Below are 72,089 nucleotides of genomic sequence, written 5' to 3' on the forward strand. Positions count from 1 at the left end.
TAGTACTCTCGTCAATTATTTAATATGTATCATCTTGAGTATATTAATATATAGTACTCTAATTAGTTGATAAAAAGATTAATTATATGATACTTTTTAATATACTCATGATAAAAAATTACATATTTAATGGGTAATACATTATATAACTTAAAAATAATAACTAAAATAAGTAAAAAAGGAAAATAACATAAATTAAACAACAAAATAATAAATTGCTATCAATAATGTTGAGACCTTTGTTTCAAAATCTAATATATTCGATTACAAAAATCAAAAGCATGAAAAATCACTCATAAATTTCAATTGGACATTTGATCTCCTTTTTTTCTCACATACTTTATAGACTTCTTATTTTTTATTTTTTATTTATTTTTTTTATGATATGAAGTTCTTGAATTTGTAGAAGCCAAAGAAGTTATCTGATGAGCGGATAATTTATACGCTTTTTGGCATTATTTTTAGGTAGTTTTTAGTAAGTTTAAGCTACTTTTAGGGATGTTTTCACTAGTTTTTATGTTAAATTCACATTTCTGGACTTTACTATGAGTTTGTGTGTTTTTCTGTGATTTCAGGTAAATTCTGGCTGAAATTGAGGGACTTGAGCAAAACTCTGAAAAAAGGCTGACAAAAGGACTGCTGATGCTGTTGGAATCTGACCTCCCTGCACTCGAAATGGATTTTCTAGAGCTACAGAACTCCAATTGGCGCGCTCTCAACGGCGTTGGAAAGTAGACATCCAGAGCTTTCCAGCAATATATAATAGTCCATGCTTTATTCGAATAATGACGACGTAACTTGGCGTTGAACGCCAAGTACAAGCTGCTGTCTGGAGTTAAACGCCAGAAAAACGTCATGATCCGGAGTTGAACGCCCAAAACACGTCATAACTCGGAGTTCAACTCCAAGAGAAGCCTCAGCTCGTGGATAGATCAAGCTCAGCCCAAGCACACACCAAGTGGGCCCCGGAAGTGGATTTATGCATCATTTACTTACTCATGTAAACCCTAGTAGCTAGTCTAGTATATATAGGACATTTATCTATTGTATTAGACATCTTTTGACAGTTTAATCTTTTTGATCATTCGGTCACTTGATCATGGAGAGGGCTGCCCATTCGGCCATGCCTGAACCTCTTTTACTTATGTATTTTCAACGGTGGAGTTTCTGCACACCATAGATTAAGGGTGTGGAGCTCTGCTGTACCTCAAGTATTAATGCAATTCCATTGTCTTTTATTCAATTCTCTTTTATTCTTATTCCAAGATATTCATTCGTACCCAAGAACATGATGAATGAGATGATAAGTAACCCTCATTATCATTCTCACTTATGAACGCACGTGATTGACAACCACTTCCGTTCTACATGCAACCGAGCTTGAATGTGTATCTCTTAGATTCCCCAACAGAATCTTCGTGGTATAAGTTAGATAGATGGCAGCATTCATGAGGATCCGGAAAGTCTAAACCTTGTCTGTGGTATTCCGAGTAGGACTCTATGATTGAATGACTGTGACGAGCTTCAAACTCCTGAAGGCTGGGCGTGATGACAAGCACAAAAGAATCAAGGGATTCTATTCCAACCTGATTGAGAACCGACAGATGATTAGCCGTGCTATGACAGAGCATAGGAACGTTTTCACTGAGAGGATGGGATGTAGCCATTGACAACGGTGATGCCCTACATACAGCTTGCCATGGAAAGGAGTAAGAAGGATTGAGTTGAAGCAGTGGGAGAGCAGGCGTCCTTGAGCCATACAGTATCTCCATATGCTTATCTGAAATTCCCACCAATGAATCTGTATAAGTATTCTATCCCTTTTATTATTTCTTCTTTTTATTAATTTTTGAAACCATAAACAATTTTAATCTGTCTAACTGAGATTTACAAGGTAACCATAGCTTGCTTCATACCAACAATCTCTGTGGGATCGACCCTTACTCACGTAAGGTTTATTACTTGGACGACCCAGTACACTTGCTGGTTAGTTGAACGGAGTTGTGATAACAACTGGTGCCACAATAATGATTTCATACAACTTAAAGAATAGTGATCACAATTTCGTCCACCATTATCTCGAATGGCACCATACAATCCATCTTCTTATAAAGGATCACAATGTTGTATTATTTTGAATTTAACCTGCACAAGAAATGATCTTCCGATTAAAAAATATCTCCATGGAACAATGTTTATGCCACTATTTGATGTTGCTTCAAAAAAATTCTATAAAGTTTCTTTCTTTAAATTCAAAAAGAAGTAGAAACTTGCAGAGGTTATGCCGCTGGAATGCCTTATCTGACTTGCGAGTCGGATTGCGTCAGGTGTGGGTCAAAACCGACAAATGAGCTCATTACCTGCGCTAGGGATAGACATGCATCATATTGTTTGCACATTTATTTTGGTTGTGTTTGCTTGTTGTATTTCTCTGTGATTGTGTATGTGTTGTGTTTGTTTCTCTTTATGTGCTTTAGTTAGTATGTCTATTGTGGATTTTGGTGGCTACTGCTGATTGGGATTTTCATAAATGATTTAACTTCCTAAGAACTAATCAAAGTCTATAAAGTGAGTTTTAAAGAGTTCTAAAGGTATTTTTTTAAAGTTGAAAAGCGATTATTTGCAACTTAGTTCTTTACTCTCACAGTATTCTCTGTCCCTACTGAGAACCTGCGAGGACGAAGTTCTCACCCCCTACAAATTTCTTTTATTCAGTGACAGGTTCAGGAATCCTCGGCGCGAGGCCGCGACCGAACTACGAAGCTTAACATATACATGTATTCCAACTTTTTGTATTTGGTTTAGTCATAAATTTTATTTTTCCCTCGCCGTTATTTGTTTTGATTTTTAGAGGGGCAGGACTTGTATTTGACAATCTTTGAATATGTCTTTATATAAAAAGTTATGTGAATATTTATACTTCTGTGTTAAGTGATTTAAAATAAAGTTTCATTTCGATTTCTTGTTTAAAATTTTGATTCGTACTCGCGAAGACTCAATATTAAATAAAGATAATATAAAATATAAAGGTTTAGAGGTAAGTGATGCCTGAGCTTTTAGTACGATCATGAAGTGCTAAAAGTTAGGGTGTTACATTATGGTATCAGAGCAGTTCGTTCCTGTTAGAGCCTTGGGAATGGACTGATTATGCTTCACTGCATACTCTGAGTGTCTGTCATGCGATAGGACTTGTCCTAATGACAAGAGTGAGTTTTAGATGCATGAATGTTGGTGCGGTATTTTATAACCCACACTTACTAACTGGCAAGTGCACCGGATCGTACCAAGTAATACCTTACGTGAGTAAGGGTCGATCCCACGAGGATTGATGGATCAAGCAACAATGATTGATTGATTGGATTAGTTAGGCAAGCAAAAATTGATTTTGAGATGTTCAAAAGGTTTAAGTTCGAACTTAGAATATGAAATGGATAGACAAATAAATGAGTTGGGAATAAAATGTTGAGAAAGCAGTTAAGGTTTCATTGTTATCTATTTTCCAGATTTATTTTTATCACTAACTAATTTAATCATGCAAGATATAATTTCATGGCAAACTATATGTGACTAGGCCCTAATTCCTTAGACCTTCCTAGTCTCCTCTAAAATTCATTAATTGCCAATTCCTTGGTCAATTAATTCCAATTAGAGGGTGATGATCAATTTCTAGTTTATATGCCAAAAGAATCCTAATTATGCACAAATAAAGGGATTATATGTCACGTATCCCATTAAATATAAACAATTAAAAATTCAGTATAATATTTTTTCAATTTGTTGTTCAAGTAAAGAGCTTTTTCAAGTTTTACAAGAACTCAATTAGAACATGGGTCATACTTCCGTTCCACCCAGTATTCATAAAATTAAGAGCGAAAACAATTATTGAAATATAAATCAAAACATGAATAAATTAGAAAGATCAAACGAATTAATCCATTACAAATAGACAGAGCTCCTAACCTTAACAATGAAGGATTAGTTGCTCATGGTTCAGAGAAGAAAAATAAGGCTTTTCGTAACAATCTGGTATCCGTCTAAATGTACCGAGTTTCTATTTATAACTAATCCTAATTAATTTAAAATCTAATTATCTAAAAATAATTTAAATTCGAATTAATTAACCGATATTCAGTTGATGAGTGGGGACCACTTGATTTATCCATTCTGCAGCTTCTAATCTGTGTTTTCTGGGCTGGAAACTGGGTCAAAAACAGCCCAGAAATCATAACTAGCGTTTTCTGAATTATTGCAGATCGTGCATGTGACGCGTCCGTGTAGTCCACGCGTTCGCGTCATTTGTGCATATTCCAGTCCCTGTGTTCGTGTCAGGCACGCGATCGCGTCATTGCGATTTCTCCATTCCGTGTGGTCGCGTGAGCCATGCGTCCGCGTCGGTATTCGCTGGTCATCTCTTTGGTTTCTTCTTTTTCTTTGCAGAAACTTCATCAAATCCCTCCGAATGCTACCTAAAATAAATAAAATTGCACAAAACTCAAAATAGCATCCATAGTGGCTAAAATATAATTAATTCTAAATTAAACTCAACAATTTAGATGCAAATTCACTAGGAAAGGATAGACAAGATGCTCACGCATCACAACACCAAACTTAAACTGTTGCTTGTCCTCAAGCAACCAAAACTAATATAAGCTTATGATGTGAATTTGCATGAGAATGAGAGTTCGATTAAGCTCATGTCTCTTCTCATAGTGGGGTTTACAACTGCAATCCTGAATATTTTTGGCATCTCACTCTCCTTTGAATCAGAAGAATGTTAATGTCATTCGGATTTAGAATCTGGATGATATTATGAATTCTCTAATCTTTACATTTCAGTTTAATCCTTGAACACAACAACATTTACTTTAAGTTATTTTTCTTTGGTGCTTTGCACCTTGAGCCTAGCCATGACTTTAAATGTTTTGTCTCAAGAGTTACTTGACACAGAAACACCACAAGCACTTAACTGGGGAACTCTCTTTGAGTTCTGATTTTTCTTTTAATTACTCCTAGATAGTGGTGCTCAAAGCCTTTGGCATACTCTGTTAAATGTAATTGATCTTGACTCTAAGTGTTCTGTCTCAAGGATTATTTGACACAATCACACCACAAGCATATGACTAGGGAAACAACTCTTTGAGCTTTTAATCATGTCTGACCTCCCTAGTCATTGATTCTTAGAGCCTTGGACCTTGTTTTTATTTTATTTTATTTTATTTTTGCTGTTTCTTTTGCTTCAAGGATTAAATTTTTATTTATTTCAGAGAAGGCATAATAATTCTCTAAATTCTTGTTCTTTATACATCAACATCCCTTGATTCAAATTCAAATATACACTGTTCATATCATGCATTCAAAAATCACAGAAAATACCACCACATTTAAGTAAATAAGACTATTCTTAAAATTAAACTCAATTTCTCATGCAATACATCACTTCTTTTTTTTTCTTTTTAGATTCAAGTTCAGTGAGTGGTACATGAAACATCTTTTCAGCATTAAAGAAATTAAAAAAAAAAACTAGTCCTAGAATTCTAACTAATAAAAGACCATGCAACAAACAAAGTAAAATAGCAAAAAACTGGAACATAACATAGAAAAAGAAAGGAGGAATAAAAATGAAAGGAGCTCAACCACCTTAGTTATCCTAGCGGTCGCTTTATTTTTTAGGTTGTGCTCCTCCATGAAGATGATTCGCCTCCCTTTTGGTGCCAGAAAACCAATACGCGCAGCGTCAACACCAAACTTAAAGGTTTGCTTGTCCTCAAGCAAAGAAGTACTGAAAATAGAAGAAACAATTATTAAGAGGAGAGAAAAATAAGAGGAGAAAAGAATAAGAGAGAATTAGGATTGGGAGAGAGAGAAAGAAATCTGGGCGGCGCAAGTGATGCGGCCGCGTGGGGCACGCATTCGCGTGATTGCATTTTTGTTAGTTAACGCGGTCGCGTCGATCATGCGGTCGCGTGACCCATGTTATGCTTTGGGCGCGAGTGTAGCCTCGCACCTGCACAACTCTCTGTTCGAATTTAAATATTTGCTAAATCTGGGGTGACGCGATCGCGTGGGGCATGCGATCGCGTGAGTGGCTTCAGAAGGGAATGACGCGGACGTGTCGGCGACGCGTTTGCGTGATAGGGATTATGCGTCTAGCACCAAGCCATCACCACTCCAGCACAATATTTGGTTGTGCACCATTTTTACGTCGAAAATCAGGGCACGCGACCACGTGGGTCATGCGGTTGCGTGGGAGGCTAATATTTCCACATGACACGGACGCGTCGGCGATGCGGTCGCGTGGGGCGATTTGTGCCACTGGCATGCCTCCAGCCACGCTCCAGCGTGACTCTCTGTTCGTTTTTATTTTCTCCCCTCTCCTTGTGACGTGGACGCGTCGCTGATGCGGTCGCGTCGCATGGCATTTTATTTTATTATATATATATATATATATATATATATATATATATATATATATATATATATATATATATATATATATATATATATAGCTTGAGGTGTTCGGTTTCTGGGAGAACATAGCTGCATGATCAGAAAATTAGTAAGAACTCAATAAAAACTACTACGAAAAATAGTGAAGGATACGAAATTATCGAGTTGCCTCCCGACAAGCACTTTTTTATCGTCACTAGCTTGACGGTCAGCTCCTCTAAGGAGGAGGATCATAGGGGCTCAGCTCTTCACCCCTTACTTTGAACTTTTTTCCTGTATCTCCATAACATAGCTCAATATGCTCCAAAGAGAGGATTCTGATTACTATATAAACCCATGCTGGATTGCTGGTCAATACTACCTTCATTCCTGGGGAGAAACCTTCAGTGGGGATCTTTTTGTTTCTCCATCCTCTGGGTACTTTCTTCTTTTTGGGAACCTCTTCCTTGGTAGACGATGCATTTCCAACACCAAACTTATGTTTGATGTCAGGAGGAATTTTATTGATTGTTACCAAGGGAGGTTTGAGTTGCAGATTCTGCTGTGTATCATCAGGCGGTTTTTGAAGGTTTGGATCAATAAGCTCAGCCTGCATGCCCCTCTCTTCTTCACCTGTTGGATGTATATCTTTGAAGACATGAAAGACCAGTTGCTCATTATGCACTCTAAGCACTAATTCACCCACTTCTACATCAATCAGAGCTCTTCCAGTGGCTAGGAATGGTCTTCCTAGAATTATAGAGGCATTCTCAGCTTCTCCTGTGTCTAGAATCACAAAGTCTACTGGGAGGAAGAACTTACCCACTTTGACCAAGATATTCTCCACTAATCCGTATGCAGGCTTCATAGATTTATCTGCCATCTGCAATGCTATCTTTGTGGGTTGTGCCTCTTGGATTTGCAGGTTCTTCATCACAGATAAGGGCATTAGATTTATGCTTGCCCCCAGATCACATAGGGCTTTCTCAAAGGTTATGCTCCCAATGGTGCATGGAATTTGAAAGCTCCTTGGATCTGGCATCTTCTTTGGCAAGTTATTCTGAATTACAGCACTACATTCCTTAGTCAGGACTACTGTCTCATCTCCCTTTAGACGCTTTTTCTTTGACAACAGCTCCTTCATGAATTTGGCATAGATAGGCATTTGCTCCAAAACCTCAGCAAAAGGAATATTGATTTGTAACTTTCTGAAGATTTCCAGGAACTTTGAGAACTGCTTGTCCTTGGTCTCCTTTTGAAGTCTCTGAGGATATGGCATCTTAGGCTTGTACTCAGGAGCCTTTGGCAGTGTAGGATAAGTGTCAAGAGAGTCTGGGAATGGGTTGTCTGCACGCTTTGGAGGGGCGTGCTCTACTTCTTCCTTCTTCTCCTCTGGAGCATCCTTTTCAACTAGCTCTTCATTGACCTTGATCTCAGAACCAGCTACTTTACCACTTCTTAATTGAATAGCCTTGCAATCTTCTCTTGGGTTCACCACTGTGTCACCTTGAAATGCACTTGCAGACCTCTCAAGTATTTGCTTGCTCAGTTAGTCTACTAACACCTCTAAATTTCTAATGGAGGCTCTGGTTTCCTACATAACTTGTGCTTTTGCACTTGCCACTTGTCCACTTATCACAGTGATAGCCTTGCATTCCTCTCTTGGATTTGGAATTGTGTTATTAGGAAGGCTATTAGTGGTCCTCTGATCAATTTCATTAACTCTGGTGGCTATTTGACCCATTTGAATCTCCAGGTTCTTGATGGATGCTCTGATTTCCTGTCTAAAACCTGTCAATATTGCTTCCAAATCATTGTTCTATTGGAAACCGCCCTGAGAATTATTGTTGAAGTTCTGAGGTCTCTGAGGTTGATCCCTCCATCCAAAATTTGGGTGATTCCTCCATCCCGGGTTGTATGTCTTAGAATATGGGTCATTGTTGGGATTCCTAGGACCACTCCCTATGTAATTCACCTGTTCAAAAGAAGGTTGAGCATAATCATAATTATCATTTTTCACAAAATTACCTTCCATGTCATAGGAGACTTTTTGTGGTGGATTTTGGGTGTTGATAGCTGAGACTTGCATGCCACCCATCTGTTGAGTAAGTAGATTTATTTGCTGAGACATCAGCTTGTTCTGAGCAAGAAGAGCATTAATAGCATCTACTTCCAACACGCCTCTCTTCTGAAGGGTTTCATAATTCACAGGATTCCTGTTAGAGGAGTATAAATATTGGTTGCTAGCAACCAATTCAATAAGCTCAATAGTCTCCTCCGGTGTCTTCTTCTTGTGCAATGAACCTCCTGCAGAATTATCTAAGCACATTTTGGACATTTCACCCAAGCCTTCATAAAATATGTCTATTTGTATTTATTTGGAGAACATGTCTGGAGGACATTACCTAGTCAGTAGCTTGTATCTCTCCTAAGCTTCATACAGAGTCTCACCATCCTTCTGTCTGAAGGTTTGAACCTTCATCCTAAGCTTAGTCAGCTTCTTTGGTGGGAAAAATTTTGTGAGAAACTCAGTAACCACTTTGTTCTAAGTATCCAAACTGTCCTTGGGTTGAGAATCTAGCCATAGTTTTGCGCCATCCCTCAGAGCAAACGGGAAGAGCATTAGTTTGTACACATCTGGGTTCACTCCATTTGTCTTCACAGTATCACAAATCTACAGAAAACTAGAAATAAACTGATTTGGATCTTCGTGGGGGAGACCGTGATACTGGCAGTTTTGTTGCACCAGAGTGACCAGTTGAGACTTCAACTCAAAGTTGTTTGTAGTAATAGGAGGCACCACGATGCTTTTTCCATAAAGATCTGCGGTAGGAGAAGAGTAGGAGCCAAGCACTCTTCTTTGTTGCTCATTCCCATTCGGGTTTGCCGTATTGGGATTATCATTATTATTCGGATCCATAGTGGATTTTGCAGCCTTCTAAAGTCTTGCTTGTTGTAAACACTTCCTAAAAGTCCTTTCAGGTTCAGGATCAAAGTCTAAGAGATGTTCTTTGTCTCTGCTCCTGTGCATAAACAAACAGAAAACAAGAAAAGATGGGAATCTCTATATCAGAGTGTAGAGAATTACCTGTGAGGTAACCTGTGTAAAGAAATAAATAAAAAATACTAAATAAATAAATAAATAATAATAAATAGGTAACACCAAACTTAATTTCAGAAATTAAGAAAAATATTGGTGCTATTTATTTATTTAAATTTTTTTTGAAATTTTATTTTATTTTATTTTTTTGAAAAAATAATAAAATAATATTTAAATAAAAATTAAAACTAAAACGCCTAATCTAAGCAATCAAACAACTAATAGTTGTTAATCACTATCAATCCCCGGCAACGACGCCAAAAACTTGGTGCGGTATTTTATAACCCACACTTACTACTGGCAAGTGCACCGGGTCGTACCAAGTAATACCTTACGTGAGTAAGGGTCGATCCCATGGGGATTGATGGATCAAGCAACAATGATTGATTGATTGGATTAGTTAGGCAAGCAAAAATTGGTTTTGAGATGTTCAAAAGGTTTAAGTTTGAACTTAGAATATAAAAAGGATAGACAAATAAATGAGTTGGGAATAAAATGTTGAGAAAGCAGTTAAGGTTTTAGAGTTATCTATTTTCCATATTTATTTTTATCACTAACTAATTTAATCATGTAAGATATAATTTCATGGCAAACTATATGTGACTAGGCCCTAATTCCTTAGACCTTCCTAGTCTCCTCTAAAATTCATTAATTGTCAATTCCTTGGTCAATTAATTCTAATTAGAGGGTGATGATCAATTTCTAGTTTATATGCCAAAAGAATCCTAATTATCCACAAATAAAGGGATTATATGTCACGTATCCCATTAAATATAAACAATTAAAAATTCAGTATAATATGTTTTCAAGATGTTGTTCAAGTAAAGAGCTTTTCCAAGTTTTACAAGAACTCAATTAGAACATGGGTCATACTTCCGTTCCACCCAGTATTCATAAAATTAAGAGCAAAAACAATTATTGAAATATAAATCAAAACATGAATAAATTAGAAAGATCAAACGAATTAATCCATTACAAATAGACAGAGCTCCTAACCTTAACAATGAAGGATTAGTTGCTCATGGTTCAGAGAAGAAAAATAAGGGTTCTCGTAACAATCTGGTATCCGTCTAAATGTACCGAGTTTCTATTTATAACTAATCCTAATTAATTTAAAATATAATTATCTAAAACTAAAAATAATATCTTTTTCTAAAAGATAAGATTTGAATTTAAATTCGAATTAATTAACCGATCTTCAGTTGATGAGTGGGGACCACTTGATTTATCCATTTTGTAGCTTCTAATATGTGTTTTCTGGGTTGAAAACTGGGTCAAAAACAGCCCAGAAATCGTAACCAGCATTTTCTGAATTTTTGCAGATCGCGCATGTGACGCCAACTCGTGGATCCAGTCCACGCGTTCATGTCAGGCATGCGATCGCGTCATTGCGATTTCTCCATTCCGCGCGGTCGTGTGAGCCATGCATCCGCGTCGGTCTTCGCTGGTCATCTCTTTGATTTCTTCTTTTTCTCTGCAGAAACTTCATCAAATCCCTCCGAATGCTACCTAAAACAAATAAAATTGCACAAAACTCAAAATAGCATCTATAGTGGCTAAAATATAATTAATTCTAAATTAAACTCAACAATTTAGATGCAAATTCACTAGGAAAAGTAGACAAGATGCTCACGCATCAACTGTCTATTGACAAATGCTGTTAGTCAACCGTTGCATCTCTCATGGTATTAGGTCTAGCCAACTTAATATTGATGATTTGTGTATACGGGAACACTAATGGATTATCATAGACGATATAGAAATAATAGGTTATGCAAATCATGGGATTTGGTAATGTTAGAAGTTACGTTTTAAGGATTCGTTTCAAAGTATACCCTTTATTTGTGCTACACAAACTTGTGTCATCTCTCCTTTCATTATCATCATTGGAATTCTCTTCCTTGAATTTTCTTAAAATGTGACATGATTATTTCCTGGCCATACTTTATCGTCCTTATGTACCTCTGTTTGTCTGTATTTCCTTTAATGGACTCTACTTTTCTTTGATTTGAGTTTGAACCTATTTTAATGTAACTATTTTCGAGTACAAAAATTTTTATAAGTGAGGTAGGATGTAATATCCTAAAATTTTAAAAATTAAATAATTAGTTATTTATGAGTTATTGTATTTGTTGAGTTTTGTTTTTAAAAAAATTATTTTTAATAAAGATAATTTAATAGAATTTTATGATTATTAAAATTTAATTTAATTATGACTTATTTTATTAGTTTGAATTATTTATTAAAAATTATTTTGATAGATAAAATTAAATTTATTATTATTATTATTATTATTATTATTATTATTATTATTATTATTATTATTATTATTATTATATGAGCCCATTATGTACATATATAGAATGGAACTATTGTCAACAAGGCTATTAAGGGAAAAGGAAAAAAAAAATGAAAACTTAGCTTTTATATATATAAATAAATAACCGTGGATCACATAAATCATAGTAGTTCATAGTTACATATATAAGTTATTAGGAAAGGAAAAGAAAGAGGTAAGAAACGTGGCTTGAAGGTATATGTACATACGTGTATATATATAAAAACCATGACACCTAATCTTTATTTAATACATTAATCATCATCATATAGCTTCTTTTAGTTTCATTTTCTTGCATGGTGACGAGATAGTGACCGAGAGTGAGAGAGAAAATCGTGTAACTCATAATTTTGACTTCAATTTCTTTAAATTCGTAACTCTAATAAAAAATTTAATCCGGTAAAAGTATTTGTATTTTCTTCTACTACACATTAGCATTATTTTTGTCTGATAGAAATTGACAGTAACGTAGCTCCTCTTTCTTTTGAGTTCGGTCAATTGTAGTTTTTGAAGCACAGACAATTTTTAATATTTTTTTCTTCAGCAGCTCAGTCAGAAAATTTCTTTGGAGCTTCCATTGTTTTGGTTCCGTACGAAGGTAGAGAATTTTATTTTAAAATTAATCGTTTTCAATTTAAGAATGCCTAAAAATATAATAAATAATTGCAAATATGTTAGTAATTATAATGTTATTGAGTCTGAATGTTTTTACTATGGATGATTGGCTGTGATTGTGATTGAATTTTTTGTTGAGAAAGTGAATGGTAATTGATTTTGGTGTTACTATATAATTGATTTGACTAGTATTGAAATCATATGTCAATTATTGAGAACTTTGTATTTAAAACGTGCTAATGGAAAGTTGGTAAACTGTCGAGAAATAAAAGTGAGGAAGCCCATAAGGGTAGTAAAGTCGAGTTTTTAGGAGGGGTTCACCCGTATTCTTGTAAAAACATACAAAAAAGTGATTTTGTTTTGAAAACTTAATTTTTATATATACTTATACTAAGAAATGATCTTTTATTGGAAATACGATTCATAAACCTATTTTAAGAAAATGATCCTATGTTGAAAAAGATCTGGTTACATATTTACTTATATTGAGAAAAAGAATTTGTATTCAAAGTCTGAGTTATAAAATTATATTAAGGAGTGACTTGGGTCTGAAACCATTGGAAAGAGTTTAGAAAAATATTGGTTTGATTCATTAGTAATTATTGGTTTGATTCAAGAGCAAAGGATTTGAAAGGAAGCTGAATTTTATTGAAATAGAACGTGGCTTAATTTCAAAGGAAACGATTTGATTATTAAGAATTATTTAATATTTGAAAATGGTTTGATTATTGAAAAGGATTTGATATTCGAAATGGTTGAGAGAATTATTTAGCAAGGACCCTGGAAGGGTGGCATAGTTTGAATTTTAGAGGAAATGCTGTCAAAATTTTTTATAAAACTCCAAAACTTTGTTTAAGGCATTATTTAAAAAGCCAATTTGATTTATGAATATTGTTTGATTTTGAATTATTATGGAAAGGGTCTTATTTTCAATCTGATTTATTAAGAAAAGTATAATCTTTTAAATTCAATCTTTTGAGAAGATATTTTGTTTTTAAGTTATGATATGAATTTAGTTTGTTAAGAAAAAGAGAGAAAGGGAATAGAGAACATGGCACATGTGATTATGAAATGAATTAAAAGGTCACGAGAGGGTGATGGAAAATAAATGGTTATGGTGCTGATGCGAAAATATTAAGCCTTGGGCTTTATATGTGAATGATTGTTCAGGGACGCCCGTGTGTGTGGAATGGCTTTCAGAAAAAAGGGACACATGCTTCAGTTGGAGAATCAGCATCTGCAAGTACTTGCAGAGGTCATGTTTGGCATATTTCAGCTGGAGAATCAGCGCCAGCAAGAAGTAAAAACTTGCAAAGGTTATGCCGCTGAAATTTCTTATCTGACTTGCGAGTCGGATTGCGTCGTGTGCGGATCGAAACCGACAAACGAGAACATTATCTGCGCTAGGGATAGACATGCATCATATTGTTTGCGCATTTATTTTGGTTGTGTTTGCTTGTTGTATTTCTCTGTGATTGTATATGTGTTGTGTTTGTTTCTCTTTATGTGCTTTAGTTAGTATGTCTATTGTGGATTTCGGTGGTTACTGCTGACTGGGATTTTCTTAAATGATTTAACATACTGAGAACAAATCAAAGTCTTTAAAGTGAGTTTTAAAGAGTTCTAAAGGTACTTTTTTTTTAAGTTGAAAAGCGATTATTTGCAACTTAATTCTTTACTCTCACAGCATTCTCTGTCCCTACTGAAAACCTGCAACGATGAAGTTCTCACCCCCTACAGATTTCTTTTGTTCAGTGACAGGTTCAAGAATCCTTGGCGCGAGGCCGCGACCGTACTACGAAGCTTAACATATACATGTATTCCTACTTTTTGTATTTGGTTTAGTCATAGATTTTATTTTTCCCTCGCTGTTAGTTGTTTTGATTTTTAGAGGGGCAGGACTTGTATTTGACAATCTTTGAATATGTCTATATATATAAAGTTATGTAAATATTTATACTTCTGTGGTTAATTGATTTAAAATAAAGTTTCATTTCGATTTCTTGTTTAAAATTTCGGTTCGTACTCTCGAAGGCTCAATATTAAATAAAGATAATATAAAAATATAAAGGTTTAGAGATAAGAGACGCCTGAGCTTTTAGTACGATCATAAGGTGCTAAAAATTAGGGTGTTACGCATTCCTTCCTTTAGGTTTGGATACAAAATTTCTTTAACCTCATGTCAGAACATCACGTCACGTTATTGAAACATCAATGCTGAGGGAAGAGGAGAGAAGAAAAGAACAAATAATTAGATATTTTGAGAGCAGGATTAGAGTATAAAAAAATTCAATTATATTAAATATATATAAAAATCAAAAATCCATATAAAATGTACATTAGAATACAGAAATATAGATTAAAAATAATTTTAATGTACTCAAATATATAAGTGCTTATTCAATAGCTGATTTTTGGTGTGCACACAGTATTTTTGAAAATAAATAAATCTATCGTATATAAATATCACAATTACAATTACCTTTGTTATTTCTTAGAAATCAAGATGGTGGATATAATTTCTCAATCAATCAAAATGGATGTTTGATGTATAATGAAAGTATTTTTGGAGCAGTTTTACGGTTTTAAGTTTTTTTAAAAAGGCTCATATTTTAGTATTAAATAGTATAAGTGTCGTCGTAATGACCGAGCTATCAGAGTCACGCAGCTGGAAACGTGAGCTTTGGTAGTTAGGGTGTTACATATATCTTATATAAATATTCACAATTACAATTACCTTTGTTATTTCTTAGAAATCAAAGTGGTCGATATAATTTCTCTATCAATCAAAATGCAAAGTTATAAAACTGTTAAAAAATACAACTTTTTTTTATTAAATTGTTGAGTTTTTTTTTATTTTTTTGGGGTTAAATTACCATATCCTCTTTAATGTAATTATAAAATACTACTCTCATCAATTATTTAATATTTATCATCATGAGTGTAACACCCTAACTTTTAGTACCTCATAATCGTACTAAAAGTCCGAGCGCTACTAACCTTTATTCCTTTAATTATATACTATGTTTATTTAGTATTGAGCCTTCCTGAATATGAACCGAAACTTTTAGTTAAGAAAATGAACACTCTTTACTTTTAATCACTTAATCACATATATATATATATATATATATATATATATATATATATATTCACATAGCATTATCTATATTTTATTTCAAGATTTTCAAAATACAAGTCCTATCCCCTCTAAAAACCTAAAGAATAAACGACGAGGAAAAAATAAAATCTAACAACTCAACTTGTAATATAATCTTCTATACTCCTGTAGCTCCGTACTAAACCTTCGTACCTGTAGCTGAAAGGGGGTGGAAATAGGGGGTAAGAACTGGGGAGTTCTTAGTAGGGTCGGGGTGTATTGTTATACTCATTTTATTACCATAGAAAACATTAATGGACAATAGAATACATTTAGACCTAACAAAAAAAGGACACAGAAATCAGGCAATCATATAGCACACCCACAATCACAAAAAACGCATTCACAAACAAATATGAGCACACAAGTATGAAGCATGTCTATCCCTAATGTAGGTAATGAGTTCATCTATCGGTTTCGACCCGCTCTCGACGTAACTCAGCAACCTTTGTCTGAGTTTGGTTTCTAGTGTCATAACCTCTGTAAGCAACCTCTGTCTTACAGCTGTGACTCTCTTGAGTCGATGTATGTAAACATAACCTCTATAGGCATCCTCTGTCTTACAAGTGAGGCTCTCTTTGGCTAATGTATGTATTGATAACGTCTGTAAGCAATCTCTGTCTCACAGGTGCTACCACCCCCTAGATTGGCCAATGTATCTCTGGAAAGTAAATCTCGGTGGACTCACCACCATATCTCTGCTCATTTTCAGCAGGTAGACAATTATCTCAGCTCGTTCTTTCTTTCTTTTCTTTTCTGTTCTTTTTCTTTTTAAAACCAAAACCACCTCTTTATGACATTCTTCAAAACATTTAAAACAATTCCACCCAATTCTTCTTTCAAAAGACAAAGAAAAATCATTTACTAGTTAAACCCCTCAGCAAAGGCTCTAGACTTTAGGGGAGCGACAACCAATCTCATTTTCTTAGGTTCATTGGAAATCCTTAACAATCATTGTTTTCTTAAATTGAGTTAATCAAATAAAGTTTTTAAATCAAATCAAAACCAAACCATACAAATCAAAGGTTCCAAACCAATGTCAAAGCCAACACCAATCCCAATTCCATCCTTAAAATTAATTCTTTAAATTTTTCCAAGACGTCGCAAAACGAAATTATTCAATCAAAATTCAATTACCTTTAAAGTTCACTAAACTCCTCTGAATGAAATTTTTAAGTCAAATTCAAAACATAAGCCCTTTTTATATTTAAATCAACCTTGAAACATAATACTTCTCTTAAATAATTTAAAATCGTGAAATAATTATTTTCTAAATAAATCGAACTCAAAATATATAATCTTCTAAAATGAATTCAACTCGAAACATAACTATTTTCTTAATAAATCAAAAATCAAATAATAGAACATCTCAATTCCAATCTTTTTTAAATTAATATTTCAAACAAAGTCTTAAGTTTTATACCAAAATGTTTTGGCAGCACCTTCCCTAAAACTCGAACTTTGCCACCCTTCTCGGATTCCATTAAAACCATTTCTAATATAAAAGAAATTAAAAAATTAAACCAATTAAAATCCAACCGCTTCCAAAATCAAACCATTTCCATATCTCAAAGCATGTCATCAATTTATTTCTCATTAAATCTCAATGTCATCATCAAATCTCACCAATTCCACTTGATTACCAACAATATTCCAACCTCAAATTCATCAAAATAATTTGGTTCTTGGCTGCACTTAAATTGACCAAACCCCAAACTAATCAGAAATATCAATATATCATAAAAATTCAACATAACTTCAGTCAAATTCAATCAATAATTAATGAAACAAACATTCACTTATCAAATTCATATTTAATTATTATCAAGTCACCAAAACCTACCTTCGTACGAAATCAAAATACTCGAGGCTACGGAGAAGATTTCTAAATGAGCTTCCGAAGAAGAAAATGTTAGAAATCGTCTGTGCCTCCTAGAACTCCAGTTGGCCGAACTCAAGGGGTAGGGGAGCTACGTCACCGTCAACTTCCGCCGATCAAAAATGGTGCCAATGTGTAGAGGAGAAGGGTATGAACACTTTTAACGATTAGATTTTTTATTGGAGTTACGGATCTTATGAAATCAAACGACAAAGGTCGGAAGTTCCATGGTTTCTCATTCTCTCTCTCTCACGGCCATTCTTTCTTTTCTTTCCCAATGAATACGCTGAAGAAGATGATTATTAATGAGAATTAGCATTAATGAGCGAATAATTTATACGCTTTTTGGCATTGTTTTTACATAGTTTTTAGTATGTTTTAGTTACTTTTTAGTATATTCTTATTAGTTTTTATGAAAAAATCACATTTCTAAAATTTACTATGAGTTTGTGTGTTTTTCTATAATTTCAGGTATTTTCTAGCTGAAATTGAGGGACCTGAGCAAAAGTCTGATTCAGAGGCTGAGAAAGGACTGCAGATGTTGTTGGATTCTGACCCTTCTACACTCAAAGTGGGTTTTCTGGAGCTACAGAAGCCCAATTGGCGCGCTCTTAAATGCGTTGAAAATTAGACATCTTGGGCTTTCCAGCAATATATAATAGTTCATACTTTGCCCAAGATTTGACCGTCCAAACTAGCGTCCAAATGCCCACCAGAGACCCTTTTCTAGCGTAAAACGCCAGAACTGGTACCAGAACTGGAGTTAAATGCCCAAAGTGGTATCCAAGCTTGTGTTTAACTCCGAGAATGGCCTATGCACGTGAAAGTTTCAAAGCTCAGCCCAAACACTGATGACATATCATTATGTCATGTTTTTCTATGCTTTTTCATACAAGAAATTGATGATTAGTGCTTAAATATTACATTCTTTTGTGCTCAGATGGTATATTTTCTTGATCTTTTGATTTTATAAATTTTGTAGGAAATAAGAAGAAAAAGAAGCAAAAGAGCACAAAATAAGCTAAAAAAGAGAAAAAAAAATTTGGGGCACACTTTGAAGTTGGAGCACACTTGGGAGCCTCAGTCCACGCTTTTAAAAGTGTGGCCCATGACCAAATCAAAGAAACAAGGGAATGCTGTGGTCTTTGAGTTAACCGAGCACTATAAGAGTTCAAATTCAGCTTGGAAGCAAAAATTTTCGCTAAGTTAAACTTGGGCATTCACAGCATGACCACGCCTCCTTCAAAGGGCTATAACTTGAGCTACAAACGTCCAATTGATGTGCTTCTAGTTGCGTTGGAAAGCTAACATTCAGAGCTTTTCAACCATATCATATTTGGCATGAAATTGAGGCACGAGTGAAAGGCATCTTTAAGGACCAGAAACAAGCAAAAAAAGACCAAAGTGGCTTCACCAGGATTCGAAATGGGGGCCTTCTGCTAGCAAGGAAGGAGCGCTACTCTTCACAAAGGAAATTGGCTGAAATGCTCCCTCTAAGGTTCAAACAAGGGAGCTCACACTCAAGGAAAGACTCTACCTCTCTCTGCTTCACAAAGAAAATGCTTCCATAATGGCTCACCCACGATTCGAACTTGGAGTTTCTCTCCAAAACAAAGGGGCGCTTCTAATAGCGCTCACTTAGAGAGCGCTATGCTCTTGGAGAGAGCATTCTTGTTATGCACCAAAAGGGAAGGCACACAAGGCAATGCTGCGCTCTTTGTGACAACCGAGCGCTACTCTGATGCTTGGACCTTGTCACGCACCAAATTGGAGGGCCAAGGCAGCACCAATGCTGCGCTCTTGTGGACAACCGAGCATTGCCCTGGGAGCAACACCCATGGGCCAAAATTCAACTAAGATTCCATTTAAATTCAATTCTTCACCAATTGAACTAAGGCCATCCGGATCCATTCTTCCTCAAATCCAAAGCAAGCTAAGCCCATTATCATCACTCACAAAGGCACAAGAGATAGTTAAAATAGGAATTTTATTTAATTGTAATTTATTTTTAATTTCACTTTGTAAAGCCTATATAAAGGCATCAATTCCATTTCATTAGGAGGCTGGCTCCACTAGGGAGCAAGTAGGAGTAGGAAGCTCTCTTTAATACACTTTTATTTTTCTACACTCCACATTTTTGAGAATTCAATTTAGGTTTATGAAATTTCAAGTTCTCTACTACAATTTCTGCAATCTTCTACTTCAATTTCCTTTTCTGCAATTTCTACATTTTTGTTCTCATTGAGCTTGATTTTGATCTTTTGTTCTCATTGCTTCCTGCTCTCATTACTCCCAATTTACTTCCAGGCAATTTAATTCTTCTGCAATTGTTCTGCATTTTACAATTCATGTTGTGATATGAATTTTATACTTCCTGCAAGTTAAATTTTCAATTGCTTGTTCTTAAATTCCTTTCAGTTGCTTGATTTACTGCTTTCTTAAATTTATAGCATCCACTCCCCTTTACAATTGATGCAATTTACATTTCTTGTCATTTAAGATTCTGTCAATTTACTTTTCTTGCTCTTTAAGTTTTCTCCCCATTTACATTCTGCAGCTTTAAATTCACTGCAATTTCCTTTTTGTTGGCTACATTTAATTCAATTCACCAATGTTAGCTTGACTAAACTAATCACCCACTAAAGTTGCTTGATCCATCAATCCCTGTGAGATCGACCTCACTCTAAGTGAGTTATTACTACTTGATGTAACCCGGTACACTTGCCGGTGAGTTATGTGTATTGGAATTCATTTTCCAAAAATACACCGTCAAACACACACCAGTGGGCCCCAGAAGTGGATTTCTGCACTATCTGCACTTAGTTACTTATTTTCTATAATCCCTAGTAACTAGTTTAGTATAAATAGCACTTTTGACAGTTGTATTTCATCTTTGGATCATCTTTTGATCTTTTGATCACTTTAAGGGAGGCTGGCCATTCGGCCATGCCTAGACCTTTCTCTCTTATGTATTTTCCAACGGTGGAGTTTTTACACCTTATAGATTAAGGTGCGGAGCTCTGCTGTGTTTCATGAATTAATGCAAGTGCTATTATTTTTCTTTCAATTTACGCCTACTTCTTCTCCAAGATATACTCTCGTACTTATTTCAGTTAAGTCAGAATGAAGGGGTGACCTGTGACAATCACCCACTATCTTCGTTACTCGCTTATCCAAGATCCGCATTCCTGACAACCACAAACGGTCTACATGATGTTCAACGTAGACATTGGACGACAGCCAGAGTATAATCTCTTGGGTCTCTGATCCACGGATTTGACTTGCCTCACCTAACAATAGAGCATTCAAGTCCGTGAGGTTACAACCTTCGTGTTATAGGCTAGAACCAATTGGCAGCATTCTTGAGATCTGGAAAGTCTAAACCTTGTCTGTGGTATTCCGAGTAGGATCAGAGAAGGGATGACTATGACAAGCTTCAAACTCGCGAATGTTGGGCGCAGTGACAGTTTGCAAAAGTATAGAGAGATCCTATTCTGACACAAGTATGATTAGCCATGCAGAAATGTACCTGGACCATTTTCACTAAGAGGACGGATGGTAGCCATTGACAACGGTGATCCACCAACATACAGCTTGCCATGGAAGGGAGCACGCATGATTGGACGAAGACAATAGGTAAGCAGAGGTTCAAAATCAACAAAGTATCTCCAAATGCTTATTTGAAATTCCCACCAATGTATTACTGATGAGCGGATAATTTATACACTTTTTGCATTATTTCTAGGTACTTTTTAGTATGATTTAGTTAGTTTTAAGTATATAATTATTTGTTTTTATGGAAAATCACATTTCTGGACTTTACTATGAGTTTGTGTGTTTTTCTGTGATTTCAGGTATTTTCTGGCTGAAATTGAGAGACCTGAGCAAAAATCTGATTTAGAGGCTGAAAAAGGACTGCATATGCTGTTGGATTCTGACCTCCCTGCACTTGAAATAGATTTTATGGAGCTAAAAAAGCCCAATTGGCGCGATTTTAATTGCATTGGAAAGTAGACATCTTGGGCTTTCTAGCAATATATAATAGTTCATACTTTGACAGAGTTTTGATAATGCAAACTGGTATTTTAACGCCCGTTTTCTACTTTTTTCTGGCGTTAAACGCCAGAACTGGCATAAAAGCTGGAGTTAAACGCCCAAACTGGCACCAGAGCTGGTGTTTAATTCCAAGAAAAGCCTATGCAAATGAAAGTTTCAATGCTCAGCTCAAGCACACACCAAGTGGGCCCCATAAGTGGATTTCTGCATAATTTATTTCTGTAAACCCTAGGTTACTAGTTCATTATAAATAAGACCTTTTACTATTGTATTTTGACATCGTGAGATCTTTAGATGATTTTTGAGACTATCTTTGTATCACTGTTGATCTCTTGATCACGTTTAGGGGGCTGGCCATTTGGCCAGGCTTGGACCTTCATCACTTATGTATTTTCAACGGTGGAGTTTTTATACCTTATAGATTAAGGTGTGGAGCTCTGCTGGTCCTCATGAATTAATGCAATTACTTCTGTTTTCTATTCAATTCAAGCTTATTCTTGTTCTAAGATATTCATTCGTACTTCAACATGATGAATGTGATGATCAAGTGACACTCATCACCATTCTCACTTATGAATGCGTGCCTGACAACCACTTCCGTTCTACCTGAAAACAAGCTTGAATGTATATCTCTTGGACTCCTGGTCCACGACACATGGTTGCCTCTCCTGACAATAGAGCCTTCCATGCCGTGAGATTAGAGTATTCGTGGTATAAGCTAGAATCAATTGGCAGCATTCTTGAGATCCAAAAAGTCTAAACCTTATTTGTGGTATTTCGAGTAGGATCTGGGATGGGATGACTGTGATGAGCTTCAAACTTGCGAGTGCTGGGCGCAGTGACAGTGGGCAAAAGGATCATTGGATCTTATTCAAACACAAGTGAGAACCAACAGATGATTAGCCCTACGTAACCCGTAGTAGGACCATTTTCACTGAGAGGACAGACGGTAGCCATTGACAACGGTGATCCCCCAACATACAGCTTGCCATGGAAAGGAGTACGCATGACTGGATCAAAGCAGTAGGAAAGTAGGGATTCAAAAGGAACAAAGCATCTCCATACGCTTATCTAAAATTCCTACCAATGAATTACATAAGTATCTCTATCCTAGTTTATGTTTTATCTGTCTTTTAATTATCAACGCCTCATAACCATTTGAATCCGCCTGACTGAGATTTACAAGATGACCATAGCTTGCTTCAAGCTGACAATCTCCGTGGGATCGACCCTTACTCGCATAAGGTATTACTTGGACGACCCAGTGCACTTGCTGGTCAGCTACGCGGAGTTGTGAAGAAAGTGTGTGAGATCACGATTTTGCATACCAAGTTTTTGGCGCCGTTGCCGGGGATCGTTCGAGTTTGGACAACTGACGGTTCATCTTATCACTTAGATTAGGTATTTTTCTTTTTATTTTATTCTTCAAAATTTTTAAGAACAAATTCTAGAGTTTTAGACGATGCCTTTATCATCACAGGAGCTAGTTGATTCCCATCAATTTGGCTGTTGTTTGTAATGTCTTACTGAAGCTTGGCTAGCTATGTCTAATCTTTTTAGACTGAAGCTTTCGACTAACATTGCATGATTCCTGGAATTCTTATTAAAAATTTTGAGTTTCTTATTTCCTTTTTCAAAATAATTTTCAAAAAAAAAATACAAATTTTTTTATAAAATCATAAAATCAAAAATATTTTTTGTGTTTCCTGTTTGAGTCTAGTGTCAATGTTTAAGTTTGGTGTCAATTGCATGTCTTTATTCTTCTTGTATTTTTCGAAAATATGTTCTTGTATTATTCATTAATCTTCAAGTTGTTCTTGATGATTTTCTTTGTCTGATCTTTAAATTCTCTTGTTTTGTGTCTTTTGTTGTTTCTCATGTGCATTCTCAAATTGTTAGTGTCTCAAGTATGAAAATTTCTAAGTATGGTGTCTTGCATGCCTTTCTTTTCTTAAAAATTTTCAAAAATATGTTCTTGATGTTCATCATGATCTTCAAAGTGTTCTTGGTGTTCATCTTGATATTCAAAGTGTTCTTGCATGCATTCCTCGTTTTAATCTTAGTTTTTCATGTTTAATTTTATTCTGTTGTTTTTCTCTCTCATCATAAAAAATTCAAAATCATGTCTTTTCAAGTCAATAATACAGAGAATTAAAGATTCAAAACATACAGCAGAGGAATCATGAAGAAAAAGCTGGGCGTTCAAAACGCCCAGTAAGGAAGGATTTCTGGCGTTTAAATGATAGCCAGGGTACCTGGTTGGGCGTTTAACACCCAAGGAGGTAGCCAAGTGGGCGTTAAATGCCAGAATGGATACCATTCTAGGCGTTTAACGCCAGGATAACACCAGGGAGGTAATTTTGTTTTCAATTCAAATCTTTTTCAATTTTTCAAGTTTTAAAATTAATTTTTCAAAATCTTATCTTTTTCATATCCTCTCTTATCAATCGTATCTTTTTCAAAATCAAATCTTTTTCATTTTTATTTTAATATTTTTGAAAATCCTTGCTAACAATTAATGTTGTGATTCAAAAATTTCAAGTTTGTTACTTTCTTGTTAAGAAAGGTTCAATATTTGAATTTTAGAATCATATCTTTTAATTTCTTGTTAGTCAAGTCATCAATTTTAAAAATAAAATCTTTCTTAAATTGTTTTTCAATTATATCTTTTCAATCATATCTTTTTAAATCATATCTTTTTCTAATCACATCTTTTTAAATTCTAATTTCAAAATCTTTTTCTAACTTATCTTTTTCAAAACCTCCTAACTACTTTTTCACTTCTCATTTTCGAAAATCACCTTCTTCCTTTTTTTTCAAAAATTTTTTTAATTAACTAATTATTTTAAACTCTAATTTTATTCCTTTCTTAATTTTTGAATACTAACTAATTTTTAAAATAAAAACAAAAATAGTTTTCCTTTTTCTTTTATTCATTATTCGAATTTCTTCTCTTTCCCATCTCTTTCTATTTAATCACTAACACTTACCCTCCTTTAATAATTCGGACCCCCTCCCTCTCTATAAGTTCGAATCCTTCTCTCTATCTCATCCTTCTACTCCTCTTTTCCTCTGACACATCAAGGAATCTCTATACTGTGACATAGAGGATTCCACACTTTCTTTGTTTTTTTCTCTTTCATATGAGTAGGAATAAAGATAAAGGTATTCTTGTTGAAGCTGATCCTGAACCTGAAAGGACTTTAAAGAGGAAGCTAAGAGAAGTTAAATCACAAATTTCTGGAGAGGACCTGATAGAAATTTTTGAAAAAGAAGAAGACATGGCAACCAAAAATAATAACAACAATGCCAACAATGCAAGAAAGGTGCTTGGTGACTTTACTGCACCAACTCCTGACTTCTATGGGAGAAGCATCTCTATTCCTGCCATTGGAGCAAACAACTTTGAGCTTAAGCCTCAATTAGTTTCGATGCAACAGAATTGCAAGTTCCATGGACTTCCATTGGAAGATCCTCATCAGTTCTTGGTTGAATTTTTTCAAATTTGTGACACTGTTAAGACCAATGGAGATGATCCCGAGGTCTACAGACTTATGCTTTTCCTTTTTGCTGTAAGAGACAGAGCTAGTACATGGTTGAATTCACAACCTAGAGACAGTCTGAACTCTTGGGAAAAGCTGGTCAATGCCTTCTTAGCTAAATTCTTTCCACCTCAAAAGATGAGTAAGCTTAGAGTGGAAGTTCAAACCTTACAACAGAAGGAAGGTGAATCCCTCTATGAAGCTTGGGAAAGATACAAGCAATTGATCGGAAGGTGTCCTTCTAACATGCTTTCAGAATGGAGCATCATAGGTATCTTCTATGATGGTCTGTTTGAGTTATCCAAGATGTCATTGGACCATTCTATAGGCGGATCCATTCATCTGAAGAAAACGCCTGCAGAAGCCCAGGAACTCATTGAAATGGTTGTAAATAACCAGTTCATGTACACTTCTGAAAGAAATCCTGTGAATAATGGGACAACTCAGAAGAAAGGAGTTCTTGAGATTAATACTCTGAATGCCATATTGGTTCAGAACAAATTATTGACTCAGCAAGTCAATATGATTTCTTAAAATCTGACTGGATTGCAAGCTGCATCCAGCAGTAATAAAGAAGCATCTTCTGAAGAAGAAGCTTATGATCCTGAGAACCCTACAATGGAAGATGTGAATTACATGGGAGAACCCTATGAAAACAACTATAATCCTTCATGGAGAAATCATCCAAATCTCTCATGGAAGGACCAACAGAAGCCTCAACAAGGCTTCAACAACAATAATGGTAGAAGAAATAGGTTTAGGAATAGCAAGCCTTTTCCATCATATTCTCAGCAACAGACAGAGAACTCTGAGCATAGTCATTCTGGCTTAGCAACCATAGTCTCTGATCTATCTAAGAACACACTAAGTTTCATGAATGAAACAAGATCCTCCATTAGAAATTTGGAGGCACAAGTGGGTCAGCTGAGTAAAAAGGTTACTGAAACTCCTCCTAGCACTCTCCCAAGTAATACAGAAGAAAATCCCAAGAGAGAGTGCAAGGCCAAAACCATGACCAACATGACCGAACCTAGAAAGAGTGAGGAGGACGTGATTCTTAGTGAGAAAAACCTCATGGGATGTCCTCTAAACGAAAAGAAGTTCCCCTTTGAGGAACCAAGGGAATCTGAGGCTCATACAGAGACCATAGAGATTCCATTGAACCTACTTATGCCATTCATGAGCTCTGATTGGTATTCTTCCTCTGAAGAGGATGAAGATATTACTAAAGAGTAAGTTGCTAAGTACCTTAGAGCAATCATGAAGCTGAATGCCAAGTTATTTGGTAATGAGACTTGGGAGGATGAACCCCCTTGCTCACCAATGAACTGAATGACTTATTAGGTAGCCATTACCTCAGAAGAAACCGGATCCCGGAAAATTCTTAATACCTTGTACCATAGGCACCATGACCTTTGAGAAGGCTCTGTATGACTTGGGGTTAGGCATAAACCTCATACCACTCTCTGTAATGGAGAACTGGGAATTTTTGAGGTCCCAGCTACAAGAATCTCACTAGAGATGGCAGACAAATCCATGAAATAGGCTTATGGATTTGTAGAGGATGTCTTAGTGAAGGTTGAAGGCCTTTACATCCCTGTTGACTTCATAATCCTAGATACTGGGAAGGAGGAGGATGAATCCATCATCCTTGGAAGACCCTTCCTAGCCACAACAAGAGCTGTGATTGATGTGGACAGACGAGAGTTGGTCCTTCAATTGAATGAAGACTACCTGTGTGTTTAAGGCTCAAGGATCTCCCTCTGCAACCATAGATAGGAAGCATGAAAAGCTTCTCTCAATACAGAGTCAACCAAAGCCCCCACATTCAAACTCTAAGTTTGGTGTTGGGAGGCCCCAACCATGCTCTGAATATCAGTGAAGCTCCATGAGAGCTCACTGTCAAGCTATTGACATTAAAGAAGCGCTTATTGGGAGGCAACCCAATTTTTATTTATCTATGCTAAATTTCCATTTTCCATAGTTATTTTATGTTTTCTTTAGGTTGATGATTATTTGGAGTCACAAAAACAACTGAAAAAAACAAAGCAAATTCAAAAATAGCATTAAAAATAGCACACCCTAAAGGAGGAGCTTACTGGCATTTAAACACCAGTAAAGGTAGCAGAATGGGCGTTAAACACCCAGTCTGGCACCATTCTGGGCATTTAACGCCAGAAATGGGCACCTGATTGGCGTTTAAATGCCAGAAAGGGAAGAAAAACTGGCGTTTAACGCCAGAAATGGGCAGCAACCTAGCGTTTAACGCCAGGAATGGGCAGCAACCTGGTGTTTAACGCCAGGAATGGGCAGCAACCTGGCGTTTAACGTCAGGATTAGCACTCAGAGGGCGTTTACACACTAGAATGGTGCAGGGATGAGAAATTCTTGACACCTCAGGATCTGTGGACCCTATGATGTGTGGAAAACGATCCAACACAAAACTCACCGGCAAGTGTACCGGGTCACATCAAGTAATAAAACTCACGGGAGTGAGGTCGATCCCACAGGGATTGAAGGATTGAGCAATTTTAGTTTAGTGGTTGATTTAGTCAAGCGAATCAAGTATTGGTTGAGTGATTTTGTATCCAACAGTAAGTAAATAGCAGGAAATGTAAAGGGAGAGGGATGAATTGCAGAAATTAAAGAGAACTGAAAGTAAAGGTGCTGAATCTTAAAGAACAAGAAATTAAATGACTGAAACTTAAAGTGCAAGAAATGTAAATTGCAGTAACTTAAAGTGCAAGAAATATAAATTGCTTGAATGGAAAAAGGGAGTTGATGACTGGGATTCAGAATTTAAGCAAGGAAAATTAAATTGCAGCAATTATCAAAGCAAGAGATGATTTGAATTCGGTTAGATCTCAAACAGAAAGGGAATTTAAATTGCAGCAGGGGTTCACAGAAGAACCAAAAGGGGAAATGGGATCTCAGGACTCTAGAGACTAGATAGCAAAGTCTAGATCTCAATTGCCTTCCCAGATCCAAGTTCACAAAGCAATTAACAAGAAATTAAAGAAGAAGCAGTAAAGGAAATGTAATTGAACTCAATTATGCAGAAGAGAAATTAAAGAGATCTTGAATGGAGATTAAGACAGAAATTCCTCAATTCTTCACACCCAAGACTCAAACAAGAAAAGTAAAAAGTGCTCAAGCAAGAACGAGGAAGGAGAGAGATCAATTCTCCTCCCTAATTCTCTAAAATCTCAGTTCCTAGCTCTCAATGAAGTCTCAAAATGTAAAAGTTCAAAAATCAAAAGAAGGTTCCTAATTACATCAAACTATCTCCTATTTATACACTTTCTATTCTTGGATTTTGGAATTTGGATGGGCTTTTGATTTGGTGAAGAAATGAATTAAATTGGATTTTTAATCCAATTTTCAGCCCATGAAAAATTAGCTTCCAGGAGGCTGCCCTGCCCTTGTGGAGGGCAGAGCAGGAAATGGTGCATGCGGCCTCATGCGTGTGATGGGCGTTCAAGATGCTGCCCTGCCCTTGTGGAGGGCAGGGCAGAGTTGCCATGGTGCGCCAAGTGCTGCCCGTGCGTGCGTGCTGCTGGCCGAGTGCTCAAGTCCTGGCTGTGCCAAAATGCTGCGCCATGCATCAAGAAATGCTGCCCTGCCCTTGTGGAGGGCAGGGCAGTGTGCGTCATGGTGCGTTTGAAATATTTCGCGTGCCAAGTCTTGGACATCATCAGGGTAGCGCTCAAGTGGTGTAGCTTCCTTTCTTTCTTAGTGAAGCCTCCGTGTTCGAGACTGGCTGGGAGCATTTTGGCCAATTTTTGGCTTATTTTCCTTTGTCCCCCACTCCCCCTTGCTCATGAGTTCGAACCTTGTGGCAAGCATTGGTAAGCTTTTTCCTTGAATTTATTTCTTTGATGAGCCCGATATTGCTCTTGAAGAGGGCAGGGCAGAATTTCTTTGGAAGCTTGGTTCACTATGCTGCTCTCCTGGAGGGCAGTGTGCCCTTGTGGAGAGCAGTGTTTGCTTCCTCCTTCTATGTTGCACCACACTTCTCCTCCCATGGTCACACTTCTTAAGCCACGTTTTTCTTCTTTTCTTCATTTCTTCACCTACAAGAAACCAAAACAACCAATCAAAGTATCTCTAAACTCATAAGGTTTATAAATCATTAAAAATCAATTAATTTTAGCTCAAACCTCATGATTTAGCATCAATTTAATGGTGGTTGTTTGATTTAAAGAAGTTATGCATTTTCATTCCAAATTACTTACTTAGGATGCAAGAAAGTGTATAAAAACTAGTGAAACAAGTGAAATTAGCTTTAAAAAATGGGTATATGATGGCTTGTCATCACCCTACAGGATCTCCACCTACCTCAACTTACTCTCTCTCTTCTTCACACATTCCAGTAACACCCTTCCCCAAATACCCTTTACCAATCACCTCCATCTCTCTTCCCCACCACCTCTTTACCACTCACATCTACCCACTCTTCCCCAAAAACTCCACCTACCTCAACATTCAAATTCACATCCTTTCCTTCCCAAACCCAACCCCTAATACACCCCTACCCCTTCTCTACACTCCTATATAAACCCCTCATCCCTCCTTCATTTTCACACATCATAAACACTTCTTTTCTCCCTTGGTCTAACCATTCACACCTCTCTATCTCCTCCATTTTCTTCTTCTTTTCCTCCCTTCTTTATTCTTTTGCTCGAGGATGAGAAAACCTTTTAAGTCTGGTGTGGTAAAAGCATTGCTTTTTGTTTTTCCAAAACCATTTATGGCACCTAAGGCAGGAGAAACCTCTAGAAAGAGAAAAGGAAAGGCAAAAGCTTCCACCTCCGAGTCATGGGAGATGGAGAGATTCATCTCAAAGGTCCATCAAGATCACTTCTATGAAGTTGTGGCCAAGAAGAAGGTGATCCCTGAGGTCCCTTTCATGCTCAAGAAGAATGAGTATCCAAAGATCTGACATGAGATTCGAAGGAAAGTTTGGGAAGTTCTCACCAACCCCATTCAACAAGTCAAAATCTTAATGGTTCAAGAGTCCTATGCTAATGCATGGATCACTAAGAACCATGATCAAAGTGTGAACCCGAACCCAAAGAATTGGCTTACAATGTTTCGGGGGAAATACTTAGATTTCAGTCTAGAAAATGTAAGGTTAGCATTCAACTTGCCAATGATGCAAGGAGATGCATGCCCCTATACTAGAAGGGTCAACTATGATCAAAGGTTGGACTAAGTCCTCATCGACATATGTGTGGAAGGAGCTCAGTGGGAAAGAGATTCCAAAGGCAAGCCGGTTCAATTGAGAAGGCATGACCTTAAACCCGTGGCTAGAGGATGGTTGGAATTCATCCAACGCTCCATCATTCCTACTAGCAACCGATCTGAAGTGACTGTAGATTGGGCTATCATGATCCATAGCATCATGATTAGAGAGGAAGTAGAAGTTCATGAGGTCATATCTCTAGAATTCTACAAAGTGGCTGACAAAACCTCGATCTTGGCAAGGTTAGTCTTTCCTCATCTCATGTGTCACCTATGCAATTTAGCTGGAGTTGTCATAGGAGAAGACATCCTCATTGAAGAGGACAAGCCCATCACTAAAAAGAGGATGGAGCAAATAAGAGAGCCCACTCTTGGACCTCAACAAGAGCATGAGGAAGTCCCTCATCAAGAAATCCCTAAGATGCCTCAAGGGATGCATTTTCCACCACACAACTATTGGGAGCAACTCAACACCTCTTTGGAAGATTTGAGTTCAAATATGGAGCAACTAAGGATGGAGCACCAAGAGCACTCCATTATTCTCCATGAAATTAGAGAGGATCAAATAGCCATGAGGGAAGAGCAACAAAGGCAAGGAAGAGACATAGAGGAGCTCAAGTGTTCCATTGGATCTTCAAGAGGAAGAACTAGCCGCCATCACTAAGGTAGACCCGTTCTTTGATTTCCTTGTTCTTATCTTTCTGTTTTTCGATTTTGATGCTTTATGTTTATCTATGTTTGTATCTTTATTACATGATTATTAATGTCCAGCGTATATGCCTTGAAGCTATGAATGTCCCATAAATCCTTCACCTTTCTTAAATGAAAAATTTTCCTAATTACAAAAGAACAAGAAGTACATGGATTTCGACTTTTATCTTGAAATTAGTCTAATTATTTTGATGTGGTGGCAATACTTTTTGCTTTCTGAATGAATGCTTGAACAGTGCATATTTTTTATAGTGAAGTTTATGAATGTTTAAATTGTTGGCTCTTGAAGCAAGAAAAAGCTGTGAAAAACACAAGGCTTGCGAAAAAAAAGGGCGAAAAATAAAGAAAAAGAAAAAGAAAGAAAAAGCAAGCAGAAAAAGCCAATAGCCCTTTAAACCAAAAGGCAAGGGTAAAAGGGATCCAAGGCTTTGAGCATTAATGGATAGGAGGGCCCAAAGGAATAAAGTCCTAGTCTAACTAGCTAAATCAAATTGTCCCTAACCATGTGCTTATGTCATGAAGGTCCAAGTGAAAAGCTTGAGACTAAGTGGTTAAAGTCATGATCCAAAGCAAAAGAGTGTGCTTAAGAACTCTGGACACCTCTAACTGGGGACTCTAGCAAAGCTGAGTCACAATCTAAAAAGGTTCACCCAGTTATGTATCTGTGGCATTTATGTATCCGATGGTAATACTGGAAAACAAAGTGCTTAGGGTTACGGCCAAGACTCATAAAGTAGTTGTGTTCAAGAATCAACATACTGAACTAGGAGAATCAATAACACTATCTTAATTCTATATTCCTAGAGATGCCAATCATTCTGAACTTCGAAGGATAAAGTGAGATGTCAAAACTGTTCAGAAGCAAAAAGCTACTAGTCCCGCTCATCTAATTAGAGCTAAGCTTCATTGATATTTTGGAATTCATTATATATTCTCTTCTTTTTATTCTATTTTGTTTTTAGTTGCTTGGGGACAAGCAACAATTTAAGTTTGGTGTTGTAATAAGCAGATAATTTATACATTTTTTGCATTGTTTTTAGGTAGTTTTTAGTATGATTTAGTTAGTTTTTAGTATATAATTATTAGTTTTTATGCAAAAATCACATTTCTAGACTTTACTATGAGTTTGTGTCTTTTTCTGTGATTTTAGGTATTTTCTGGCTAAAATTGAGGGACTTGAGCAAAAATCTTATTTAGAGGCTAAAAAAAGACTGCAGATGTTGTTGGATTCTCAGCTTCCTGTACTCGAAATGGATTTTCTAGAGATATAGAAGCCCAATTGGCACGCTTTCAATTGCATTGGAAATTAGACATCTTGGGCTTTCCAGCAATATATAATAGTCCATACTTTGCCTGAGTTTTGATAATGCAAAAACGCCAGTTTTCCACCCATTTCTCGCGTTAAACGCCAGAACTGGCATAAAAGCTGGAGTAAATGCCCAAACTGGCACCAGAGCTGGTGTTTAACTCCGAGAAAAGCCTATGCACGTGAAAGCTTCAATGCTCAGCCCAAGCACACACCAAGTGTGCCCCGGAAGTGGATTTCTACATCATTTACTTATTTTTGTAAACCCTAGGTTACTAGTTCTTTATAAATAGGACCTTTTACTATTGTATTTTGAAATCTTGAGATCTTTAGATCATTTTGAGACTATCTTTATATCACTGTTGATCTCTTGATCACGTTTAGGAGGCTGGCCATTCGGCCATACATGGACCTTCATCACTTATGTATTTTCAACGCTGGAGTTTCTACACCTCATAGATTAAGGTGTGGAGCTCTGCTATTCCTCTTGAATTAATTCAATTACTACTGTTTTCTATTCAATTCAAGCTTATTCTTGTTCTAAGATATTCATTCATACTTCAACATGATGAATATGGTGATTAAGTGACACTCATCACCATTCTTATGTGGTGATCAAGTGACATTCATCACCATTCTTACTTATAAACGCGTGCCTGACAACCACTTCTGTTCTACCTGAAAACAAGCTTGAATGTATATCTCTTGGCCTCTTGGTCCAGGACGCAAGGTTGCCTCTCCTGACAACAGAGCCTTCCATTCTGTGAGATCAGATTCTTCTTGGTATAAGCTAGAATCAATTGGCAGCATTCTTGAGATTTGGAAAGTCTAAACATTACCTGTGGTATTCTGAGTAGGATCTGGGATGGGATGACTGTGACGAACTTTAAACTCGTGAGTGGTAGGCGTAGTGACAGTGCGCAAAAGGATCATTGGATCTTACTCCAACACAAGTGAGAACCGACAGATGATTAGCCCTACGTAACCCGTAGCCGGACCATTTTCATTGAGAGGACGGACGGTAGCCATTGACAACGGTGATCCCCGACATACAGCTTGCCATGGAAAGGAGTACACATGACTGGATGATAACAGTAGGAAAGCAGGGATTCAAAAGGAACAAAGCATCTTCATACGCTTATCTGAAATTCCTACCAACGAATTACATAAGTATCTCTATCCTATTTTATGTTTTATCTGTCTTTTAATTATCAACACCCCATAACCATTTGAATTCACCTGACTGAGATTTACAAGATGACCATAGCTTGCTTCAAGCTAACAATCTTTGTGGGATCGACCCTTACTCACGTAAGGTATTACTTGGATGACCCAGTGCACTTGCTGGTCAGCTACGCCGAGTTGTGAAGAAAGTGTGTGAGATCACGATTTCGCGTACCAATTACATAAGTATCTTTATTGTATTTTACATTTTATTTATCTTTTAATTATCAAAACCTCATAACCATTTGAATCCGCCTGACTAAGATTTACAGGATAACCATAGCTTGCTTCAAGCCGACAATCTCTGTGGGATCGACCCTTACTCGCTTAAGGTTTTATTACTTGGACAACCCAGTGCACTTGCTGGTTAGTTGTGCGGAGTTACAAAAGCGTAAGGTTCAATCTTTGAATTCTAGAATCATATCTTTTAGTTTCTTGTTAGTCAAGTCATCAACTTTAATTTTAAAAATTAAATCTTTTTAATTTCTTTTTCAATTCTTTTTCAAAATAAATTTCAATCATATCTTTTTAAAATTTTAATTTCAAAATCTTTTTCTAACTTCTTATTTTTTCAAAATTATTTTCAAATCTTTTTCAAGTAATTACTATTTCTTATCTTTTTTAAAAAACCACCTAACCACTTTTCCACTTTCAATTTTCGAAAATCACTAACCACTTTTTCAAAAATCTTTTTAATTAACTAATTATTTTAGTTTTAATTTTCGAATACTCTCTCTCTCATCTCTTTCTATTTATTTGCGAACACTCCTCTTCTACTTATAATTTGAACCCTCTCTCTCCCTCTGTGTTCGAATTCTTCTTATTCTCTCTCTACCTCATTCCTCTATTCTTCTTTTCTTCTGACACCTCAAGGAATCTCTATACTATGACATAGAGGATTCCACTACTCCCTTTGTTCTCTTCTTTTTTGTATGAGCGGAAATAGGGATAAAAACATTCTTGTTGAAGCCGATCCTAAACCTGAAAGGACTCTGAAGAGGAAGCTAAGAGAAGCAAAAGCACAACACTCTGGAGAGGACCTTACAGAAAATTTTGAAAAAGAAGTAGACATGGCAGCCGAACCCAACAACAATGCTAGAGATGCAAGGAAGATTCTTGGTGATTATACTGCCCCAACGTCCAACTTTTATGGAAGAAGCATCTCAATTCCTGCCATTGGAGCAAACATCTTTGAGCTTAAGCCTCAATTAGTTTCTCTAATGCAGTAGAATTGCAAGTTTCATGAACCTCTATTGGAAGATCCTCATCAGTTCTTAGCTGAATTCTTGCATATCTGTGATACTGTTAAGAGCAATGGGGTTGATTCTGAGGTCTACAGAGCTAGGATATGGTTGGACTCACAACCTAGAGAAAGCCTGAACTCTTGGGACAAGTTGGTCAATGTTTTCTTGACCAAATTCTTTCCACCTCAAAAGATGAGCAAGCTTAGAGTGGAAGCCCAAACCTTCAAACAGAAAGAAGGTGAATCTCTCTATGAAGCTTGGGAAAGATACAAGTAATTAACCAAAAGGTGTCCTTCTGACATGCTTCCAGAATGGAGCATCATATGTATAGTCTATGATGGTCTGTCTGAATTGTCCAAGATATCATTGGACCATTCTACTGGTGGATCTCTTCATCTAAAAACACCTGCAGAACCCCAGGAACTCATTGAGATGGTTACAAATAACCAGTTCATGTACACTTCTGAAAGAAATCCTATAAACAATGGGACAACTCAGAAGAAAGGAGTTCTTGAGATTGATACTCTGAATGCCATATTGGCTCAGAAAAAAATATTGACTCATCAAGTCAATATGATTTCTCAGAATCTGACTGGATTGCAAGCTGCATCCGGCAGTACTAAAGAAGCTTCCTCTGAAGGAGAAGCTTATGACCCTAAGAATCCTGCAATGGAAGAGGTAAATTACATGGAAAAATCCTATGGAAACACCTATAATTCTTCATGGAGAAATCATCCAAATTTCTCATTGAAGGATCAACAGAAGCCTCAACAAGGCTTCAATAATAATAATGGTGGGAGAAATAAGTTTGGCAATAGCAAGTCTTTTCCATCATCTTCTCAGCAACAGATAGAGAATTCTGAGCAGAGCCCCTCTGGGTTAGCAAACACAGTCTCTGATCTATCTAAGGCCACTCTCAGTTTCATGACTGAGACAAGGTCCTCCATAAAAAATTTGGAAGTATAAGTGGGTCAGCTGAGCAAAAGAGTTACTGAAACTCCTCATAGTACTCTCCCAGGCACTACAGAAGTGAATCCAAAGAAAGAGTGCAAGGCCATCAAGATAACCAGAATGGCCGAACCTACAGAGGAGGAAGAGGCAGTGATCTCTAGTGAGAAAGACCTCATTGGACGTCCACTGACCACTAAGAAGTTCGTTAATGGGGAACCAAAGGAATCTGAGGCTCATACAGAGGCTATAGAGATTCCACTGAACTTACTATTGCCATTCATGAGCTCTGAAGAGTATTCTTCCTCTGAAGAGGATGAAGATATTATTGAAGAGCAAGTTGCTCGGTATCTAGGAGCAATCATGAAGCTAAATGCCAAGTTATTTGGTAATGAGACTTGGGAGGATGAACCTCCATTTCTCATCAATGAACTAAATGCATTGGTTCAGTTCTTAATACCTTGTACTATGGGCACCATGAACTTTGAGAAGGCTCTGTGTGACCTGGGGTCAGGTATAAACCTTATGCCACTCTCTGTAATGGAGAAACTAGGAACCTTTGAGGCACAAGCTGCAATAATCTCACTAGAGATGGCAGATAAATCAATGAAAAAGGCTTATGGACTTGTAGAAGATGTCTTAGTGAAGGTTGAAGGCTTCTACATCCCTGCTGACTTCATAATCCTAGACACTGGGAAGGAGGAGGATGAATCCATCATCCTTGGAAGACCCTTCCTAGCCACAGCAAGGGCTATGATTGATGTGGACAGAGGAGAGCTAGTCTTTCAATTGAATGAGGACTACCTTGTGTTTAAGGCTCAATGATCTTCTTCTGTAAACATAGAGAAGAAACATGAAAAGCTTCATCCTATTCTCTCCATACAGAGTCAAGCAGAGCCCCCACATTCAAACCCTAAGTTTGGTGTTGGGAGGCCACAATCATGCTCTAAGCACCTGTGAAGCTTTGTAAGAGCTTCCTGTCAAGCTATTGACATTAAAGAAGCACTTATTGGGAGGCAATCCAATCTTATTTATCTATATTAATTACTTTTTCATTTTATTTTCCACTGTTAGTCTATGTTTTCTTTAGGTTGATGATCATGTAGAGTCACAAAAACAGCTGCAAAATTAAAGTGAAATAAAAAGCACACCTTGGAGGACGAGCTTACTGGCATTCAAACACCAGTAAGGATTGCAAAATGGGCGTTTAACGCCTAAAATGGCAGCATTCTGGGTGTTAAATGCCAGAATTGGCAGCCAGATTTGCATTTAACACCAGAGAAGGGTGTCTGGTGTCTGGCTGGCGTTAAACGCCAGTAAGGGTAGCAGAATGGGCGTTTAATGCCCAGTCTGGCAGCATTTTGGGCGTTAAACGCCAGAATTGGCTGCCAGACTGGCGTTTAATGCCAGAGAGGAGCGTCAGCTTGGCATTTAATGCCAAAAATGGCACACAGAGGGTGTTTAAACGCTAAAAAGTGCAGGGATGTGAAATCCTTGACACCTCAGGATCTGTGGACCCTACAGGATCCCCACCTACCCTAACTCACTCTCTATCCTCTTCACACCTTTCCATAACACTCTTCCCCAAACACCATTCACCTATCAAATCCTACTCTCTTCCTCATAATCTCTATACCACTCACATCCATCCACTCTTCCCCAAAACCCCCTCATAAAACCCCACCTACCTCACCATTCAAATTCAAAACATTTTGCTCCAAACCCACATCTTTCCACACGGAGTCCCTCCATCCTTAACCCTATAAATACCCCTCCTTACCACCCTCAGTTTCACACATCACAAACACTTCTTCCCCCTTTAGCCGAACCACTAATACACCTCCATCTCCTCTATTTTTTCTTCTTCCACTCCCTTCTTTCTTCTTTTACACGAGGACGAGAAAACCTTTTAAGTTTGGTGTGGAAAAAAGCTCTGCTTTTTAATTTTTCATAACCATTAATGGCACCTAAGGCCGGAGAAACCTCTAGAAAGAGGAAAGAAAAGGCAATTACTTTCACCTCTGAGTCATGGGAGATGGAAAGATTCATCTCAAAGGTCCATCAAGACCACTTCCATGAAGTTGTGGCCAAGAAAAAGGTGATTCCCGATGTTCCCTTCATGCTCAAAAAGAGTGAATATCCGGAGATCCGACGTGAGGTTCGGAGAGGAGGTTGGGAAGCTCTCACCAACCACATCCAATAAGTTGGAATCTTAATGGTTCAAGAGTTCTATGCTAATGCATGGATCACTAAGAACCATGATCAAAGTATAAACCCAAACCCAAAGAATTGGCTCACAATGGTTCGGGGGAGATACTTGGATTTCAGTCCGGAAACTGTGAGGTTGGCATTCAACTTGCCAATAATGAGAGGAGATTTTCACCCTTTCACTAAAAGAGTCAACTTTGATCAAAGGTTGGACCAAGTCCTCATGGACATCTGTGTGGAAGGAGCCCAATAGAAGAGAGACTCCAAAGGCAAGCCGGTTCAACTAAGAAGGCCTGACCTCAAACCCGTGGCTCGAGGATGGTTGGCGTTCATCCAACGCTCCATCATTCCTACTAGCAACCGGTCTGAAGTAATTGTGGATTGGGCTATCATGATCCATAGTATCATGATTGGAGAGGAAGTGGAAGTTCACGAGATCATACATCTAGAACTATACAAGGTGGCTGACAAGTATTCCACTTTGGCAAGGTTAGCCTTTCCTCATCTCATCTGTCACCTATGCAATTCAGCTGGAATTGTCATAGAGGAAGACATCCTCATTGAAGAGGATAAGCCCATCACTAAAAAAAGGATGGATCAAATAAGAGAGCCTACTCATGGACCTCAACAAGAGCATGAGGAAATCCCTCATCAAGAAATCCCTAAAATGCCTCAAGGGATGCATTTTCCTCCACACAATTATTGGGAGGAACTCAACACCTCTTTAGGGGATTTGAGTTCCAATATAGAGCAACTAAGGATGGAGCACGATGAGCACTCCATTATCCTCCATGAAATTAGAGAGGACCAAAGAGCCATGAGGGAGGAGCAACAAAAGCAAAGAAGAGATATTGAGGAGCTCAAGCACTCCATAGGATCTTCAAGAGGAAGAACTAGCCGCCGTTACTAAGGTGGACCCATTCTTTAATTTCCTTGTTCTTATTTTTCTATTTTTCAGTTTTTATGCTTTATGTTCTGTCTATGTTTGTGTCTTTATTACTTGATCATTAGTGTTTAGAGTCTATGTCTTAAAGCTATAAATGTTCCATGAATCCTTCACATTTCTTAAATGAAAAATGCTTCTATTTGCAAAAGAACAAGAAGTACATGAATTTCAAAATTTATCTTGAAAATAGTTTAATTATTTTGATGTGGTGGCAATACTTTTTGTTTTCGAAATGAATGCTTGAACAGTGCATATTTTTTATAGTGAAGTTTATGAATGTTAAAATTGTTGGCTCTTGAAAGAATAATGAAAAAAAGAGAAATGTTATTGATAATCTGAAAAATCATAAAATTGATTCTTGAAGCAAGAAAAAGTAGTGAAAAACACAAGGCTTACGAAAAAAAAGGGGCAAAAAATAAAGAAAAAAAAAAGCAAGCAGAAAAAGCCAATAGCTCTTTAAACCCAAAGGCATGAGCAAAAAGCCAGTAACCTTAACCATGTGCTTGTGTCATGAAGGTCCAAGTGAAAAACTTGGGACTGAGTGGTTAAAGTCGTGATCCAAAGCAAAAAGAGTGTGCTTAAGAACTCTGGGCACCTCTAACTGGGGACTCTAGCAAAGCTGAGTCACAATCTAAAAAGGTTCACCCAGTTATGTGTCTGTGGCATTTATGTATCCGGTGATAATATTGGAAAACAAGATGCTTAGGGTCACGGCCAAGACTCATAAACTATTTGTGTTCAAGAATCAACATACTAAACTAGGAGAATAAATAACACTATCTAAATTCTGAGTTTCTATGGATGCCAATCATTCTGAACTTCAAAGGATAAAGTGAGATGCCAAAACTATTCAGAAGTAAAAAGCTACTAGTCCCGCTCATCTAATTAGAACTAAGCTTCATTGATATTTTGAAATTTATTGTATATTCACTTCTTTTTATCCTATTTTGTTTTTGGTTGCTTGGGGACAAGCAACAATTTAAGTTTGGTGTTGTGATGAGCAGATAATTTATACGTTTTTTGGCATTGTTTTTACATAGCTTTTAGTATGTTTTAGTTACTTTTTTCTATATTTTTATTAGTTTTTATGCAACACTCACATTTCTGGACTTTACTATGAGTTTGTGTGTTTTTCTATAATTTCAAGTATTTTCTGGGTTAAATTGAGGGACCTGAGCAAAAGTCCGATTCAGAGGCTGAAAAAGGACTGCAGATGCTGTTGGATTCTGACCCTCCTGAACTCGAAGTGGATTTTCTGAAGCTATAGAAGCCCAATTTGTGCGCTCTCAAATGCATTGGAAAGTAGACATCTTGGACTTTCCAGAAATTAATAATACTTTATACTTTGCCTGAGATTTGACGGCCGAAACTGGCGTCCAAATGCCCAACAGAGAACCTTTTCTGGCGTAAAACGCCAGAACTGGAACCAGAACTGGAGCTAAATGCCCAAACTGGCATCCAAGCTGGTGTTTAACTCCGAAAACGGTCTATGCACATGAAAGCTTCAAAGCTCAACCTAAACACACACCAAGTGGACCCTGGAAGTGAATTTCTGCACTATCTGCACATAGTTACTTATTTTTTGTAATCCCTAGTAACTAGTTTAGTATAAATAGCACTTTTGACTATTGTATTTCATCTTTGGATCATCTTTTGATCTTTTGATCACTTTAAGAGAGGCTGGCCATTCGTACATGCCTAGCCCTTTCTCTCTTATGTGTTTTCCAACAGTGGAGTTTCTACACCTCATAGATTAATGTGCGGAGCTCTGCTGTTCTTCATGAATTAATGCAAGTACTATTATTTTTCTTTCAATTCATGCCTACTTCTTCTCCAAGATATACTCTCGTACTTAATTCAGTTAAGTCAGAATGAAGGGATGACCTGTGACAATCGCCCACTATCTTCGTTACTCGCTTAGCCAAGATCCGCGTGCCTGACAACCACAAGCGGTCTACATGATGTTCAACGTAGTCATTGGACAATAGCCGGAGTATAATCTCTTGGGTCTCTGATCCACGGATTTGACTTGCCTCTCCTAACAACAGATCATTCGAGTTTGTGAGGTTAGAACCTTCGTGGTATAGGCTAGAACCAATTGGCAGCATTCCTGAGATTCGGAAAATCTAAACCTTGTCTGTGGTATTCCGAGTAGGATCGGGGAAGGGATGACTGTGACGAGCTTTAAACTCCCGAATGTTGGGCGCAGTGACAGTGTGCAAAAGGATAGAGAGATCCTATTCCGACACAAGTGAGAACCGACAGATGATTAGCCGTGCGGAAACGTACTTGGACCATTTTCACTAAGAGGAGGGATGGTAGCTATTGACAACGGTGATCCACCAACATATAGCTTGCCATGGAAGAGAGCACACATAATTGGATGAAGACAATAGGAAAGCAGAGGTTCAGAAGCAACAAAGAATCTCCAAACGCTTATCTGAAATTCCCACCAATGGATTACATAAGTATCTTTATTGTATTTTACGTTTTATTTATCTTTTAATTATCAAATCCTAATAACCATTTGAATCCGCATGACTAAGATTTACAGGATAACCATAGCTTGCTTTAAGCTGACTATCTCTGTGGGATCGACCCTTACTCGCATAAGGTTTTATTACTTGGATGACCCAGTGCACTTGCTGGTTAGTTGTGCGGAGTTGCAAAAGTGTGATTGCAATTTCCTGCACCAAGCATGCTTAAGGTTTGGATGACATGTGGTGGGGGTACGTGTCATTTATTTAAGTTGTTGAGTCAGTGATTCAAGTTATAAATATCCTAAACGGATATTTATGAAAACTGGATATATTAAAATACAAGTAAAAATATATATGGGTTACTAATATAAATAACATTAGCAACATAACGATAAAAGATATATGGTGAAGCATTAGCAAAGCTATGTTCACCAAAAAGTACCGATATTTTCTCACATCAGCGGATATCGAGCTCGATAATAATATTATTAACTAAACTCTATTATTTTTTTAATATAAAAATATCAATTACTAAAATTAATATATATATATATATAATTTTCATTACTTATAAATTACTAAAATTATAGTATTTGTTATATAAAATATTTTATCATAACAAAAATATATAAGAATATGAATTTAATTCAATTCAAATAGTTATAAATTAATTTAATTACTTTTAATAAAATAATTTCTAAAAATAAGGAACTCCAATTTATAAAATAAATTATATCCTATTTATATTTATATTTTTTAAAATTGAGGATCGTTACAATGAGCATATTAAATATATAGTACTCTAATTAGTTAAAAAACATATTAATTATATTAATAAACAAATTCTCTGCGAATTCTCAATCTCATCAAACATTTCACAACCCACTAACAGGCACAAGTCTAAAATCAACAAAACTCCTTCGCAAGAATCAAGCTCCTCAACATCTTGTGACGTCACATACTTACAAACTCCACATTCCATGTCCACACAATGTATCCTAAAGAACTAATATATTGCTTGCTATATCTAACGATCGAACGTGTCACCAAAACAAGTCTCAAGTCACTTAAAAGGATACAAGACCTCAGAGAAAGGACAAGCAACAAGGATAATGTTCACAAAGATTTCTACGTTTCTCTTTGATGCATCAACAAGTCCAAAGTTACATCAGAGAATACATGAGCCAAGAAAAGGAGTTTAAACAGCACAAGGTAGATATCCAAGGAATCGCACGTTACTCTAAAACAAGCTTGAGTTACCTAAAAGGATATCAAACTTAGGAAGAGAAGAACAAAATTTATGGATGGGGTTCAAAGGAATTCAAGAGAATGTTTAAGAACATAATTAGGCAAGGAATAATTCAGAATGTAAGGTTCGAAACAAGAACTTCAAAAGAACTAAATTCAATCAGAATGAAATATACATAAGATGCAAGATATAAAGCAAAAGAACCAAACCGCATCTTAAGAAAAGCAGATATCTCAAGGAATTCAAGTAAACATATGCAGTGAAGATCAAATGAAAATAGCATATGAACAAGGAACAAGATTAGGGAATAATTAGTTCACGTTCCAAAAAAGAAACCCCAAACAAAACTTTGAGATAAACCATGGAAGGACAAGATACGTGACCGAGCAACCCCAAGACGCAACTTCTAACGTTCCCAAAACCCATAATTTGCATCACCTATTAATTTTATTTCGTCTATGACAATTTATTAGTGTTTCAGTGTGTACAAATCATCAGTATTAAGTTGGCCAGATCTAATACCATGACAGATGCAACGGTCGACTAATAGCATTAATCAATAGACAATCATGCATTTGAAACTCAAACTCTTGTCATTGGGACAAGTCCTACTGCATGACAGACACCCAGAGTATGCAGTAAAGCATAGTCAGTCCATTTCCAAGGCTCTAACAGGAAGGAACTGCTCGGATACCATAATATAACACCCTAACTTTTAGCACCTTATGATCGTACTAAAAGTAGGAGCACTACTAACCTCTATTCCTTTAATTATATACTATGTTTTTTTACTATTGAGCCTTCGCAAATATGAACCACAAGAAAATGAAGATTCTTTACTTTTAATTACTTAATCACAAAGATATATATATTCACATAGCATTATATACATAGATTTATTTCAAGATTTTCAAAAAACAAGTCCTATCCCCTCTAAAAACCAAAAGAATAAACAACAAGGAGAAAATAAAATCTAACAACTCAACTTGTAAACATAATCTTCTATACTCTTGTAGCTCCGCACTAAACCTTCGCACTTGAAGCTGAAAAGGGTGGAAATAGGGGGTAAGAACTGTGGAGTTCTTAGTAGGGTCGGGGTGTATAGTTATACTCATTTTATTGCCATAGCCAACAGCAATGGACAATAGAATACATTTAGACTTAACAAACAAAGGACACAGAAATCAAGAAATCATATAGCACACCCATAATCACAAGAAACATATTCACAAACAAATATGCGCAAACAGGTATGATGCATGTCTATCCCTAGTGCAGGTAATGAGCTTGTCCGTCAGTTTCGACCCGCTCCCGACATAACTCAGCAACCTTTGTCTGAGTTTGGTTTCCAATGTCATAACCTCTGTAAGCAACTTCTGTCTTATAGGTGCGACTCTCTTGAGTCGATGTATGAAAACATAACCTCTGTAAGTAACCTTTGTCTTACAGGTGAGGAACTCTCTAGCTAATGTATGTATCGATAACCTTTGTAAGCAACCTCTGTCTCACAGGTGCGACCATCTGATATAAAAGATTTTATACCGATTCGAGATTTCACACAAATAATTCCGTTGATAGTATAGTCCAAACCGATAGTCGATCCTCAAATCAAATTTTAATTTTTTGGTTGTCACAAGTACAAACCCTAATAAGAATTAACCGAAGTATTTAAACATCGAGTCGTCTCACAAGGAATTGCAATGAAGTGATCAATTATTGGCTATGAAGGAATAAGGGAGGTTTGATTTGGTGAAAGGGCAAGAAAAAAATGACAAGAAAAGTAACTTAAGTAACAAAAGAAAGCAAGTAATAAAGAGAGACATTCATGGCAAGGATCGATAATCTAGGCTTTCTATCATAGTCACTAATAATAACAATAATTAACAAGAGCTAATCCTACTTCGTCATCTCCAACATCGGAAGAAAGTCAAACAGGACTAGTTAATCTCAATCCAAAAGTCCTAATCAACCTACTAATTGAATTAGCAAGAGATTAGAGTCAATGGAAACAATATTAACTAATCACTCTAGATCACCAATATGAGTTGGGTATTCATGACTCAAGATCACCTAATTTCTCTTTCCAAGCCAAGAATGCTCAGAAAGCTACTCTAACATCCAACCAAGCATTTTGTCAAACACTTGGAAGGCATAAAAGGAAAGCATAATAAATTGCAAGGAAAGATAAAATCTAACAACTACCAATTGCAAGGAAACAATAATAACAAATCAAATCAACAATAAAAGAACTTCCAACATCAATTGCATTAAAGGAGATCCAAATCCAACATGAGCAATCATAACATAAAAGGAGACATAAAAAGAAAATTAACACTACAAACTATGAGAATGAAAGTGTAGAAATAAGAGATTGTAAAGAAAATAAGATGAAAACAAGAATTGAACCCTAGAACCCTACTTCTAGAGAGAAGAAGGAGCTTCTCTCTCTAGAAAACTAACCTACATAATGCTATCCTAAAACTAATTGCTCCCCCATTTGTCTAAACTTGAATTTTGCACGAAATAGCCTTAGGAATGAGTTGGATTTGGGCCTGGGCAGCTCAGAAACCGCCCCCAGCATTTTCACTTTAATGAGGTCACATGCGAGCTATAACGCGTACACGTGACGCGTACGCATAGGCCTGGGCAGCTCAGAAACCGCCCCCAGCATTTTCACTTTATTGAGGTCACATGCGAGCTATGACGCGTACACGTGACGCGTACACGTGACGCGTACGCATAGGTCACACGTACACGTCACTTAGAATTTTACTTTCCACATGTATGCGTCATGTCACGCGTACGTGTTGCCTATCAACTTCATCTCCACGTGTGCGCGTGGATGTATGTACTCCAAATCCTTGATTTATCCATGAATTCTCCACTTTGCATGCTTTTCTCTTCACTCCTTTGGCCCATTCCTGGCCTTTTCGATCTGAATTCACTAACAAACACATCAAGGCATCTAGTGGAATCAAAGATGAATTAAAATTACCAATTTAAGGGCCTAAAAAGCATGTTTTTACTCTTAAGCACAAATTCAAGGAGAATTACAAAACCATGCTATTTTATTGAATAAATGTGAGAAAAGATAATAAAATCCCCCAAAATAAGCACAAGATAAATCACAAAATCCCCTGGATTGGCCGATGTATCTCTGGAAAGCAAATCTCGGTGTACTCACCACCATATCTATGCTCGTTTTCAGTAGGTAGATAATTATCTCATCTTGTTCTTTCTTTCTTTTCTTTTCTGTTCTTTTTCATTTTAAAACCAAAACCACCTCTTTATGACATTCTTCAAAACCTTTAAAACAATTTCACTTAAACCAATTCTTCTTTCAAAAGACAATGAGAAATCATTTACTAGTTAAACCCTTCAGCAAAGGCTCTAGACTTTACGGGAGCGACAACCAATCTCATTTTTTTAGGTTCATTGGAAATCCTTAACAATCATTGTTTTCTTAAATTGAGTTAATCAAATAAAGTTTCTAAATCAAATCAAAACCAAACCATACAAATCGGAGGTTCCAAACCAATGTCAAAGCCAACACCAATCCCAATTCCATCTTTAAAATTAATTCTTTAACTTTTTCCAAGACGCCGTGTAACACCCTACAACACAGAGTCTTATGTTTAAGTCATAAAATAGAGGTGGCGAGGTATTACGACCTCTAAAAATAAAATTTAGTATGTATAGTAGTGTGCAAAAGGTTTATAACTAGGTGCATTTGAAGAAAAAGGGGCAAATCAAAACCGTTAAATCAAAAAGCGCAACACTCCAATCGATAACGTAAAGGAGTATATAAAGAGTGAGCTAAAGCGAGAAGATATACAATAGAGTGCCAAAATACAGATATCAAGGCTCAAGACTCGATTTGCAAAGATAACCGGTCCGAGCATAAAATTATACATACAGATATATAGAGGAACTACCCAAAATAAAGCCCAAATCACAAGATAAAAAACCTGTTTCTCCAAAGAAACCTCTAAGAGGAGTTAATACAAAATATGCATATACAGTGGAGAATATAAGTATCTAAACAAGTATATAAGATCAAAATAAAATCCCGGGAGCTAAGGATATTCGCAAAAATAGAAGTCTCCAGCATGCCTCAGCGAGGAGCCTCACGTCCTGCATCTGAAAACCACAAAATCTGTATGGGTGAGAACTGGAGGTTCTCAGCATGGTAACAATGCTTAAATATCTAACATGTAATTTCTTGGGAAAGCCAAAGGCAATCCTAAAACTCTCAATTATAATCAAAGCGCATAAACATGCTAAACCATGAGAAATATAAATAGGCGACTAACTTAAGGATCTTTAGACTAACTAATTATCCCCTTTCCAAATCCTACAGACCTCCCAACTACCAACAGTAATTGAGATGCAAACACAAGTATATCAAACAAAGAAATGCACAAATAGGAAGCAGACAAGACATTTAGGCAATTAGAAAGTAATGATGCAATCAATTAGACATTCCAAATAAGTCCCATATAATGCATATGATACATGCCAGTCCTAGTGGCTGATGAGTCTCATATGTCGGTTATAAAGCCAACCCAACAAGTCCTGCTAGCTAACCATTGGACTGTCCCTCTGTCGTGCATATTTATGGGGGCGACCATCCCCAACTCTAGTTATTCACAATATAAATCATAATTTCACATCCAACAGCCTCACTGGTGTATATTTATGGTGGCGAGCTCATCCGAAACTTTCACAGTGTCCAGCTGCACTTACGACATAGGGTCTGCAGAGTATCGAGTCTTCACATGGAGCACGTGGTGGCTAGCCACTGCTTTCACCCAAGAAAACTCGTATCTCAGATAGGTGGAGTGCAAACAATCACAATATCAATAATTCAATTTAGCATATATGTATTCATCTTAGCCATACATTAGAATTCATCTCAGCCATCCGGCTTAAAAATCATAATTCATCCTCAACCATAAACCATCATCACACACGGCCATTCAGCTTATATCATACTCACCCACTCGGCTCATATCATATATAGCACTCCACCGTCCTCCTCAACAACTCATATCATCACAATTAATCATAACTTATCATATTATATCCTTTTTTCATCATCAAGTTACCCTTTCCCAAGCTTCCTCTCAATCTCTAGGTATTTTACATTGATTTAAGATCCAAAGGATGAAATTGGGGGTTTATAAGCGTGAAGCAACATCTCAAAATGGTTACAAGCTTGTTGGGAATGTGAAAGACTTGAAAATAAAAGCTTTAGAAAAGGACAGGGTCGCGTGCGTACGCACAAGGGTGTGCGTGCGCACACACAGAAGTGTTTTCAGAAAGTGTGCATTCGCACATGAAGAAACATTTTCATTGTAGAGTGCGCGCACAAGGTGTGCCAGTGCCATCAATAGAACGTCATTCCCAACATGTGCGTACGCACAGAGCTGTGCGCACGCACAGAGCTGTGCGCACGCACAGCTTGCAAAACTTTATTGATGGTGTGTGTGCACCGGGTATTCTAGCGCTCCCATCAGAGGCTACTTTCCTCTGTGTGTGTACGCACAAGCGTGTGCATGCGCACAAGTCCAGAATTCCACATGATGTGCGTCCGCACAAGGCTGTGCGCTCGTACACAAACGAGAAATCACAAATTCTGCAAAATTTGTAGAATTCAGATTTCAGGCCTAAACTTCCAACAATAATATCTCCTTCCACAAAACTCATATTTTCACCAAATTTAAACCATTTTAAAGCTTGTGAAATTATCCTTCTTTTGATATAAAAAGCATCAATTTCCAAAAACAATAGCTTGAGATATGATCCATTGAAATTTGTCAAAATTTCCTTTTTACTAAAGTTTACAAACTTCTAATTTCCAAAGACTACACTTCCAAATTCATTAAAAACCAACTATTCCAACATCAAACATCTCTAGCCTCTCATCCAATCATCAACCCACCAATTCTTCCTCATTTAACCAATTCTCAAATCAATAATTTCAATTTATAATCAACATTCCATAGTACAACTTTCCAAGCATTTATTCCATTCATCAATCACCATCAACATACACATCATTATCACATACCAATTCATGCTCAACAACAAGAGCCTCAATCTTACCAACACTTTAAGCATATCAACTCCATATTACTCATACTCTTACATGCTCATCAATAAGTAGCATCACTCATAACCAAACAATCATCATTCACGTACTTTCAACATAGTCCACATCATCCAACAACCACATCAACATTTCACAATCTACTATATTCTTACATAACAACACAAATTATATCATTCATCAACTACAACAATATTTCAAAATCTTATCCTAGGGCCACTAGCCTACGTTTTCACAACCACATTACATTTTAGATACAAAAAACCAAAATCATACCTTGGCCGATTCCCATTCCACCCGGAACACTCTCAATTCCAATTTTCAAGGTCTCACAAATTCACCAACAGATTTCCAAGCTTGGTGCTCCACTCCGAAGCTTTCCAAAACTACCAATCAGGCTCCAATACACATACACAATGCCTAAGCCACAATATCACACCCAAACACAAGAACTCAATATTCAAATGCTTTAATTTAGAATTTTCACCAAGGTTTGAGATCCCTTACCACACCCAAACACAAGCCTTCCCTTCAAGTTAATTAGATCCTATAACACAAAGGAGCTTACAATTTCAACATTTTTGCCCAAGAAATTCGAAAATCAAGGCTGGAAGAAAAGAGGTGAAACGTGGCTTACCTCTTGCACAACCTTATGGGCTTTGTAAAGCTCGACACTGCGGTCACGTAGACGCAAACAGTGCGTCGATCGGAGCTCCGGATCAAAAGTTATGATCAATGGAAGATTGAGTTGATTGAGAACAAGGGTTTCATGCATGTTTCCCCCTCTCTTCTCAGCGCATGTGTGTGTGTAAGGGAAAGAGAGAGTGCTGAACTCTGAACATTAATGAGGCTTGGCAAGGCCTTGGGCCTAACATGGGTCCGGTTGGCCCGGCCAGTTTCGCCGATACGGCCCAATCTTGGGCCGATTTCTTTAAAATTGGTGTCAAAATTCTCATTTTGATTTTCTCTATCATATTAAACCAAAAAAATCTCATTTCTCATTTTCTAGAATATATTTTAGTTTATGGGTTGATTAGCCATTAATTAACTGGGTTTTACACGTCGCAAAACAAAATTATTTAGTCAAAATTCAATTACTTGTAAAGTTCACTGATGAGCGGATAATTTATACGCTTTTTGGCATTATTTTTATATAGTTTTTAGTATGATTTAGTTAGTTTTTAGTATATTTTTATTAGTTTCTAAGAAAAATTCATATTTCTAGACTTCACTATGAGTTTGTGTAATTTTATGTGATTTCAGGTATTTTCTGGCTGAAATTGAGGGACCTGAGCAAAAATCTGATTTAGAGGCTGACAAAGGACTGCAGATGCTATTGGATTATGACCTCCCTGCACTCGAAGTGGATTTTCTAGAGCTACAAAATTCCAAATGGCACGCTCTCAATTTCGTTGGAAAGTAGACATCCAACCGCTTTCCAGCAATATATAATAGTTTATACTTTGCGCGAGTTTTGACGACGTAAAATGGCATCAAAACGCCAGCTCTCTGCCCTTTTCTAGCGTCAAAACGCCAGAACTGGCATAAAAGTTGGAGTTAAACGCCCAAACTGGCACCAAAGCTGGTGTTTAACTCCAAGGAAGGCCTCTACATGTGAAAGCTTCAATGCTCAACCCAAGCACACACCAAGTGGGCCCGGACGTGGATTTCTACATCATTTACTTATTTTTGTAAACCCTAGTAACTAGTTTAGTATAAATAGAACTTTTGACTATTGTATTTTCATCTTGGAATCTTGGAATCTTGGCATCTATCTTTGATTAGTTTATGCGATCTTAGACATTGGGGGCTAGCCTCTCGGCCATGCCTGGACCTTTATCACTTATGTATTTTCAAAGGTGAAGTTTCTACACACCATAGAATAAGGTGTGGAGCTCTGTTGTTCCTCGAGTGTTAATGCAAAGTACTATTGTCTTTGGTGCACGAAATTGTGATCAATACTTTTCACAACTCAAATAATCCCCGGTGATGAATCCAAAAACTTGGTGTTCAATACCATGACATAAACGCAACTTCGCACAACTAACCAGCAAGTGTACTGGGTCGTCCAAGTAATAAACCTTACGCGAGTAAGGGTCGATCCCACAGAGATTGTTGGTATGAAGCAAGCTATGGTCACCTTGTAAATCTTAGTCAGGCAAACTCAAATGGTTATGAATGATGAATAAAACATAGAGATAAAGATAGAGATACTTATGTAATTCATTGGTAGGAATTTCAGATAAGCGTATGAAGATGCTTGGTCCCTTCCGTCTCTCGGCTTTCCTACTGTCTTCATCCAATCCTTCTTACTCCTTTCCATGGCAAGCTGTATGTAGGGTTTCACCGTTGTCAGTGGCTACCTCCCATCCTCTCAGTGAAAATGTTCAACGCACCCTGTCACGGCACGGCTATTCATCTGTCGGTTCTCAATCAGGTTGGAATAGAATCCAGTGATTCTTTTGCGTCTGTCACTAACGCCCAGCCTTCAGGAGTTTGAAGCTCGTCACAGTCATTCAATCATCGAATCCTACTCAGAATACCACAGACAAGGTTTAGACCTTCCGGATTCTCTTGAATGCCGCCATCAATTCTAGCTTATACCACGAAGATTCCGGTTAAAGAATCCAAGAGATATCCACCCAATCTTAAACTATGGTGTGTAGAAAGTCCATCGTTGAAAATACATAAGAACAAGGTCTAGGCATGGCCGTGAGGCCAGCCTCCCAATGATCAAAAGATTCAAAGATCTCCCGATGATGATCAAAGGATCTAAAATAATCCAAAGATGAAAATACAATAGCAAAAAGGTCCTATATATAGAGAACTAGTAGTCTAGGGTTTACAAATGACATAAAAATCCACTTCCGGGCCCACTTGGTGTGTGCTTGGGCTGAGCATTGAAACATTTTTCGTGTAGAGACTCTTCTTGGAGTTAAACGCCAGCCTTTATGCCAGTTTGGGCGTTTAACTCCCATTCTTGTGCCAGTTCCGGCGTTTAACGCTGGGAATTCTGATGGTGATTTTGAACGCCGGTTTGGGCCATCAAATCTTGGGCAAAGTATAAACTATCATATATTGCTGGAAAGCCCAGGATGTCTACTTTCCAACGCCGTTGAGAGCGCGCCAATTGGGCTTCTGTAGCTCCAGAAAATCCACTTCAAGTGCAGAGAGGTCAGAATCCAACAGCATCTGCAGTCCTTTTTAGTCTCTGAATCAGATTTTTGCTCAAGGCCCTCAATTTCAGCCAGAAAATACCTGAAATCACAGAAAAACACACAAACTCATAGTAAAGTCCAGAAAAGTGAATTTTAACTAAAAACTAATAAAAAATATACTAAAAACTAACTAGATCATACTAAAAACATACTAAAAACAATGCCAAAAAGCGTATAAATTATCCGCTCATCACAACACCAAACTTAAATTGTTGCTTGTCCTCAAGCAACTGAAAATCAAATAAGATAAAAAGAAGAGAATATGCAATGAATTCCAAAAACATCTATGAAGATCAGTATTAATTAGATGATCGGGGCTTTTAGCTTTTTGCCTCTGAACATTTTTGGCATCTCACTCTATCCTTTGAAATTCAGAATGATTGGCTTCTTTAGGAACTCAGAATCCAGATAGTGTCATTGATTCTCCTAGTTAAGTATGATGATTCTTGAACACAGCTACTTATTGAGTCTTGGCCGTGGCCCAAAGCACTCTGTCTTCCAGTATTACCACCGGATACATACATGCCACAGACACATAATTGGGTGAACCTTTTTCAGATTGTGACTCAGCTTTGCTAGAGTCCCCAATTAGAGGTGTCCAGGGTTCTTAAGCACACTCTTTTTGCCTTGGATCACAACTTTATTTCTTTCTTTTTCTTTCTTTTTCTTTCTTTTTCTCTTTCTTTTTCTTTCTTTTTTTTCGATTTTTTTTGTATTCACTGCTTTTTCTTGCTTCAAGAATCATTTTTATGATTTTTCCGATCCTCAGTAACATGTCTCCTTTTTCATCATTCTTTCAAGAGCCAACATTCATGAACAACAAATTCGAAAGACATATGCACTGTTTAAGCATACATTCAGAAAACAAAAATATTGCCACCACATCAAAATAATTAATCTGTTATAAAATTCAAAATTCATGCAATTCTTTTCTTTTTTTCAATTAAGAACATTTTTCATTCAAGAAAGGTGATGGATTCATAGGACATTCATAACTTTAAGGCATATACACTAAGACACTAATGATCACAAGACACAAACATAGATAAACATAAGCATGATTTTTCGAAAAACAGAAAATAAAGAACAAGGAAATTAAAGAACGGGTCCACCTTAGTGATGGTGGCTTGTTCTTCCTCTTGAAGATCCTATGGAGTGTTTGAGCTCCTCAATGTCTCTTCCTTGTCTTTGTTGCTCCTCTCTCATGATTCTTTGATCTTCTCTAATTTCATGGAGGAGGATGGAGTGTTCTTGGTGCTCCACCCTTAGTTGTCCCATGTTGGAACTCAATTCTCCTAGGGAGGTGTTTAGTTGCTCCCAATAGTTTTGTGGAGGAAAGTGCATCCCTTGAGGTATCTCAGGGATTTGATGATGAGAGGGGTCTCTTGTTTGCTCCATCCTCTTCTTAGTAATGGGCTTGTCCTCATCAATGGGGATGTCTCCTTCTATGTCAACTCCAACTGAATAACAGAGGTGACAAATGAGATGAGGAAAGGCTAACCTTGCCAAGGTAGAGGACTTGTCCGCCACCTTATAAAGTTCTTGGGATATAACCTCATGAACTTCTATTTCTTCTCCAATCATGATGCTATGAATCATGATAGCCCGGTCTATAGTAACTTCGGACCGGTTGCTAGTAGGAATGATTGAGCGTTGGATAAACTCCAACCATCCCCTAGCCACGGGTTTGAGGTCATGCCTTCTCAATTGAACCGGCTTTCCTCTTGAATCTTTCTTCCATTGGGCACCCTCTTCACAGATGTCTATGAGGACTTGGTCCAACCTTTGATCAAAGTTGACCCTTCTAGTGTAAGGATGTTCATCTCCTTGCATCATGGGCAAGTTGAATGCCAACCTTACATTTTCCGGACTAAAATCCAAGTATTTCCCCCGAACCATAGTAAGCCAATTCTTTGGATCCGGGTTCACACTTTGATCATGGTTCTTGGTGATCCATGCATTGGCATAGAACTCTTGAACCATTAAGATTCCGACTTGTTGAATGGGGTTGGTAAGAACTTCCCAACCACTTCTTCGGATCTCATGTCGAATCTCTGGATATTCACTCTTTTTGAGTTTAAAAGGGACCTCGGGGATCACTTTCTTCAAGGCCACAACTTCATAGAAGTGGTCTTGATGCACCCTTGAGATGAATCTTTCCATCTCCCATGACTCGGAGGTGGAAGCTTTTGCCTTCCCTTTCCTCTTTCTAGAGGTTTCTCCGGCCTTGGATGCCATAAATGGTTATGGAAAAACAAAAAGCAATGCTTTTACCACACCAAACTTAAAAGGTTTGCTCGTCCTCGAGCAAAAGAGAAAAGAAGAGAGTAGAAGAAGAAGAATTGAAGGAGATGGAGATGGCTTTGTGGTTCGGCCAAAGGGGGAGAAGGAGTGTTTAGGGTGTGTGAAAATGAAGGAGTGAAGAGGGGTATATATAGGGGTGAAGATAGGGGTAGGGTTTGGCTATGGGAGGGTGGGTTTGGGTGGGAAAGTGGTTTGAATTTGAATGGTGAGGTAGGTGGGGTTTTATGAAGGATGGATGTGAGTGGTGAAGAGAAAGATGGGATTTGATAGGTGAAGGGTTTTTGGGGAAGAGGTGTTGAGGTGATTGGTGAATGGGTGAAGAAGAAGAGAGAGAGTGGTGGGGTAGGTGGGGATCCTGTGGGGTCCACAGATCCTGAGGTGTCAAGGAAACGTCATCCCTGCACCAAGTGGCGAGCAAAATTGCTCTTCATGCCAATTCTGGCGTTAAACGCCGGGCTGGTGCCCATTTCTGGCGTTTAACGCCAAGTTCTTGCCCTTTTCTGGCGCTTAACGCCAGTCTGGTGCCCCTTTCTGGCGTTAAACGCCCATCTGCTAGCCTTACTGGCGTTTAAACGCCAGCAAGATCTTCCTCCAGGGTGTGCTGTTTTTCTTTCTATTTTTCATTCTGTTTTTACTTTTTCAATTGATTTTGTGACTTCTCATGATCATCAACCTACAGAAAACATAAAATAACAAAGGAAAATAGATAAATTATAACATTGGGTTGCCTCCCAACAAGCGCTTCTTTAATGTCAGTAGCCTGACAAAGGGCTCTCATGGAACCTCACAGATGCTCAGAGCCATGTTGGAACCTCCCAACACCAAACTTAGAGTTTGAATGTGGGGGTTCAACACCAAACTTAGAATTTGGTTGTGGCCTCCCAACACCAAACTTAGAGTTTGACTGTGGGGGCTCTGTTTGACTCTATTTTGAGAGAAGCTCTTCATGCTTCCTCTCCATGGTGACAGAGGGATATCCTTGAGCCTTAAACACAAAGGATTCTTCATTCACTTGAATGATCAATTCTCCTCTATCAACATCAATCACAGCCTTTGCTGTGGCTAGGAAGGGTCTGCCAAGGATGATGGATTCATCCATGCACTTCCCAGTCTCTAGGACTATGAAATCAGCAGGGATGTAATGGTCTTCAACTTTTACCAGAACATCCTCTACAAGTCCATAAGCTTGTTTTCTTGAATTGTCTGCCATCTCTAGGGAGATTTTTGCAGCTTGCACCTCAAAGATTCCTAGCTTCTCCATTACAGAGAGAGGCATGAGGTTTACACTTGACCCTAGGTCACACAAGGCCTTCTTGAAGGTCATGGTGCCTATGGCACAAGGTATTGAAAACTTCCCAGGATCCTGTCTCTTTTGAGGTAATTTCTGCCTAGACAAGTCATCCAGTTCTTTGGTGAGCAAAGGGGGTTCATCCTCCCAAGTCTCATTACCAAATAACTTGTCATTGAGCTTCATGATTGCTCCAAGGTATTTAGCAACTTGCTCTTCAGTGACATACTCATCCTCTTCAGAGGAAGAATACTCATCAGAGCTCATGAATGGCATAAGTAAATCCAATGGAATCTCTATGGTCTCAGTGAGAGCCTCAGATTCCCATGGTTCCTCATTGGGGAACTCATTGGAGGCCAGTGGACGTCCATTGAGGTCTTCCTCAGTGGCGTTCACTGCCTCTCCCTCCTCTCCAAATTCGGCCATGTTGATGGCCTTGCACTCTCCTTTTGGATTTTCTTCTGTATTGCTTGGAAGGGTACTAGGAGGGGGTTCAGTAATTTTCTTGCTCAGCTGTCCCACTTGTGCCTCCAAGTTTCTAATGGAGGATCTTGTTTCAGTCATGAAACTTTGAGTGGTTTTGATTAGATCAGAGACCATGGTTGCTAAGTCAGAGGTGTTCTGCTTGGAATTCTCTATCTGTTGCTGAGAAGATGATGGAAAAGGTTTGCCATTGCTAAACCTGTTTCTTCCACCATTACTATTGTTGAAACCTTGTTGAGGTCTCTGTTGATCCTTCCATGAGAGATTTGGATGATTTCTCCATGAAGGATTATAGGTGTTTCCATAGGGTTCTCCCATGTAATTCACCTCTTCCATTGAAGGGTTCTCAGGATCATAAGCTTCTTCTTCAGATGAAGCTTCCTTAGTACTACCTGGTGCATTTTGTATTCCAGACAGACTTTGAGAAATCAAATTGACTTGCTGAGTCAATATCTTGTTCTGAGCCAATATGGCATTCAGAGTATCAATCTCAAGAACTCCTTTCTTCTGATTAGTCCCATTGTTCACAGGATTCCTTTCAGAAGTGTACATGAATTGGTTATTTGCAACCATTTCAATCAGCTCTTGAGCTTCTGTAGGCGTCTTCTTTAGATGAAGAGATCCTCCAGCAGAGCTATCCAAAGACATCTTGGACAGTTCAGACAGACCATCATAGAAAATACCTATGATGCTCCATTCAGAAAGCATATCAGAGGGACACTTTCTGATTAATTGTTTGTATCTTTCCCAAGCTTCATAGAGGGATTCTCCTTCCTTCTGTCTGAAGGTTTGGACTTCCACTCTAAGCTTACTCAATTTTTGAGGTGGAAAGAACTTTGCCAAGAAGGCATTGACTAGCTTTTCCCAAGAGTTCAGGCTTTCTTTAGGTTGTGAGTCCAACCATATCCTAGCTCTGTCTCTTACAGCAAAAGGGAATAGCATAAGTCTATAGACCTTAGGGTCAACCCCATTAGTCTTGACAGTGTCACAGATTTGCAAGAATTCAGCTAAAAACTGATGAGGATCTTCCAATGGAAGTCCATAGAACTTGCAATTCTGTTGCATTAGAGAAACTAATTGAGGCTTAAGCTCAAAGTTGTTTGCTCCAATGGTAGGGATAGAGATGCTTCTCCTATAGAAGTCGGGAGTAGGTGCAGTAAAGTCACCCAGCACCTTCCTTGCATTGTTGGCATTGTTGTTGTTTTCGGCTGCCATGTGTTCTCCTTCTTTGAAGATTTCAGTTAGGTCCTCTACAGAGAATTGTGCCTTAGCTTCTCTTATCTTTCGCTTTAAGGTCCTTTCAGGTTCAGGATCAGCCTCAACAAGAATGCTTTTGTCTTTGCTCCTGCTCATATGAAAGAGAAGAGAACAAGAAAATATGGAATCCTCTATGTCACAGTATAGAGATTCCTTGAGGTGTCAGAGAAAAGAAAAATAGAAGGCAGAAGTAGAAAATTCGAACTTATCAAAGAAGATGGAGTTCGAATTGTACATTAAGGAATAGTGTTAGTCCATAAATAGAAGGATGTGAGAAGAGAGGAAGAAATTTTCGAAAATTAAGTAAAAGATTTTGAAAACATTTTGAAAAACTTTAATTGAATTTCGAAAACCATGATTGAGAAAGAAGTAAAGTGATTTTTTTTTGAAAAAGATTTTAAAATTAGAAATAAAAAAGATTTGATTGAAAACTATTTTGAAAAAGATGTGGTTAAGAAGATATGATTGATTTTAAAAAGTTGTGATTGAGAAGATATGATTTGAAAAACGTTTTAAAAAGATTTGATTTTTTTAAAAAAATAACTTGGCTAACAAGAAAAGATATGATTCAAACATTAAACCTTTCTCAACAGAAAAGGCAGCATACTTGAAATGTTGAATCAAATCATTAATTGATAGCAAGTATCCTTAAAAATAGAAAGAAATTGATTTTGAAAATGATTTGATTGAAAAGAATTGATTTGAAAACGATTTGATTTTGAAAAATTTTGAAAACTTGAAAAAAATTTGAACTGAAAACAGAATCTTCCCTCTTGTGCCATCGTGGCGTTAAACGCCCAGAATGGTGCACATTCTGGCGTTTAACGCCCAAACTACTACCCTTTTGGGCGTTAAACGCCCAGCCAGGCACCCTGGCTGGCGTTTAAATGCCAGTCTGTCTTCTTCACTGGGCATTTTGAACGCCCAGCTTTTTCTATGTAGTTCCTCTGCTGTATGTTCTGAATCATCAATCCTCTGTATTATTGACTTGAAAAGACACAATTTAAAAATATTTTTGGATTTTTAATAATGAAGAATAATCAAAATGCAACTAGAATCAAATAACAATGCATGCAAGACACCAAACTTAGCAGTTTGTATACTACTGACACCAACAAAATGAGAATGCATATGAGAAACACAAACACTCAAGTCAAGAGAATTTAAAGATTAGAGTAATGAAATCATCAAGAACATCTTGAAGATCACTTAAGACACATGAATGAATGCAAGAAGAACAAAAACATGCAATTGACACCAAACTTAAAATGAAACACTAGACTCACACAAGAAATATTTTTGGATTTTATGATTTTGTAAATTTTTTTTTTGGATTTTTTGAAAATTAAGTGGAAAAAGAAAATAAAGATATCAAAATTCTTAATGAGAGTTCCAGGAATCATGCAATGTTAGTCTAAAGCTTCAGTCTAAAGAAATTAGACATGGTTAGCCAAGCTTCAGCAGGACATTACATTCAAGAGCTAAATTGATGAAGATCAATCAGCTTTGGTGATGATAAGAACATCACCTTGAAACACTAGAATTCATTCTTAAGAACGCTGAAGAAAAATACCTAATCTAAGCAACAAGATGAACCGTCAGTTGTCCAAACTCAACAATCCCCGGCAACGGCGCCAAAAACTTGGTGCACGAAATTGTGATCAATACTTTTCACAACTCAAATAATCCCCGGTGATGAATCCAAAAACTTGGTGTTCAATACCATGACATAAACGCAACTTCGCACAACTAACCAGCAAGTGTACTGGGTCGTCCAAGTAATAAACCTTACGCGAGTAAGGGTCGATCCCACAGAGATTGTTGGTATGAAGCAAGCTATGGTCACCTTGTAAATCTTAGTCAGGCAAACTCAAATGGTTATGAATGATGAATAAAACATAGAGATAAAGATAGAGATACTTATGTAATTCATTGGTAGGAATTTCAGATAAGCGTATGAAGATGCTTGGTCCCTTCCGTCTCTCTGCTTTCCTACTGTCTTTATCCAATCCTTCTTACTCCTTTCCATGGCAAGCTGTATGTAGGGTTTCACCGTTGTCAGTGGCTACCTCCCATCCTCTCAGTGAAAATGTTCAACGCACCCTGTCACGGCACGGCTAGTCATCTGTCGGTTCTCAATCAGGTTGGAATAGAATCCAGTGATTCTTTTGCGTCTGTCACTAACGCCCAGCCTTCAGGAGTTTGAAGCTCGTCACAGTCATTCAATCATCGAATCCAACTCAGAATACCACAGACAAGGTTTAGACCTTCCGGATTCTCTTGAATGCCGCCATCAATTCTAGCTTATACCACGAAGATTCCGGTTAAAGAATCCAAGAGATATCCACCCAATCTTAATCTATGGTGTGTAGAAACTCCACCGTTGAAAATACATAAGAACAAGGTCTAGGCATGGCCGTGAGGCCAGCCTCCCAATGATCAAATTCAAAGATCTCCCGATGATGATCAAAGGATCTAAAATAATCCAAAGATGAAAATACAATAGCAAAAAGGTCCTATATATAGAGAACTAGTAGTCTAGGGTTTACAAATGACATAAAAATCCACTTCCGGGCCCACTTGGTGTGTGCTTGGGCTGAGAATTGAAGCATTTTTCGTGTAGAGACTCTTCTTGGAGTTAAACGCCAGCTTTTATGCCAGTTTGGGCGTTTAACTCCCATTCTTGTGCCAGTTCCGGCGTTTAACGCTGGGAATTCTGATGGTGACTTTGAACGCCGGTTTGGGCCATCAAATCTTGGGCAAAGTATAGACTATCATATATTGCTGGAAAGCCCAGGATGTCCACTTTCCAACGCCGTTGAGAGCGCGCCAATTGGGTTTCTGTAGCTCCAGAAAATCCACTTCGAGTGCAGGGAGGTCAGAATCCAACTGCATCTGCAGTCCTTTTTAGTCTCTGAATCAGATTTTTGCTCAAGGCCCTCAATTTCAGCCAGAAAATACCTGAAATCACAGAAAAACACACAAACTCATAGTAAAGTCCAGAAAAGTGAATTTTAACTAAAAAATAATAAAAAATATACTAAAAACTAACTAGATCATACTAAAAACATACTAAAAACAATGCCAAAAAGCGTATAAATTATCCGCTCATCAGTCTTCTTATTCAATTCAAGCTTATTCTTATTCTAAGATATTCGCTTGCATTTCAACCTGATGAATGTGATGATCCATGATACTCATCACTATTCTCAACCTATGAACGCGTGCTTGACAACCACTTCCGTTCTACCTTAGATCGAGCGTATATCTCTTAGCCTCCATTCCGAAAGATCGGAGTCTTCGTGGTATAAGCTAGAATTATTGGCGATCATTCCTGAGATCCGGAAAGTCTAAACCTTGTCTGTGGTATTCCGAGTAGGATCTGGGAAGGGATGACTGTGACGAGCTTCAAACTCGCGAGTGTTGGGCGTAGTGACAGACGCAAAAGGATCACTGGATTCTATTCCAACATGATCGAGAACCGACAGATGATTAGCCGTGCGGTGACAGCGTATTTGGACCATTTTCACTGAGAGTACAGGAAGTAGCCATTAACAACGGTGATGCCCACCATACAGCTTGCCATAGAAAGGAGTATGAAGGATTGGATGAAGGCAGTAGGAAAGCAGAGATTTAACAAGAACAAAGCATCTCTATGCACTTATCTGAAATTCTCACCAATAAATTACATAAGTATCTCTATCTTTATTTTTTGTTTGTTTATCTTTTTAATTATTAAATCTCCATAACCATTTGAATCCGCCTGACTGAGATTTACAAGGTGACCATAGCTTGCTTCATGCCGACAATCTCCGTGTGATCGACCCTTACTCACGTAAGGTATTACTTGGATGACCCAGTGCACTTGCTGGTTAGTTGTGCAGAATTGTGAGGAAAGTGGTGAGATTACGATCACGTGTACCAAGTTTTTGGTGCCGTTGTGGTGCACAAAATTGCAATCACACTTTTGTAATTCCGCACAACTAACCAGCAAGTACATTGGGTTGTCCAAGAAATACCTTACGTGAGTAAGGGTCGATCCCATGGAGATTGTCGGCTTGAAGCAAGCTATGGTTATCTTGTAACTCTTAGTCAGGATATCAATAATTCTCAGGTTTAATTGTGAAAAGTAGAAAAACATGAAATAAATACTTGTTTTGCAGTAATGGAGAACAGGTTGAGGTTTTGGAGATGCTCTATCTTCTGAATCTCTGCTTTCCTACTGTCTTCTTCTTCATGCACGCAAGGATCCTTCCATGGCAAGCTGTATGTAGGGTTTCACCATTGTCAATGGATACCTCCCATCCTCTCAATGAAAGTGTTCAACGTGCTTTGTCACAGCACGACTATTCATCTGTCGGTTCTCGATCATGTCGGAATAGAATCCAGTGATTCTTTTGCGTCTGTCACTAACGCCCCACAATCGTGAGTTTGAAGCTCGTCATAGTCATTCAATCCCTGAATCCTACTCAGAATACCACAGACAAGGTTTAGACCTTCCGGATTCTCAATAATGGCCGCCAATACATTCTAGCTTATACCACGAAGATTCTGGTTAAAGAACCCAAGAGATATCCACTCAATCTAAAGTAGAATGGAGGTGGTTGTCAGGCACACGTTCATGGGTGAGAATGATGATGAGTGTCCCGGATCATCACATTCATCAAATTGAGGAACACGTGATATCTTAGAATGGAAACAAGCGTGATTGAATGAAAAACAGTAGTAATTGCATTAATCCATCAAGACACAGCAGAGCTCCTCACCCCCAACCATGGGGTTTAGAGACTCATGCATAGAAGATACAATATGAAACGTGTATTGTGTCATGAGGTACAGATACAATAGCATAAAGTCCTATTTATGGTGAACTAATGACCTGGGGTTTACAAGAATGAGTAAATGACATAAAAATCCACTTCTGGGGTCCACTTGGTGTGTGCTTGGGCTGAGCATTGAAGCTTTCATGTGTAGACACTTTTTTTGGAGTTAAACGCCAGCTTTTGTGCCAGTTTGGGCGTTTAACTCCCACTTTTGTGCCAGTTCCGGCGTTTAACGCCAGGAATTCTGAAGCTGATTTGAAACACCGGTTTGGGCCATCAATTCTCAGGAAAAGTATGAACTATTATATATTTCTAGAAAGCCCAGGATGTCTACTTTCCAACTCAATTCAGAGTGCGCCAATTGGGCTTCTATAGCTCCAGAAAATCCACTTCGAGTGCAGGGAGGTCAGAATCCAACAGCATCTGCAGTCCTTTTCAGCCTCTGAATCAGATTTTTGCTCAGGTCCCTCAATTTCAGCCAGAAAATACCTGAAATCACAGAAAAACACACAAACTCATAGTAAAGCCCAGAAAAGTAAATTTTAAATAAAAACTAAGAAAAATATAATAAAAACTAATTAAAACATACTAAAAACATATTAAAAACAATGCCAAAAGGCGTATAATTATCTACTCATCACAACACCAAACTTAAATTGTTGCTTGTCTCCAAGCAACTGAAAATCAAATAGGATAAAAAGAAGAAAATATACTATTGACCCCAGAATATCAATGAAGCTTAGCTCCAATTTGATGAACGGGACTAGTAGCTTTTTGCCTCTGAACAGTTTTGGCATCTCACTTTATCCTTTGGAGTTCAGAATGATTGGCTTCTATAGGAACTCAGAATCCAGATAGTGTTATTGATTCTCCTAGTTAAGTATGATGATTCTTGAACATAGCTACTTTATGAGTCTTGGCTGTGGCCCAAAGCACTCTGTCTTCCAGTATTACCACCGGATACATACATGCCACAGACACAAAACTGGGTAAACCTTTTCAGATTGTGACTCAGCTTTGCTAGAGTCCCCAATTAGAGGTGTCCAGGGTTCTTAAGCACGCTCTTTTTTCCTTGGATCACTTTTTATTTTTACCCTTGCCTTTTTGTTTAAAGGGCTATTGGCTTTTTTTGCTTGCTCTCTCTCTTCTCTTTTATTCTTTTTTTTTTGAATTCACTGCTTTTTCTTGCTTCAAGAATCAATCTGATGATTTTTCATATCCTCAATAACATTTCTCTTTTTCCATCATTCTTTCAAGAGCCAACAAGTTTAACATTCTTTAATCAACAAATTCAAAAGACATATGCACTGTTCAAGAATTCATTCAGAAAACAAAAAGTATTGTTACCACATCAAACTAATTCAATTAGTTTCAGAGATGAATTCAAATTCCTGTACTTATTGTTCGTTTGTGATTAAAACATTTTTCATTTAAGAGAGGTGATGGATTCATAGGACATTCATAGCTTTAAGACATGAACCTTAAATTTTATTAATCATGAATTAAGAACAAGACTCAAAAATAAATATAAGATAAGACTAATAGTAATAGAAAACAAAATTTTAAATGACTCTAAAATAGACTCCTAATGATAGAGGTTATCACAGAGTTAGGACTCAACAACCTTGATTTTGAGAAGTGGATGCTCCCTCAACTTGTGGGGTATTTGACCCTTCAAAGGAGAGCTTCTGGCACTTCACCTCCTGTAGCTCACGCCCCTGCTTCTCTTGTTCCTTCAGCAATTTGCAGAGCATGCAGTTTTGATTCTGCTGTTCTTTCTTAATTTTTTCCATAGTTTCTTGCAGCTTGGCAACAGATGCTTCTAGGCTGGCCCAGTAGTCAATTTCAGGAAGTTCAGGGAGGAATTCCTGCGCCCTCCTTTTGATAGAGTTATCTTGCATTTGTCCTTCCATTGACTTCTTGGTGATTGGATGTTCAATTGGGATGAATTCATCTACTTCCATCCTCGCCCCAGCAACTTTGCATAGCAAAGAGATTAAGCTTGGGTAAGCCAGTTTGGCTTCAGTGGAGTTCTTGTTTGCAATTGTGTAAATCTCACAAGCAATCAAATGATGAATCTCCACTTCTTTTCCCAGTATAATGCAATGAATCATCACTGCTCTCTTGACCGTGACCTCATAACGGTTGCTAGTGGGCAATATAGAACACCCAATGAAGTCTAGCCAACCTCTTGCAATTGGTTTGAGATCTCCCCTCTTGAGTTGGTTTGGGACACCTTTTGAATTGGTTGTCCACTTAGTTCCAGGGAGGCGTATGTCCTCTAGAACTTGATCCAACCCCTTATCTACTCTCACCATTCTCCTATTAAAGGATTCAGGATCATCTTGTAGTTGAGACAATTTGAAGACCTCTTTTATTTTGTCCAGATGGAAGTAAATAATTCTCCCTCTAACCATGGTTCTGTAGGTATGAAAAGCAGCTCCAGTCATTCTCTGCTTATTTGTCAGCCACAGATTTGAGTAGAATTCTTAAACCATGTTTCTTCCAACCTTTGTCTCAGGGTTGGTTAGAACTTCCCATCCTCTGTTTCGAATTTGCTCTTGGATCTCCGGATATTCATCTTCTTTCAGATCGAATCTGACTTCCGGGATCACTGACCTCAGACTAATTATTTTGTGGTAATGGTCTGCATGTTCTTTGGTTAAGAACTTCTCTTAACTCCAAAGATTCTTTGGATTATTCTCTTTCTTACATTTTGAATTGGTTTGTTTTCCTTTAGGAGCCATGATCTTAATAAATCTTGGCTTAGTGATCACGGAAAAAGCACACCAAACTTAGGGGTTTGCTTGCCCTCAAGCAAAAGAAAGGAAAGATGAGAGAGAGGAGGAGAGCAAATTCGAATGGTGGGGAGAGGAGGATGGCCGAACGTGTATTTATAAGGGAGGGGGAGTGATTTTGAAAATTTTGAAGGAGATTTGAGAAGATATGGAAAGAATTTGAGAAGATATTTTAGTTTTTGAAGAAGATTTGGAAAGGATTTGAAAGAGATTTGAAGAATGACTTAAAAAATTGTTTAATTTTTGAAATTTGAAGGTGAATGATGAAAGTTTGTAATGTGTTTATGCAGAAAATTATGGATCAAAACAAGAAAGTTTGAAAAAATTTGAAGTGGAAAACAAAATCTCTGTCCCTTACCTTTCTGGCGTTAAACGCCCAGAATGGTATCCATTCCGGCATTTAACGCCCAAATATTGGCCATTATGGGCGTTTAACGCCCAGCCAGGTACCCTGGCTGGCGTTAAACGCCAGAAACTCCTTCATCACTGGCGTTTTGCTAAACGCCCAGGATGTTGCAATCCTGGCATTAAACGCCCAGAATGGTACCCATTCTGGCGTTTAATGCCCAAAATGGTACCTTTACTGGCGTTAAATGCCCAGAATGGTATCCATTCTAGCATTTAACGCCCAGAGTACCCTTTACTGGCGTTTTCTTGCCAGCAAACTCCTTTTCTCTGCTTTTTGCACTGAATCCTTCTGTAACTCTGTGAATTCCTTCAATTTTGATGATCAACCTTGAAGAATGTATGTCAATATTCTATTAAGTAAAATAAATCACCTGCTAATAGCTGGGTTGCCTCCCAGCAAGCGCTTTTTTATTGTCTTTAGCTGGACCTTTACTGTGCCTCATTCAAGCCTCAGTTTTGAGCATTCTTGCTCAAAATTGCTTTCAAGATAATGTTTGATCCTCTGTCCATTAACAATGAACTTTTTATCAGAATCAATATCTTGAAGCTCAACATATCCATATGGTGACACTCCTGTAATCACATACGGACCCCTCCATCAGGATTTAAGTTTTCCTGGGAATAGTCTGAGCCTAGAGTTGAAGAGCAGAACTTTTTGTCCTGGCTCAAAGACTCTGGATGACAACTTTTTGTCATGCCACTTCTTTGCCTTTTCCTTAGAGATTTTTGCATTTTTCAAAGGCACTGAGTCTGAACTCCTCTAGCTCATTTAGCTGGAGCAATCTTTTTTCACCAGCTAACTTAGCATCTATGTTTAGGAATCTGGTTGCCCAGTAGGCTTTATGTTCTAGTTCCACGGGCAGATGACAGGCCTTCCCATACACAAGTTGGTATGGAGAGGTTCCTATAGGAGTCTTGAATGCTGTTCTGTATGCCTACAGAGCATCATCCAAGCTCTTTGCCCAATCCTTTCTACGGGCAATAACAGTCCATTCCAGGATTCTTTTTAGCTCTCTATTAGAGACTTCAGCTTGCCCATTTGTCTGTGGATGATACGGAGTTGCTATTTTATGGCTAATTTCATATCGGACCATAGCAGAGTACAGCTGTTTATTGCAGAAATGAGTGCCCCCAACACTGATTAGTACTCTGGGAACACTAAACCTGCTGAAGATGTGTTTCTGGAGGAATTTTAGCACGGTCTTGGTATCATTATTGGGTGTGGCAATTGCTTCTACCCATTTAGATACATAGTCTACTGCCACCAGAATATAAGTGTTTGAGTATGATGGTGGGAAGGGACCCATGGAGTCAATACCCTATACATCAAACAATTCAATCTCTAAGATCCCTTGTTGTGGCATGGCGTAACCATGAGGCAAGTTACCAGCTCTTTGGCAACTGTCACAGTTATGCACAAACTCTCGGGCATCCCTATAGAGAGTAGGCCAGTAGAATCCACATTGGAGGACCTTAGTGGCTGTTCGCTCACCTCTGAAATGTCCCCCATACTGTGATCCATGGCAATGCCACAGGATCCTTTGTGCTTCCTCTCTAGGTACACATCTGCGGATTATTCCGTCTGCACATCTCTTAAAGAGATATGGTTCATCCCATAGGTAGTACTTGGCATCTGAAATTAATTTTTTTCTTTGCACCCTGCTGTACTCCTGTGGTATGAACCTCACAGCTTTATAATTTGCAATGTCTGCAAACCATGGAGCTTCCTGAATGGCAAAAAGTTGCTCATCTGGAAAGGTCTCAGAGATCTCAGTAGAAGGGAGGGACGCCCCTGCTACTGGTTCTATTCGGGACAGATGATCAGCTACCTAGTTCTCTGTCCCTTTTCTGTCTCTTATTTCTATATCAAACTCCTGCAGAAGCAACACCCACCTTATGAGCCTGGGTTTTGAATCCTGATTTATGAGTAAGTATTTAAGAGCAGCATGGTCAGTGTACACAATCACTTTTGACCCTACTAAATAGGATCTAAACTTGTCGATGGCATAAACCACTGCAGGTAACTCTTTTTCTGTGATTGTGTAATTCTTCTGTGCGTCATTTAGAACATGGCTAGCATAATAAATGACGTGCAAAAGCTTGTTATGCCTATGTCCCAACACTGCACCAATGGCATGGTCACTGGCATCACACATTAATTCGAATGGTAATGTCCAGTCTGGTGCAGAAATGACTGGTGCTGTCAAACACAAATGGCGTGTCAGCAGCTAACAGGTTTCTTAGAGGTTTTGCAATTTTTGAAAAATCCTTTATGAACCTCCTGTAGAATCCTGCATGTCCCAGAAAGCTTCTTATTGCCTTAACATTGGCAGGTGGTGGTAATTTTTCAATTACTTCCACCTTTGCTTGATCCACCTCTATTCCCTTGCTTGAAATTTTGTGCCCAAGGACAATTCCTTCAGTCACCATAAAGTGACATTTCTCCCAGTTTAAGACCAGGTTAGTCTCTTGGCACCTTTTCAGGACAAGTGCTAGATGATCAAGACATGAGCTGAATGAGTCTCCAAATACTAAGAAATCATCCATAAAGACTTCCAGGAATTTCTCTACCATATCAGAGAAGATGGATAGCATGCACCTCTGAAAAGTTACAGGTGCATTACATAGACCAAAAGGCATTCTTCTGTAAGCAAATATGCCAGAAGGACAGGTGAATGCTGTTTTCTCTTGATCTTGAGGATCCACTGCGATTTGATTGTAGCCTGAATATCCATCCAAAAAGCAGTAATAATCATGACCAGCTAGTCTTTCTAGCATCTGGTCTATGAATGGTAAGGGAAAATGATCCTTTCTAGTGGCTGTATTGAGCCTTCTGTAGTCAATACACATACGCCACCCTGTAACTATTCTTGTAGGAACCGGTTCATTCTTTTCATTATGAACCACTATCATGCCTCCCTTCTTGGGGACAACTTGAACAGGGCTCACCCAGGGGCTATCAGAAATAGGATAAATAATCTCAGCCTCTAGTAACTTAGTGACCTCTTTCTGCACCACCTCCTTCATGGCTGGATTTAGCCGCCTTTATGGTTGAACCACTGGCTTGGCATTATCCTCCAATAAGATCTTGTGCATGCATCTTGCTGGGCTAATGCCCTTAAGATCACTTATGGACCATCCAAGAGCTGTCTTGTGTGTCATTAGCACTTGAATTATTGCTTTCTCTTCCTGTGAATTTAAAGCAGAGCTTATGATCACTGGAAAAGTGTCACCTTCTCCCATAAATGCATACTTCAGGGATGGTGGTAGTGGTTTGAGCTCAGGTTTGGGAGGCTTATCCTCTTCCTGAGGAATTTTCAGAGGTTCTTTTATTTCCTCTGGTTCCTCCTGATCAGGCTGAATATCTTTAAAGATGTCCTCTAGCTCTGATTCGAGACTCTCAGTCATATTGATCTCTTCCACCAAAGAGTCAATAATATCAGTGCTCATGCAGTCATTTGATGTGTCTGGATGCTGCATAGCTTTGACAGCATTCAACTTAAACTCATCCTCATTGACTCTCAGGGTCACTTCCCCTTTTTGTACATCAATAAAAGTGCATCCAGTTGCTAGGAAAGGTCTTCCTAGGATGAGAGTTGCACTCTTGAGCTCCTCCATTTCCAGCACTACAAAGTCAGTGGGAAAGGCAAATGGCCCAACCTTGACAATCATGTCTTCAATTATGCCAGATGGATATTTAATGGAGCCATCAGCAAGTTGGAGACATATCCGGGTTGGTTTGACTTCTTCAGTCAACCCAAGCTTTCTAATAGTGGTTGCAGGTATCAGGTTGATACTTGCTCCAAGGTTACATAGGGCTATCTTAGTACAAGCACTTTCTAATGTGCATGGTATCTGATGAGCGGATAATTTGTACGCTTTTTGGCATTGTTTTTAGTATGTTTTTGGTATGATATAGTTAGTTTTTAGTATATTTTTATTAGTTTTTAGTTAAAATTCACTTTTCTGGACTTTACTATGAGTTTGTGTGTTTTTCTGTGATTTCAGGTATTTTCTGGCTGAAATTGAGGGACCTGAGCAAAAATCTGATTCAGAGACTAAAAAGGACTGCAGATGCTGTTGGATTCTGACCTCCCTGCACTCGAAGTGAATTTTCTGGAGCTACAGAAGTCCAATTGGCGCGCTCTCAACGGCGTTGGAAAGTAGACATCCTGGGCTTTCCAGCAATATATGATAGTCCATACTTTGCCCAAGATTTGATGGCCCAAACCGGCGTTCAAAGTCACCCTCAGAAATCCCAGCGTTAAACGCTGGAACTGGCACCCAAATGGGAGTTAAACGCCCAAACTGGCACTAAAGCTGGCGTTTAACTCCAAGAAGAGTCTCTACACGAAAATGCTTCATTGCTCAGTCCAAGCACACGCCAAGTGGGCCCGGAAGTGGATTTTTATGTCATTTACTCATCTCTGTACACCCTAGGCTACTAGTTTTCTATAAGTAGGACCTTTTACTATTGTATTTTCATCTTTTGATCACTCTAGATCTCTAGATCATCTTTGGACACCTAGTTCTTAGATCATTGGGAGGCTGGCCTCACGGCCATGCCTAGACCTTATACTTATGTATTTTCAACGGTGGAGTTTCTACACACCATAGATTAAGGTGTGGAGCTCTGCTGTACCTCGAGTATTAATGCAATTACTATTGTTCTTCCATTCAATTCCGCTTGTTCTTGTTCTAAGATATCACTTGTTCTTCAACTTGATGAATGTGATGATCCGTGACACTCATCATCATTCTCACCTATGAACGTGTGACTGACAACCACCTCCGTTCTACCTTCGATTGGGTGAATATCTCGTGGATTCCTGATTGCTCGATGCATGGTTGATCGCCTGACAACCGAGTGCTCGCCTGACAACCGAGCCAACCATTCCGTGAGATCAGAGTCTTCGTGGTATAGGCTAGAACTGATGGCGGCATTCAAGAGAATCCGGAAGGTCTAACCTTGTCTGTGGTATTCTGAGTAGGATTCAATGATTGAATGACTGTGACGTGCTTCAAACTCCTAGCAGGCAGGGCGTTAGTGACAGACGCAAAAGAATCGCTGGATTCTATTCCGGCCTGACCGAGAACCGACAGATGATTAGCCATGCTGTGACAGAGCATAGGAACGTTTTCACTGAGAGGATGGGAGGTAGCCACTGACAACGGTGAAACCCTACATAAGCTTGCCATGGAAAGGAGTAAGAAGGATTGGATGAAGACAGTAGGAAAGCAGAGAGACGGAAGGGAAGGCATCTTCATACGCTTGTCTGAAGTTCCTACCAATGAATTACATAAGTATCTCTATCTCTATCTTTATGTTTTTATGCGTTCATCACCATATCCATTTGAGTTTGCCTGACTAAGATTTACAAGATGACCATAGCTTGCTTCATACTAACAATCTCCGTGGGATCGACCCTTACTCGCGTAAGCTTTATTACTTGGACGACCCAGTGCACTTGCTGGTTAGTTGTGCGAAGTTGTGTAATGCCATGGTATTGAACACCAAGTTTTTTTGGGGTTCATGACCGGGGATTATGAGAGTTGTGAAAAGTATTGTTCACAATTTCGCGCACCAAGTTTTTGGCGCCGTTGCCGGGGATTGTTCAGTTTGGACAACTGACGGTTCATCTTGTTGCTTAGATTAGGTATTTTTTTCAGAGTTCTTAAGAATGAATTCTAGTGTTTCAAGGTGATGTTCTTATCATCACCAAAGCTGATTGATCTTCATCAATTTAGCTCTTGAATGCAATGTTCTGCTGAAGCTTGGCTGACCATGTCTAATTCCTTTAGACTGAAGTTTTAGGCTAACATTGCATGATTCCTGGAATTCTCATTAAGAATTTTGATACCTTTTTTTTTACTTTATTTTCGAAAAACACAAAAAAATCAAAAAAATCATAAAATCCAAAAATTTCTTGCTTGAGTCTAGTGTCTCATCTTAAGTTTGGTGTCAATTGCATGCATCCATTCATGTGTCCTTAAGGATCTTCAAGTAATTCTTGATGATTTCTTGCTCTGATCTTTGAATTCCATTGACTTGAGTGTTTTGTGTGTCTCATATGCATTCTCATTTTGTTAGTGTCAGTAGTATACAAACTACTAAGTTTGGTGTCTTGCATGCATTGTTATATGATTCTTATTGCATTTTGATTTGTCCTAATTATTAAAAATCCAAAAATATTTTTACTTTGTGTCTTCTCAAGTCAATCATACAGAGAATTGAAGATTCAGAACATACAGCAGAGGAATTGCACAGAAAAAGCTGGGCGTTTAAAACGCCCAGTAAGGAAGACAGACTGGCGTTTAAACGCCAGCCAGGGTACCTGGTTGGGCGTTTAACGCCGAAAAGGGTAGCATTTTGGGCGTTAAACGCCAGAATGTGCACCATTCTGGGCGTTTAACGCCAGGATGGCTAAAGGGGGAAGATTTTGTTTTCACTTCAAATTTTTTTTTCAAGTTTTCAAAATCTTTTCAAAATCAAATCTTTTTCAAATCAATTTTTCAATCAAATCTTTTTCAAAATCAATTTCTTTCTATTTTCAAAGATACTTGCTACCAATTAATGATTTGATTCAACATTTCAAGTATGTTGCCTTTTCTGTTGAGGAAGGTTTAATGTTTGAATCATATCTTTTCTTGTTAGCCAAGTTTTTAATTTTCAAAATCACATCTTTTTAAAATTAATCATATCTTCTTAACCACATCTTTTT

At 37.9% G+C, this 72,089-nt stretch overlaps 2 non-coding genes across 2 annotated transcripts; one reads left to right on the forward strand and one right to left on the reverse strand.

Moving 5' to 3' along the window:
- Window positions 1–25,260: 25,260 nt before the first annotated feature.
- On the reverse strand, window positions 25,261–25,368 carry LOC112712916 (small nucleolar RNA R71). The gene has a single exon (XR_003157972.1). It is a non-coding gene; the product is annotated as a small nucleolar RNA R71 (small nucleolar RNA).
- A 31,415-nt stretch (window positions 25,369–56,783) lies between these two features.
- Window positions 56,784–56,891, forward strand: LOC112712404 (small nucleolar RNA R71). Its single transcript, XR_003157783.1, has one exon. It is a non-coding gene; the product is annotated as a small nucleolar RNA R71 (small nucleolar RNA).
- The last annotated feature ends 15,198 nt before the right edge of the window (window positions 56,892–72,089 follow it).

This window comes from Arachis hypogaea, chromosome 1 (genome assembly GCF_003086295.3).
Source record: "Arachis hypogaea cultivar Tifrunner chromosome 1, arahy.Tifrunner.gnm2.J5K5, whole genome shotgun sequence".
Lineage (NCBI taxonomy): Eukaryota > Viridiplantae > Streptophyta > Magnoliopsida > Fabales > Fabaceae > Arachis > Arachis hypogaea.